This window comes from Lynx rufus, unplaced genomic scaffold, assembly GCF_022079265.1.
Source record: "Lynx rufus isolate CCGP_SWC_20201006 ecotype Redwood Valley unplaced genomic scaffold, mLynRuf1.p SCAF_24, whole genome shotgun sequence".
Lineage (NCBI taxonomy): Eukaryota > Metazoa > Chordata > Mammalia > Carnivora > Felidae > Lynx > Lynx rufus.
This window is the reverse complement of record NW_025814839.1, coordinates 9,646,128-9,718,216: the sequence shown is the minus strand read 5'-3', so window position 1 is coordinate 9,718,216 and position 72,089 is coordinate 9,646,128. Positions and strand designations below refer to the sequence as shown.

The 72,089-nt window shown below is 44.4% G+C and overlaps 1 pseudogene; it reads left to right on the top strand.

Annotated features, from left to right (window-relative positions):
- The first annotated feature begins 22,739 nt into the window (after window positions 1-22,739).
- Window positions 22,740-40,489, top strand: LOC124518490 (histone H3.3C-like; annotated as a pseudogene).
- Window positions 40,490-72,089: the final 31,600 nt, after the last annotated feature.

The window sequence follows — 72,089 nt, the reverse complement described above, 5'->3', positions numbered from 1 at the left end:
CTTTCTACTCATGGATGTTCAGAAACTGGCATGCTTCCAATATCAGAACTGGTAGTTGGTGGGTTATTCAAGAAAGCCAAAGTGAAGAATCATAAAACATAATGCATTCATACCTTACATGTTTTAGTTTAACCTCAAACAAAGCAATGCCATTTGTTTGCCAATCTTTTGAGGTAGGAGAGGTCTTGTCTTGGAGCACAGGAGCTTTAATGAAATTCCCTTCTCTTTTTTTTTTGGTATAAATCACAACCATAATATATTACTTTTGATATCCAATTCCAATCTCTTTGGAGTGGTGGACTTTTAAAGAAGGCATACATGAAGTGAACTGAGTATTGCACGCTTCCAGATTTTCATGATTTTCCTTTTTTTGTTGGGTTTTTTTTTTTTTTTTTTTTTTTGGCTAATCTCTTAGTTTTCATCCCCTGGTTTGACAGCATTTCTTTTCAACTCGACTTTTCAAGTCTTTTCAAAGCATTTAACTTAGTGTTCATGGAAACAACTCCTCTCTTTCAACTCTGGTATTCATCTGTGATTTGTAATATTTAATTAAACTATACACTTAGGACAAAATGTAGGAGCCGCAATCTTCCCCCAGATATCTTCCCAGCTCACTCCCCTCACTTCCTTCAGATCCTTGCTCCAAAGGTATCTTTTCAGCAAAGCAGAATTGCAACACTCCCTACACCCCTTCCCTGCTTGCTTTTCACTCCATCACCGATAATCATCCAAGATACAGAACAGCTTATTTCTTCTGTTTATTGTTGTCTAACCTCATTACAATGTAAGTGTCATGAAGACAAAGATTATAGTCTGTTTTGTTTGCTGATGTATTCCAAGGGACTTGTACATAGTGGGTCCTCCATAAATATATATTGAATGAATGAACAAATGTTCCCAAATGGTGGCTGGGATTACAGCTGATACCAAAGAGGTCTAGAGAGCCTCCATGTTTTAAAATGAGCTACTGAATTTTGAGGTCAGATGCCGACCTCAGAGGCTCACCAAGAGAAGAACAACCTGGCCCCACAACCCACCAACTCTCTCAGTCTATAAAAGAAGGCAGCCACAGTATGGTGAGTGATGACAGGTGACTCCCAATCCTACCTACAACGTGAGGTGCTGCGGGCATTTTTGTCCACTCTGAGGTCAAGGAAGGACAGATTATTCTCTGTTTTTTGGTTTCCTATAAGTTTTCTAGAATATGCCTACAGTATTGATTTCTTTATGTTTATCCTGCTTAGAGTTTGTAGGGCATCTTATGATGGCTTGATACCTTTCATCAGTCTTGAGGAAAGTCTTAGTATTTCTACAAATATCTCCTTCTGCCACATTCTCTTTCTCTCTCCTTGGGACTGCAGTTAGACCTTCTCACCTTCCTTTTCTTCTGTACTCACCACCCTTTTGTCTCCCTATTCTTAATTCGCAGTATTTTCTTCTGACTCATCACATGCATGGTAAGCAGAGCTATTCTTAAGTATTTGATAACTTCAATATTTGGAGGTTCCAGGGGTCTGTTTCATTTGCCATTTCCACTAGTTGTTATTTATTTTGCTCATGTCCTCATGTGCCTGATTATGGTTTTATCGCATGCCAGACATTGTGTTTGTAAACCCGTTTGTGGAAATAATCTGAGGCCTTGGGATGATGTTATTTTTCTCCAGGGACAAATGTATATTTGCTTCTTGTAGGCTCCTGTAGGAACTAGCAGTCTGGGGCCACCTCGATTCAACTGCAGGGACTGACATGAGCGGTTGCTGAACCACAGTCCCTGCAAAAAGCCTGTCCACTTCCGTTCCACCTTTACCCCCAGATGCAGCCTTTTGGGAGTCCAAACCAAAGTAAGGAAGGTTCACCAAGGCCTCCTTCCCTGGACTAGTGCAGAGTTCCAATCCCCATGCCCTGACCCTACGAGGGTGCTAAAATTCCCACCTAGCCCCTTTACTGCAAATCACACTTGGAATTGCCGGATACTGGTCACCTGGCCCACCTCTAGCCTTCCCAGATTCTGTCCCGTTTCCACTTAGCTCTCCAATGCCTCGAAGCAGTGTATTTGTATGTGTGTGTGCATATGTGTGTATGTGCACATATTATACATATATAGAAAATATAGTAAACATATTATGTCTGCCTGGTGGGAGGACTGGTCCAAATTACCTCGTCTGTCATTATTAGAAGCAGAAGTCTCCTCATTACCTGCGTCAGGACCTGGCTAAGGTGAGGCAAGTGAGGCACTATAACTAGGGTGCAACACTGAAGGATATGCTCACTCTCAGGTCCACACAAACCCGGGCTGGTTCCTGAGAGCAAATACATCCTTCTACCGTGTACCCAACCCCTCACCTGCCTCGCCTTTATCCCAGTCCTGATCTCTATATATTTGCAGAGGTTTAAATATCTGGGCAGACACTGCTAGGTAAACTGACATCTGGAAAATGGGTTAGGGGTTACAGACTTTATTTGGTCTTTATTCACTTGTAAATTGTTTGTTCTCAAAAGTCAGGTATTACTGTTTACTACACACTAAGTGCCTGACATGCATGGTCTCCTGTAACCCTCATAGAAACCCTATTAGTAGGAACCATATTTATCCCCAGTTTGCCTATGAGGGAAAAACAGAGATTAAGTAACTTGTCCGTGTTTCCCAAACTGAGAGAAGACAGAGCCTGGTTTTGAACCCAGGCAGGTCTCTAAGCCTCCATATCCAACCACTACATATATAGCCACCCATTATGGATCCTATTAAAAGCACTGAACTACTTCTGCAATTTAAAAATACAATGTATCTAAAATACAATGTAATCTAAAATCTAACATATTTTAATTAATAGTATATGAATATATTTCATCTATCTATCTATCTATCTATCTATCTATCTATCTATCTATTAACAGGCATTCTCATGTCCAAAAACATAGGGCTTCTAGCCCATCCTGCGATAGGGAAAGGCAGGGGTCCACTGGCCCCTCCACACTTCCCCTCGCTCGCCTTTTCACGCTCCCTAGCACAGAGGAAAAATGGCCCAGGGCCTGTTCTCAGACATGTCCAGGGCCCAGGCTACTGCCCGGGGCACATCGGTCTGCCTGTTGTTACCATGTCAACTAGGGCCTTTGTCCACGACACGGTGCCCGACTCCCATTACTCACTCTGTCCTTTCCTGTCCGGCTGTGCCAATAAAATGATTTATCAGCAGAAGGTCAGGACAGGCTGCCAGGTTCTGGGCAGAGGAAGGAGGCATGGGAACTGCTTTATGAAATAAAGAACTGGCCCCCAAAGGTCACACTTCATAATCTCAAATGCCTTTCCCACAGGTTCTGGAAGTTGCATTCATTCATTCATTCATTCATTCACTCAACAAGTATTTATTGAGGACCCAGAGCTGAGTGAGGCCTGTGAGACAGGGTGATAAACAAAGGAGGTGAAATCTCTGCCCTCATAGAGTTCACAGACCTGGGGGAAGGCAGGTAGGGTACAAGTCCCCTACAGGTACATTCAAGGAAGCAGGTGGTGTTACTAGGGCAAGAAGCAGAGCCTCAACTAGCCTAGGGGTGGAGAAGGCCTCTCTGAGGAGGTGATTATTCTTGAGCTGTGATCTGAAGACAAAACAGGAGTCAACTCCACCAAGATGGAGGAAAAAGCATGCCAGGTGGAAAAGATAGCACAAGCAAAGGCCCTGAGGTCAGAAGGAGCTTGGTGTTGATGAGGATCTGTAAGTGTGGCCAGGAAGCAGAGAGGAGTGTGGAAGGAAAGAGGAGGACACCGGGGAAGCAAGCAGGGACCCAATGATGCACAGCCTCACAGGCTTTGTAAAGAAATTGGTCTTTAGGGGCGCCTGGGTGGCTCAGTCGGTTAAGCGTCCAACTTTGGCTCAGGTCATGATCTCCCAGTTCGTGGGTTCGAGCCCCACATCCGGCTCTGTGCTGACAGCTCGGAGCCTGGAGCCTGCTTCTGATTCTGTGTCTCCCTCTCTCTCTGCCCCTCCCCTGCTCACGCTGTCTCTCTCTGTCTCTCAAAAATAAATGTAAAAAAAAAAAAATTAAAAAAAAAAGAAGTTGGTCTTTATCCAAAACAACTTGAGAAAATTACTGGAAGATTATGGACAAAGGTATGTCAGGATCCTACCTGCATTCTAGGAAGAACATTGAGGAAAACAGATTAGGAGAGGACCTACATGGAATGAGAAAAGCCATTTAAGAACCCAGAACAGTGGGGCACCTGGGTGGCTCAGTCAGTTAAGCATCCAACGTCAGCGACTTTGACTTGGGTCATGATCTCACGGGTTCCTGAGCTGTCATGCTGTTAGCACGGAGCCTGCTCTTCAGATCCTCTGTCCCCCCTCTCTCTGCCCCTCCCCTGCTTGTTCACATGCTCTCTCTCTCTCAAAATTAAAAAAAAAAACATTTAAAATTTAAAAAAGGAACCCCAAACAGTGTTTTGCAGACGATCTGCAGGGAACAACCACTTTTCCCCAATCCATCATAAACCTTTGCTTTTGTAAAATACAACAAAAATTCACTTTGGATGTCACAGCAATATCAAATTGCTATAAAAGTTACAAACCACTCCCAATTTGTTGACTTACTCATTGTGAACCAGTAACAGTTTGCTGACTGTCACTAGTACCTACATGACAGTTTTGAGTAGCATTGGTGGAGCATGAATGAGGTCCCCCACACAGGCTCAGGTGCCCAAAGAGAAAACAACTTTGTTTTCTAGAACCTGGTCCGTTCAACCTCATGTAGGTAACAGTCTCAGGCCTTCTGAGCAAACCTGCAGGTTACTGCTCATATATATTTCAGTGTTTATTCTCCCCCCTCCTCGCCCTCCTCCTCTCTGCCACGTGCCATGGAGCTCATGCACACTGCAGCCCCGAAGGTCCTGGCAGGGAAGGGGCTGCTCATTTGATCTGTATCTGCCTCCACCCAGCGCCCCTTCCTGTCTGAGCTGGAACTTGCCACTTCCAGTCCTGGAACTCATCTTCAGTCCTGCAGCCTCTCCTGGTCCTCAGCTGTTCAATGGTGCACAAGTCACATCATCCTGGGCCCAGGCTTCCCTCCCCCTACCGCCTCTTCCCCCCGGGCTGGCTCCTTTCCCATCCCCCTTTCCCACAGCCACACACAACCACCTGCTCTGGGCCTGCGTCCCTCTGCCCAGCACTCCTTCCAGCCACCCCTGACCTTTAGCTCTCTTGCCACTGAAGAGAGCAAAGCTGCTGATTATCAGAGTAGCGGCGGGGACAAATAAGACACAGATGTCCTCTGACACTTGGGTCCCTGTACTTAGAGTGGTGACTCCAAGGAGGGCGAGTGAGCACACTTATGTGAAATTCTCTCCCCTTCCTCTTCAAACTCACCCTGGGGTGGCAGGAGGGGACCTAGATCTGGCTGATGTTGATTTCCTGAATCTTTCTGTCTCACAGACGGATCAATATTTTGGATTGAAGAGGTGATAAATCACCACCCTATTATCAGCTCTGATTCCACCACCCACTCCCTGGGGGAAGGATGGGAGTCCTGCTCAAAGATATTTCCAGTTCCTCTTCTTTCATTGTTCCTCTGCTACCATCAATCAGACATGGTCCTACAACTGGCCGTGGCCTGTAACAGGTAAGCAGGAGTGACACCTGGCAGTCCTGATGAAGGCACGTCAGAGCCCCTGAGCAAGTCCTCGACTCTAGCGATCACGGAAGCACGTTTGCTTGTGTTGCCATGGAAGATCCCTAAGATCAAAGCCGCTGGGAGAACAGCCCCGGAGCATCACCAAGACTGTAGCTGACTCTGCATGAGTGCAATGTGGGTTTCTGTTTTGAACCCACCAGTTTTCTGTTACAGAAGTAACGTGTTGCCTGTCCTAACACACCATGAGGATGGCAAAGGTGCAAAGAAAAGCAGTCCCTAGCTAATATCTCCACAGGTCACCCATCTAAGGGAGACTGGGGACATTCTCCAGGCTACAAAAAATGGCAGCTGGTTTATAAAAGTGGTGGCAGCAAAGATGACAGAAGTGGGTGGACTGGTTAAGTCTTGGTGACAGATCAGACAAGGGGGGATGAGAAGAAGGGTATGTCAGGCCATGTCTTGGGTTCTGGCTTGGGAAATTGCGGAACTGGCAGACCCATTAAGTGACACATGAAAGTCCAAAGAACGGGCTGGCCACATGTCTCTGTCCCAAAGTTCTGAACTTGGCAGGTCACAACAGTTGGGACGAATAGCTGTTATTTGGGGTGCTCTCCTGTTTGCAAGCTTAAGGATGAGCTTTCTCAGTTATGCGGCAGACAGATGTTCACTGGAACAGAAACAGGACTCTGCTGTAATCATTCCCATTTATAATCATCAGGAAAATACCAAACTACAAGGAAGAATGCTGTACTCCAAAAACCACTGGTATTTGGGTACCTGACAGAACTACCAGTGATGAGGATTTGATGGATGGAGAAGACTGAGAAGAATGTCTGATTTAATTTTTTCTTGTATCAACTAATTACATGGTATTCATTCATCAACACAGGATGTTGACAGGGTCTCCCCAACTTGAGACCCAGAGACCTGGGTCTCGGTTCCAACTGGTTCTGAGACCCCAGGCAAGGGTCTCCCCTACCCTACAATGCCGAGGTCATCCACAGTGGTGCTGTGCACTCAAGAGATCCATGAATGGGACACAGGGATCCCCAGAAATTACAGTCAGAACATCGTTTGAGTGTGCAGATGTCTACATGTTGGAGAAGAAGTGGGTCTGCGAATTTCATCAGATCCTCAGAGAATTCCATGGCTTAGAAAAAATTATAAACCACTGCAAGTGGAAATGGACACACCAGAGGATTATGAGGAATGAGGCAGAAGTCGGCAGGAACAGATTCCCATCTAGTTTTATTTTCCATGTGTATCCAGGGAAGCCAAGACACCAAAGACCAAAACAACTCAGGAAGAGGGCAGGGAGAGAATAAGTAAATCATTGGTGCACTTACTCATCCCATAGGCACCTGCTGGGCACCTGCTGTGTGCCAGGACTGGAAACTAGGGGTGATGCAACAAAGAAAGAGTGAATGGAACAGGGGCAGAGGGTGTGTGTGTGTGTGTGTGTGTGTGTGTCTTTGTGTGTGTCTATGTAGGTCTGGGTGCCTGTGTGTGTCTGTGGGTCTGTGTGTGTGTGTGTGTGTGTGTGTGTGTGTGCGCACATGTGCAAGCATGTGTTGACCCTCAGAGCAGCCGTGGGCTGGGAGCCCCATCGTAGACTCTTCTTCATAAGAACCTGACTCTGAAGAGCTTGGGGGCACAGTGTACACACGGTTAGGAACAACTGATCCTGAAGCTGCAGGGCAGTGAAGGAAGATGCCAGGGAGTGAAGGTCCAGGAACTGAAAAGTCCTCGTGGTCCTACCGTGCAAAGTGGCTTACCAGGGACAGGCTGTCCCACGCCCTCCTCAGGAGGGTCTTCTCTCCACCATTGTTGACAGCCAGCACCACATTGCCAGGACCCGAAACCCTGCCGGAAGAGGAATCCCAACATTTCTGCATGCTGTCTAGAAACCCTACTTTATCACCCAAAATCTGACCTGCAGAAATTCAGAGTGATTGGTCCATCTATTCAATGCAAACTGAAAAGGCCTTGAATACAGATCTTCCTGGACTTGTGATGGAGTTACCTTCTGATAAAGTCATTATAAGTTTAAAATATCCTAAGTCGGAAATGCCTTTAATACACCTAACCTACTGAACATCACGGCTTAGCCTCGCCTACCTTAAATTTGCTCAGAACACTTACAGTAGCCTACAGTTGGGTGAAATCATCTAACACAAAGCCTATTTGACAACCAAGTGTTGACTAGCTCCTATAACCTATTGACTACTTTGCTGAAAGTCAGCAACAGAACGGTTGTGCGGGTCGAGCAGGTGCACAGTGGCTGTGAGCACATCGGCCGTTTATCCTCATGCTCGGGTGGCTGACTGGGAGCTGTGGCCGGCCGCCCAGCAGCACAACAGAGAGTGTAGGGCACCACGTATCGCCAGCCTGGGAAAAGATCCAAATCCAAAATTCAAAGTACGGTTTCAACGGAATGTGTATTGATTGCTTTGGCACCATCATAAAGTTGAAAAACCCGAAGCTGAACCATGGAAAGTCAAGGACTGCGTGTACTAGGTGCTGTCCCCAGGAAAAGGCCCTGGGATGCCGCTTCCATGTGGAGACGCACGGCACAGACAGGCAGCAGGAGTGGCCGGGAGCAAGGGCACTGAGGTCAGAACGGACAGGTCTGAACCAGTGAGCGGTGTGCACCTGAGTCCCCTCATCTGCCAAATGGGATTAATATAGTCACCACCTCCTAGGGTTGTGTAAGGATCAAACGAGTTAAAATGTCTAAGGGTTTGCAGTGGTGACTGGTACACAGTGAGCACTAAATAAATATCTATTATTATTATTATTGTTATTCATTGAAAATGGTTTCCTCGCAGTCGTTTGAAACTGTGCCTTGCTGCCATGTGAGAGAGAGAGAGAGAAGCCAAGAAAATAAGATGTTACATATCTGCCCATTAATGATAGCAGGCAACAGAAGGGCAAATCAATTTTTATGACACATTAATATAAATATTTTATCATATTGAAACTAGCTTGGGGTTTTTCTCAACTGTAAGGCATTTCTTTCTCTCTTGTAAATTAACTATGCCATGCCTCACTGGAAGGAAGGAAGGAAGGAAGGAAAGGGGGAAGGAGGGAGGGAAGGAGGGCGGGGGGGAGGGAGGAGGTGGGGGGGGAGTGGGGAGAGAAGGAGGGAAGAAGGGAAGGAAAGAGGGAGGGAGAGAGGAGGGAAGGAAAGGAGAGAGAGGAAGGAAGGGAGAGAGGGGGAGGGAGGGAGAGGGAGAGAAAGAGGGAAGGAAAGAGGGAGGGAAGGAAGGGAGGGGAGGGAAGAGCTTCGCGGAAATCCTCTCCCCACTAGTGACGTAGTGACGTAGTGAGATAGCGAAGCATGCGCCCAGCACCGCCTGTGTAGTCCTTACAGGTTCCTGAGCATCTGCAGTTAGTCGATCAGCTTCCTCTGACTGCTCACAAACAGCCCCCTGAAGCACGTATTCTCAGCTCCATCTTCCAGATGAGGACACCGAGGCTTAGGGTGAGTGAGCAGCCCTCGGTTACCCACCCAAACCCCAGCTCCTCTGATCTCCTGCCCAGGAGCACTGCCTCTAGAAATTCTTTACTTATTCATTCAACAAACAGTACTCAGACTCCGGCTGTGTGCCTGCCTCTGAGGAGCACTACGGATGCGGAAATGAATGAGCCGGAATGAGCCGCTGAAGTTTCACAGAGGCAGCTTCCAGGCCCGGTACAGGAGGTATCTCAGAGGGCCTTCTCCTGCAGTGACCTTCTGGGACATGAGGAATCCCAGAGCCATGGGGTCGTGCACCCCTGTGGTCAAGTCCTGACCCCTCCACATACTGCTGTGTGATCTTGGGGCACCCAAGTAACCTTTCGGAGAGCCACTTTCCTCAGGTGTCAAAGATGACCACACCTACTTCACAGGGCTGCTGTGAGTCTTGCAAAAAGATGGATGCCTGCAGAAACACTTAGCCTGATCTGGAAGAGGCCGCTGGTGAAAGGCAGACTTGAGAGATCTCCTCCCTGCTGGGTCTGGATATCTTGAAAGGAGATTTAGACAACTGGCAAAGAGTTGAGGGCTGGGTTTGGGGAAAGCACACAGATAACAAAGCCAAGGAGAAAACAAGGCAATTATTAACTTCAGAGAGAAGGAAAGGTGTTGCAAAAGGGGAAAGCAATCGCAGAGTCAGCAGCACACCCCATTTACAGTTAGGGTAATACAAAAGCTGAATATCGATCCAACAGAAATTACAAAGGATCTGGGGGAGGAGGAGGGTGTCACGTTTAAAGGCAGACCCAGGTGGAGGCAGAGAGAGGAAGAGAAAGGCAAGTCCTGGCCTTCCATGGAGAGAAGACAAGGGATACAGTCTGGAATGGAGTCAGCACAAAGTTACAATACAAGCAGGCTATTTAGAGACAGTGTAGGTAAACAAAATGATCCACTCAAAGGGCAGAGGTGGTTGCTTCTGGGGAGGGAGAGGGGAGAAAGGGGGCAGAGGGACTGCTGTTTTGTACAGCACGTTTTGCAAAAGTGCGTGAATCTAAACCAGGTTTTCTCAACCTCAGCTCCACTGACATTAGGGACCAGATAATGCTTTGTGCTGGGAGCTGTTCTGTGCACCATAAGATGTTTCAGCAGCATCCCCGGCTCCTACCTACCTGATGCCAGTACCAAACTTACCACCCCCACCATCAATTCCAGTGTGACAACCAATAATGTCTCCAGACACTTCCAGATGTTCACTTGGGGGCAAATCACCTTCCCTCTCCCACTGAGAACCACCGATTTAAATGAAGTACATGTGGGGCGCCTGGGTGGCTCAGTCAGTGAAGCGTCATGATCTTGTGGTTCATGAGTTCAAGCCTTGCACTGGGCTCTGTGCTGACAGCTCAGAGCCTGGAGCCTGCTTCAGATTCTGTGTCTCCCTCTCTTCTGCCCCTCCCAGCTCACACTCTGTCTCTCTCCTTCAAAAATAAATAGGGGCTCCTGGGTGGCTCAGTTGGTTAAGTGTCCGACTTCAGCTGAGGTCATGATCTCACAGTTCGTGGATTCGAGCCCTGCGCTGGGCTCTGTGCTGACAGCTCAGAGCCTGGAGCCCGTTTCGGATTCTGTGTCTCCCTCACTCTCTGCCCCTCCCCTGCTTGCTCTCTCTCTCTCTCTCTCAAAAATAAATAAACATTAAAAAAATTAATAAACATTAAAAAATTAAAAATAAATAAAATAAATGAAGCATGTGTGTGACTTTAATTTTTAAACTTCTTTTATAAGGTGCTTCAAGTGCCCAGTGCATAGTTAGCACTTGATAAAGACTTCCTTGACCTTGCCAGGGCTATTTTGTCAATCCATCCACAGATATTTCCTGCCATGCACCCCATCTTTCTTAAAGATAATAGCACTGCTACTAATCACATTAACACTGATAGCAGTAACAGGATAGCATGTCTGGGCTTGGCACAGTGGGAATCCAGGAAGAGAGTGAGTGCATTCACATTTAGTGAACACTCACCTTGTTGCGAGGTGGTTGTGTGTGATCACTGTTAATTTCATCCTCATAACAACCCAGAGAGGGAGGACAGAGGATCCTTCTTCTCATGTTACAATGAAGACACTGAGAACCAGAGAAGTTAAACAACTTGCCTAAGGTCACACAGCTAGGACATGGAAAGGCCTTAGCTTCAAACTTAATTCTGTCCAATTCCAAAGCAAGCCAGCCGCCACCACCCTCAGGAGTCCCAACTCTTGCTATGCATCGGAGTTACCTGAGAGACTTTTTAAAATAATGATGCCCAAAGGGGATTCAGAGGCGCCAACTTATAAAATAAGTAAGTCATGGAGATGAAAAGTACAGCATAGGGAATACAGTCAGTAAGACTATCATAACATTGTTTGGTGACAGATGGCACCTACGCTTAGCATGGTGAACACGCTAATTTATAGAATTGCTGAATCATTATACTGTACATCTGAAACTAATATAACACTATATGTTAATTATTCTTCAATAAAAGGAAAAAAAAGAAGACCCATATTCTTTCCACAGAGATGATACAACAATTAATATTTTGCCATATGGCAAATACATATAAATTTCTATATCATTTGACCGAAAGTTTCAGAATAAGTATCTTATTTTCAAATGGTGTTTTTCTGATGTAGAAAAATAAAAAGAAAATGGTTCCTCTCCAAAATAAACTCGTCTAGACCTAGAAGGAAAAAAAAAAAAGAAAGAAAAAGAAAATAAAGTTCACCCCTAACCCCCTCTACCCCCTACTCCACACAAAAAAGAAAGTGATACCCAGACTCTAGCCCAGACCAATGGCTCAAAATCTGTGGGAGAGGGGCCCACACATCTGAATTTTTTTCAACACCCCCCAGGGGACCCTGATGCACAAGGAAAGCTGTCTAGATCCAGATGTGCATTAAAGTTGTACAGGGATCCTCTGGATGTCTTGTTAAAATGCAGCTTCTGGTTCAGCAGGTCTGGGGAGGACCCAGGACCACATTTCTAACAAGCTCCCAATAATGCCGCTGCTGGTGCACAGACCACACTCTGAGCACCAAGAAATGAACCTGCTGGGGCGCCTGGGTGACTCAGTCGGTTAAGCATCCGACTTCGGCTCCGGTCATGATCTCACAGTTTGTGAGCTCCAGCTCCACATCGGGTTCTATGCTGACAGCTCAGAGCCTGAAGCCTGCTTCAGATTCTGTGTCTCCCTCTCTCTCTCTCTGCCCCTCCCCTGTTCACACTCTGTCTCTCCGTCTCTCTCAAAAATAAACATTAAAAAAAATTTTTTTTAAGAAAAGAACCTGCTGCATGTCCTGTCTTATTAACCCTGCCTGCCAAAGTTACTTTAGGCATTTCCTAGAGTAAGAGGGAAACTAGAAGAACGGCAGTAATAACCCCATTTACTGAACAGCTACTATGTGCCAAAGTCTATGCTGAATATACTTTCAATATATCAGCTCTTTTACACTTCGTAATAACCGTGTGTCTTAGCAACTTCTGTTATTCTCATTTCATAGGTGATGCAAGAGGTGCAAAAAAATTTAAGTGGCTTTTTCAAGAGCAATACAGCTAGCAAAGCAGTCAAAATTCATATTTGAGTCTCTCTCAGGACTCTTGATTCCTGCTTCTCCTGCCTACCTTAATTCAAGCCCATTCCCTACCGATGTTGTACAACCTGAGGCAAGTCACCTGACCTCTCTGAGCTTCAAATTTCCCAACTGACACCTGAGCGTAAAGCTCATCCCTGGATACCTCACATCACAAGAAAACATTTTGACATGAAGTGGAGGCCACATCCCTGAAGACACAGCATATTACAAATGCTTGTTCTGAGGGTGGGGGGTCCTGTTTTGTTTTTAATCCTGAGCAGGTGGGTGGAATTTTGCTTCCCAGGGAATACAACTGTGTGAGGGGCTGGAAAGCAGGTAAGCACGTCTGCAGAGGGAGATAAGGTCTGCGCCATCCCCAATGACTAGAAGCTTATTAAGGAGAAATGGCCAGAGAGATGCTATCTCCCTGAAATATCGGCCAGTTTATCTCTGGCAGTGACGCAGCCTGGGCAGGGGAGCAAAGGCAACAGGGTGATCAATTCTAACGCTTTCTGCTCTCCAAGGGTGCTAGAGGCACCCCCAGCCCTCGCCTGGTGGGGCTGAGCACCTAGTCAGGTATGGATGCGCAGCCCAGCCCCTCAGGGAAATTAGAGGAGCTGCAGGTTCAAAGTCTTTCTCAGGGTACAATCTGTATCTGGTTTGAAAAATGATGGAGGTAACAGATGGAACCAGAGGGCTTATTCTAGCACATTCTGGCTGTGTGAGTCTGCACACAGCCTCAGTTTCTTCCTCAGTAAAAAGGAGGCAGTCTTGGCTGATCTGTCTTTCTCCTGGTGTTGTTTGAAGGTTTTCCAAATGGCAGTATGTATTTTGCATGGACCTGGTTTCATTAGGCAAATCTAGATGGTACATGAAGGGAGACATTTTTATTCTAACAGTTGTGTGCTGATTTTATGTGCAGCAGGAAAGTATGTGTGTGTGTGTGTGTGTGTGTGTGTGTGTGTGTTACTTTGTTTATCTCTATTTCCTCTGCTTTATTCTACCTCAAATCACATATCACCACCTGACATTGTATAAATTTATTAATTCATTAATTGTGTGTCTCCCACCACTATGAGATCAGGGGTTTTCTCTTTTGGTGTATTGATGTACTCCCAGTGCCCCCAAATAGTGCCTGGTATATAGCAGGTGCTCAGTAAATGTTTGTTGACTGAATATCTAACCAGGAGTTCACTGACAACTGTTGCTTAGGGTTGGGTCTGGGTCAAGTTATTTTTTGTTTTCCGCTTTGGTTTTTAAGCGAGTGGATTTTTGAAAATCTTTTTTAATGTTTATTTATTCTTGAGAGAGAGACAGAGAATGACAGAATACGCACAGGAGAGGGGCAGAGAGAGAGAGGGAGACACAGAATCCAAAGCGGGATCCAGGCTCTGAGCTGTCAGCACAGAGCATGACACGGGACTCGAACCCACGAACTGCAAGAGATCATGACCTGAGCCAAAGTGGGACACTCAACCGGCTGAACCACGCAGGTGCCCCTAAGTGAGCAGAGTTGACGAACGATGAGGTGGCATGCAAAAGCCCGAAGTCTGGGGGACCACCAGATAATAGATGTGAAAATGCTTAAACCACCAGATAGCACCACCAAGAGGATCTGAGGTTATGGGCAGCCATGACAGCAGTGGGCCTGGGGGCCAAAGAGGGACTCAGGGTGAGTTCAGAGTCCCAGGTCACTCACCTGTAATCCTGGGATCACCTAGAATCCCTCCTGGTCCTGCCCCGCAGGTCCTCTGTGAGAACCAAGTGACTTAACCAAGCAGAACTGTTTTATACACCTGCAAGAGCTATTGACATGCAGGCGGAATTCTGTTACCTCGTCAACACTCTAGGTGCCACAACCTGACCAGAGCTGTGTCACTCCCAGAGTAGGTGCTTTCCACAGGAGTCTGCACGGGTGCTGCAGTGGAGCCAGACTCGAGCTCAAGTCTCAGTGCTACCACTTGCTACCTGTGTGGTCCGAGCAGTCTCTGGACCTCATTTTCTGTACTCAATAAAATTTTTTGCTCCGTGTTTATAAAATAGGGATAGCACAACGCCCCTGGAAGTGGCAAAACATATGTTCTGTAAACGACAACAGTGGGTCCCAGGTCCCTGTGACAACCCACTATCCCCACTTTTGGATGGAGAAACTGAGGCACAGGGACGTAGGGATGATTATGATCACGCAGCTAGAAGAGGCGAAGACTTGCCTCAAACTCAGGAAGTCTGATCACACTAAGCTACACCACCTCCCTTTAAAAAAGGATCTGGGGGGGCGCCTGGGTGGCTCAGCCGGTTGAGTGTCCGACTTCGGCTCGGGTCATGATCTCACAGATTGTGAGTTCGAGCCCCGCGTCGGGCTCTGTGCCGACAGCTCAGAGCCTGGAGCCTGCTTCGGATTCTGTGTCTCCCTCTCTCTCTCCCCCTGCCCTGCTCATGCTCTGTCTCTCTCTGTCTCAAAAATAAATAAAAACATTTAAAAAAATTTAAAAAAAAAAAGGATCTGGGAGGGGCACCTGGGCGGCTCAGTCGGTGGAGCATCTGATTTTCGCTCAGGTCATGATCTCATGGTTCGTGGGTTTGAACCCTGCGTTGGGCTCTGCACTGACAGCTCGGAGCCTGGAACCTGCTTTGGATTCTCTGTCTCCCTCTCTCTCTGCCCCTCCCCTGCACTCGTGTGCTCTCTCTCTCTCTCTCAAAAATAAATAAACATTAAAAAATTGTTTTCAAGGGGCGCCTGGGTGGCGCAGTCGGTTAAGCGTCCGACTTCAGCCAGGTCACGATCTTGCGGTCTGTGAGTTCGAGCCCCGCGTCGGGCTCTGGGCTGATGGCTCAGAGCCTGGAGCCTGTTTCCGATTCTGTGTCTCCCTCTCTCTCTGCCCCTCCCCCGTTCATGCTCTGTCTCTCTCTGTCCCAAAAATAAATAAACGTTGAAAAAAAAAATTTAAAAAAAAAAAAATTGTTTTCAAAAAGGATCTGGATGTGTAAGGCTGGTGCCCTGATTCATTCACTGAACAAATGTTCATTGACATCAAACAAGCAGAGATGACATACCAGGTACCGGGCTGGTGAACAACTTGGACAGGTTCCCTGCTCTCATGGAGAGGGAAAGACAAGAAGATTCGAGGATGGAAAACACTACCAAGAACAAATGGATATAAGGGCTCTTTCTGACAGTCAAGGCAGATCTCTCAGAAGAGGAGACATAAGTGGGAAGAATGGATCAATGGTAGGAGAAGGCTTCAGGGGCAGGATTGCAGAAGGAGGGAGCAGCTAGTGCCAAGGACCATGCAGGGAAATGGGCTTAGCATATTCAAGGGACAGAGAGAAGGCCTGGGGGACTGCAGCCCAGGGAGAGGAAGAGTGGTTCCAGAAAAATCAGGAATGGCAGGAGGGAGCCAGGTAGGCCAGAATAAACAGTCTGGGGTTTGCTCCAAGTGCATCCGAAGCCTTTGGAGCCTTCAGCAGTTAAGTCACCCAATCCTACTTAAGATCACTCTGACTGCCATGTAGAGCACAGATTAATCGAGGGGAAGACTGGAAGCTGGGTTATCAGTAATGAGACTCCTGAAGTTGTTAGTGCAAGAAATGATGGTAAAAAAGTAAGGGCTCACGTCCACCAAAAGACATGTACAGGAATGCCCTTAGCAGCATTATCCACAATAGCCACAAACTGGAAACAAGCCCCACATCCATCCACAAAAGAAGGTTTGAACAAATGCAGGATGTTCATGTGGTGGAATACTACGCAGCAATGAAAAAGGAAAACCGAGTCCTACCCACAAGAACATGGGTGAATTTCCTCAACATGATGTTGGGAAGCCAGGCAGAACCATACATTCTGTTTGATTTCATTTACAGGGAGTCAGTACAGGCAGCATTAACCTGTGGTAATGGGGGCTGGGGAGGAGTCACCCCTGGGGTGATACTGACTCGGAGGCAGCATGAGAGCCAGTTGGGGTGGGAGAAATGCTGTCTATCTTGAATTCTGTGGTGGTTCTAGAAGCATGTTGGTATGTAAAATCCACCTAGCTGTGTACTGAAAATCTATGCTCCTTACTGTATGTGTTATACCTCAATTTTAAAAGACATATAAAAAGGAAAAAAAATGTTCCTCAACTATATAAAGCAGAATCTAAGTCTCCTGATTCCTAGTTCCGTTCTATTCTCTCCAAGCCACAAATCCACATGAAATATTTCAGTAATGCACAAATTTTAACCCTAATAAATATATAAACCACACACACACACACACACACACACACACACACACACACACACACACACAAAAGAAAAAACGGACAGAGTGGCTCAGGCTGGCAGTGAATGAACTCAACAGGTGTGGGCCCTCCCTCGGCATTTTGGAAGTGAAACTGGCCTCCTGGGGCCACTGGCAGCTCGATCGATCGCATGACTTGTGAGCAGCGCTGTCTCCCAGAGCAGAGGCTGTGGGCCAAACTAGGGGAGGCTCAGTGGCACCACAGCCCCCAGGGATGGGATTCCCCAAGAGTACTGGAAATCTCCGGCAAGAGGTCCAGAATGGTAAGCTCAGGGTCTTCTATCCCTGCCAGTGAACCGAGAAGTCTAGATCTGCTGGGGACAAAAGAAAACCCTGCCTGGTTTTAAACAGTGTTTGATCTCTGTCGACCACGGAGCCACATCAGAACCAGAAGAGCCAGAGCATCAGACTCGACTCCTTCTGCCTGTTTTTAGACCCAGCAGCCTGCACTGCGTTCGTTCTGTGTCACAGCCAAACGGCTACAGGTTGGAGCCCTGTTGCTTGGGGAAGCCCCCAGAAAGGGTTCCCACGGGCCAGTGGATGATGGGCTGGGAGGTGCTCTGAGCTCTTGCAGTGAGATATGCGTCTTCCACATCTCTTTAAAAATTTTAGGAAACTTGGGCACGAGGGTGGCTCAGTCCATTCAGCTTCCGACTCTTGATTTCAGCTCAGGTCACGTTCTTACGGTTCGTGAGTTCAAGGCCCACGTCAGGCACTGCACTGACTCTGTGAAGCCTGCTTGGGATTCTGTCTCTCTCTCCACCCCTCCCCTGCTCGTGCTCTCTCCCTCTCTCAAAATAAATAAGTAAACTAAAAAAAAAATAAAGTTAAAATTTTAGAAAGTTTTTAAAGCATCAAGAAAAAAAATAAATTATAGATATATAATAAATAAATTATACACACACACACAAATGGAGTCCCTTCTCGACTGCCTTTTTTCACTTAATAACTGATCTTGACTATCTTCCAGTGTCATTTAATAGACTTCAAGTACATCTGTTTTAGTAGCTCCGTAATAACATAATAATTGATAATGCCAGAATTCATTCCCTGCACACCATTCTAAGCGCTTCTCATGTTTTTGAGACTTTAATCCTCATTTCATCCCTAAGAGGTAAATTCTATTATCATCATCCTCATTTTACACACAGGAAACTGAGGCTTTGCCCAAGGTCAGGATACAGCCCTGTCTTCAACGCAGGTGTGTCTGACATCCAGGTCTGCCCTTTACCAGCACATTTGCCAGCCTCGGGATGAAGGGGTTGCAGTGTCTTGAGTCGGGGGGTCCCTCATCATAAATCCAGATTGATAATGTGTTTTGCTATTCAGTATACAGCTGGGTTTAAGAACATCCTTGTGGGGCGCCTGGGTGGCTCAGTCGGTTAAGCATCCAACTTGGGCTCACGTCATGATCTCGCGGTTCGTGTGTTTGGGCCCCGGGTCGGGCTCTGTGCTGACAGCTCGGAGCCTGGAGCCTGCTTCAGATTCTGTGTCTCCCTCTCTCTCTCTGCCCCTCCCCTGCTCACACTCTGTCTCTCAAAAATAATAAACATTAAGAAAATTTTTTTAAAAAAGAACACTCTTGTGAATAGATAACTGAGGGGTCAGAAAGCCCATTTCTTTAAGATAAATGCCTCATTGTGAGACAGCTAGGTGGAAAGGTAAGCCCCCTACCAAATTACCTGCCCTCTGGAAAGGCTGTGTCACGCTGCTGTCCACCAGCAGCATGGAAATGGTCTGTCTTTATCACTCCTCCTTATTTTAAAACCTCAGCCAGGGGCTCCTGGGTGGCTCAGTCAGTTGAGCATCCAACTCTTGGTTTCAGCTAAAGTCATGATGCCAGGGTTATGGGATCGAGCCCCACATTGGGCTCTGAGCTGAGTGTGGAACCTGCTTAAGATTCTCTCTCTCTCTCTCTCTCTCTCTCTCTCTCTCTCTCTCTGCCCCTCTTCCCTGCTCATGTGCTCTCTCTAAAATAAAATAAAAAATGTAAATAAATAAAATCTCAGTGAGAAGGGACTCTCCAGCCACCTTCTCTCTATTCTTCCCTGAACATGCTGATGAGCCATTTACTGAGGGTGACCAGGGAGACTGGGTGTATGTGCTTTATCTTCAGTGCCAGAACATAAATGCCTGGAAAGCACAGACCACAACTTACTCACCTCTATGACCCTCTCAGCCCCAGGGGTCGGGGACAGGCATCTGCACTGGGAAAAAGCCATGTCCCTGAAGAAAAGGATGGAGTCCCACATCCCAGCCATTGTATGTGCCCGGATCACTGCCTCCTCTCCCCTAGTTATCCTCACAGGCTTGGTGCTGGCATCACCATCACCACCACCACTACTGCCCACAGGAGGCCTTCCCTGCTCCCCCAGCTGAGCCCCGTTGCCTTCTCAGCACCTCCACAGCCCCATCTCAACCCCCCGATGTAACACTGACCACATGACGTTATACCACATTTCATCAAATCTAAGCCACCATCATCATTGTGTGCAACCCTACGAAAGACTGTGGCACGATGCTTTTCCCTTTTTCTCATTAACAGCTTTGCTAAGATATAATTCACATGCCATACAAGTAGCCCACTGAAGGTGTACAATTCAATGGGTTTTAGTACAGTCACACACCTGTGCGACCGTCACCACAGTGGATGTTAGATCATTTTCATCACCTCTAAAGGAAACCCATTAGCTAGCACCCCCTTCCCTCTACCCCTTCACCCCTATCTGGTCATAAGCAACCACTAATCTTCTTTCTGTCTCTACAGATTTCTCTGTTTCTCTATTCTATTTCTCTATTCTCTATTTTTGATATGAAAGGAACCATATAATATGTTGGCTTACATGGCTGGTTTCTTTCACTTAGCATAACATTTTCAAGGGTCCTCCACACTATAGCAGGTACCAGAACTTTATTCCTTTTTATGGGCAAAATAATATTCCATTGTAGGGAGAGAGCACATTTTATTTATCCATTCATCAGTTGATGGACATGGGGGTTGATTGTGAATAATGCTGTTTATAAACATTGGTGTACATGCTTCTATGCAGACACGTTTTCATTTCTCTTGGGTCTATACCTAAGAGTCACAGTGCTTTCTTATCACTGAGAATCTTTCTTTCTACTCTTCTTTTAAAAAGTGCTTTTAGACTTATTGAGACATGAATGTTTTATCACATATCACACTGGCACATACTTAAAAAAAAAAACAGAAGCAAAGTATATTGGCTAAAATATTTTTTAAAAAATGTCTTCAATATAAAGTCCAGACCTTCTAAACCATTTTTTCTTCAATCATGGTTGCCAAAGTCCGAGTTCTCCTGTAAGATATCATCCCCTGTGCCATTAAGCACATAAGAGATGCAAGAATTCTTAAAAGATATAGCCCCACTGCTATCTCCAGGCAAGGCTCACCTCACCCTGACTGCTGCTGGTCAACAGTGATTTTACACCATTGAACTTAAGATCCATCTAGATCTCAGAGAGGTTAATATGTGAAAAAAAAAAACAAAACATGCATCTTCAAATTCACCAAATACAGTCATTTCCTGTTTACTTGCCTATATCCTACACAAAAGATCATACGTGTCTTGAGGACAGGAGCCAAGCTGATACATCCTTGTATTCATTCATGCATGTAAGTCAACAGAAATATACGAAGTGCCTAGCCCACACAAAATACATGAACCAATGCATGCTGACCTATTTTGGAAATTAAAACTCACTTACCTCCCGCTTGCGGAGCACCCCCAAACTGTTCACGTCTCTGAGCCATTTCCCCATCTGTGAGACGCAGATAATGGCGAGATCAAAAACTAGCCCATGCGCGCAGGGCATCTAGGAGACATCCTGCAGACAGTGGGCTACTTAAAAACACTTGTGGAATGAAAGAATAAGTGAATGATAAAATCTTTACCATTGCAGCTAAAATTTCCTGCCCATCTGTCTGTGGGCCAGACACTGTTCAATGCGTTTTGTGCGTGAGAACTCGTTTTCCCCATACCTCATTTAATCCTCACGATGACCCCACAAGGTAAGTACTGATATTCCTCCCAACTGACAAATGAGGGAACTGAGGCACAGAGGGATAAATGAATGAATGGTGAATGGATGAATGAATGAATGAATGTTGACCTATGTTAAAATCCCAGACTTTCCATTTCTAGGGGGTAAACTAGTCAGTCCCCTCCCCATTTATAAAATGGGGAAGTGGATCACTTGTATCCCACAGGTGGATGCTGAAGAGGATATGAATCCGCGTGTGGTAAGCACCTGGCTCAGGCACAAGTGGGCAAAATGAAGGCTGACCCATCCGTTAGGAAAAGACCTTCACCTGCTTGGCCAGTGACCTTGGGCAAGTCACATAAGTTCCCTGACCTTGCTTGCTTCCTCATCTGTAAAGTGAGCATATGAGCATATCCCCACGGTAGTGGTGAGGAAGCTTGAAATTACCCCCCGCAAAGCCCCTAGCTCAGCCAGCCACATCCTTAGAGGAAGCTTCATACTGACAAGGGGTCCTCACGCAGCCAGGTCTGCTTTCCAGGAAAGCCAAACAGCCCAAATCAGCTCCTCTCTGAAGACGAATCCGACACGTGCCTGCAGTGCCAACCCTTCGAGCTGTCAGGCGGGCTGGGCAGAACCCAGTGGGTGCGCTCTGCTTCTCCCAAATGAATAAATCATTACAGGAGAGCACTATGCATCCCACTAGCATCCATAAGGACCTGAATTATATGTAACAAAGCAGCAAAAGCAATTTATCCCAGGCACGTGCAAGTCATAAAATGGGAGTTCTCGGGTGCCGGAGACAATTTTCAGATATTGCAGCTTTTATCAAAGCAGTAAGGCCCACCAAAGGAGCACCCTGCCCCATGGGTGCGAGGATGCCTTAATCGGGTTTACTTATTATCAGAGGAGAGAAATCTAACTCTCTCTCGACTCTGCCACCGCCCCCCACCCACCACCCTGGTATGGCTGCTTCTGAGCTCAGGGGCTCTGGGATATGGGGACGAGCTGCCAAGAGCAACCGCCCTTCTAGTGGGAGCCATCTGTTGAGAAGCTGGGGGTGGGACCAGGTGTGCTCCAGATCCCTGGAGGAAGAGAGGAGAGAGAAGAAGGGAATGTAAGAAGAGAAAACGGTATGGTAACAAAAGCTCTAAACCAGAGCTCAAGGGTCCCGCCTTTGCCACTGATTACAGGCAGGGAAACTGAGGCACAAAAAGGTTGAGTAACTACTTGTCCCAGATCACACATGGAGAGAGGAGAGGAGCTGGAATGACAGCCCAGCTAGGCTCGATAGACATTTATTCAGGACCTACTATGTACTGGTACTAGGGACACAGAGTAGAGATGTCCCCACATCTCTGGGACTGTCCCCACATCTCTATGGGACAGCAGTATGGGACTGCTGACTGCCTCTCCTGCTGCATTATCAATGACTGTCCTTATGACTGGGCTTCAGCCCACAAGCCTGCCTTGCTGATGATGCGCAAATGTGCCAAGTATATTCCTATCTCAGGGCTTCTGACTTGCTGTTCCTTCTGCCTGAAACACTGTTCCTCCAGATTTTTACACAGCTGACCCCTCAACCTCCTGCCTCTGCTCAAATGTCACCTTCTCAGACAGGACTTCCCTACTCACCTTATCCAAATTTGCAAGCCCCTCCCCTGCCATGACACTCCATCACCTTGTCACGTGTTGGATTCTCCTAAAGCAAACACAGAGATGGAGTGTGTCGTGTAGAGGGGAAAGCAGGTGTGGATAAAAGACGGAAGAGAAACTATGACATCAGTTCAACATAGCTTCATCCACCCGGGCGACAAGTTCTGCGAGCAATATGGCCCACCAGTGCGTCTGGAGTCAGGAGGCAATGGCCAGGCCTTTGGACCCCACACCTCACTGAGGCACGGGATGCAGGTTGCCCTGGGAAATGTGTGAGCTTGGGCAAGGTGGCTCTCTGCAGCTCAGGCAGACCCTGAGGAGGAACAGGTGGGGGCTATCTGCTGACCACTCTCCCTGCAGCTGCTGAGCAAGTCCTTCCTCGATGGGAGACGTGGGTGGTACATCTCCATGTCTACAACACCCTTTATCCTGCTTTCTATTTTTTCCCAGTGCTTACCACCACCCAACATTGTATATAACCACATATTTACTTGTCTCTTGTCTCTCTGTGCAGCTTTCCATGAGGTGTTCAAGGATACAGGCAATGGCTGTCTTGTTCTCATTTCCTGGAACAGTTCTTGGCACATAGCAGATACCCAGTAAATATTTGCTTAATCAATTAGTAAATGAATGAATGAATGTCCTCCATCGCTCCCAGTTTAACAGGAGAGACTGAACAAGTGAACAATTACATTTCAGTGGTGAGTACTGCTGATATCCTAGGTCAGTGGGTGGTATCCAACCAAGCCTGGGGTGGGGAGTGTCCACGGAAAGCTGTCTGACTCTGAGTCTGCTGCTATTTCCACTTATACCACGACAGGACGAGCAAGACAGATTCAGCCTTTATTGCACTCAGGGCTACCCCCTCATCTTGGTATATTGCACATGGTACTTAACCATTTCATGTTTTTATCAAAAATTTTTTAATGTTTTATTTATTTGTGTGAGAGAGAGACAGAGTATGAGCAGAGGAAGGGCAGTGAGAAGGAGACACAGAATCCAAAGCAGGCTCCGGGCTCTGAGCTGTCAGCACAGAGCCCGACGTGGGGCTCGAACTCACAAACTGTGAGTTCATGACCTGAGCCGAAGTCAGAGGTTTAACTGACTGAGCCACCCAGGTGCCCCACCATTTCATGTTTTTATGTATTGCCTCTCCAACCGCATTAGAACTTCTCTGAGCCTAGGGAGCACATCTTACATATCTTTTCTTTATCCAATTCAATGCAACCATGGTGGTTTGGGTACCACTGTCACCCCCTGAACCATTACTGAGCATATGAAAAGGGCCTTTAAGCAGGAAGACAGCACGGCTGTGGGTAACCAGGTTTTCTAACCTCCAGTTTGGACATAAGATGTGTAAAAATAAAAATAGCTGTTGCTTGGTGAGGACCATGTCCAACCAGATGCTACGCCAAGCACTTTGCATACATCGCACCTGTCAACTATTATGGCAGCCTTGCAAGGTAGAGGCTTGAATATTGTCTCCATTTTACAGATAAAGAAACTGAGGCTCACAGAGGGGAAAACATTTGCCCAAGGTCACACAGTCGATATGAGGTAGAGCTAATAGGCACACTTGAGCTGATGATGTTCTTTTTTTTTTTTTTTTTTTTTAATTTTACTTTTGGGACAGAGAGAGACAGAGCATGAACGGGGGAGGGGCAGAGAGAGAGAGAGACACAGAATCGGAAACAGGGATCAGCCCAGAGCCCGACGCGGGGCTCGAACTCACAGACCGCAAGATCGTGACCCGGCTGAAGTCGGACGCTTAACCGACTGCGCCACCCAGATGCCCCGAGCTGATGATGTTCTTAACCATGACACTGATCTTTTGGGGCTAATGAGACAGATTGCTTTAATTCAGCATAGAATCATAAAATCAGGGTGGTGAGCTCAACATCTCCATCAGCCTGAAGTCACCAGGGTTTCTGTGTTTCTGTAGGGAGCAGAACCAATGACCACTCAGCCATATTCGTTCTCATCTCTGTAACAATTCCAGATGTCTTTGCTCAGGTGTCAGTTGTGTCCTCATCAGAAGCTGTCCCCATCATCAAGCTGTCTCCCAAAGAGATTCATGTGATAGCATGAAGGTTAAGTGATTGTATCCAGATCCTTACAAACAATGGAAACCTGGCTCTTTCAACACACCGAGAGAGGTATCATCCCTCTGGGTTAGACTCACATTAGCCACACTTTGAGACTGATGTATAAACCAGATGACAACGTATTCATTTGCAAAGAGAGATTACTATTGTAGAGATTGGTTCTGAAAAGCTATGCAACCAGTATTTTCTCTCCTGGTAAGAAGACCAGCCTGGGGAAATAAATAAGAATATGGTTTCTTGATGAATAAAACTGGGACAAGGAGAGATGGATGCATTCATTTAGTCTTTAGTGGCAATAGACTGAAATGGCTGGAAACAAGCATCTCATGGAAAGGATAATTCAGATGGAATCATCACTATCACAAGTCGACTGGCAACAATATCTGTATCTATCTTGTGGTAAAGATTTTTGGTTGCTGCCAAAAGGCCACTGTCAACCTCCTTCCCCATGGCTGTTTCACACTATAGAGATTGGATAAACATACATTCACTTTCCTTGGAACTAAGGGTAATCAACTCTGGCTAATGAGACATAATGGTAAGTCATCTGGGGGGCTTCTGGAAAGGTATCTGGCTTCTTAGTGAAAGGTACAGAGGCAAGAGAAGAGCTCACAAGTACTAACTCTTTCCCCCTCTTTCTGCTTTAAATGTGGATGTGATATTTGGGGCTGCAGCAGCCATCTTGTATCCATGAGGAAGACGAAAAGCCAATTTACTAAGGATTATAGAATAAAAAGGAAGAAAGAGAGTTAGATCATTGACAATGCTGTTGACCTACTACACCAAAACTGAAACTTCCTACATCCAGAATTTCTACTAAGGAAGTTCATTAAATGTCTTTATTGCTTAAGCCATTATTGTTTCAGTTCTCTGTTGCACTATTACAAATCACCCCAAAAGTTAGTGGCTTAAAACAACCACCATTTATTACTTGTCGTGATTCTGTGAGTTGACCAGCCTCAGCAGGGTGGCTATTCTACTCCATTTGGGGCTGACTGTGGCGGCAATCATCTGGAGGTTCAACTGGAAGGAATGCTCAAAGCAGCCCATTTGCATGACTGGCAGTCAGCTAACAGCTCAGCCTCTCTCCCTATGGCTTGGGTTTTCCACGGCATGGCAGCTGGGTTCCAAAAGAGAGTCTTCCAAGTGTGCAAAAGTAGAAGCTGCAGATCTTTCACAGCTGAGCATTTGGAAATTACACGATACCACTTCTACTTCATTCCGTCTTCTTGAAACAAGTCACCGGGTGAGCCTGGATTCAAGGGGAAAGAGACCCTGCCTCTTAATGGGAGGATGGAAAGAAAGTTTCAGCCACCTTTAATTGACCATAGTTATCACTCTGATTTTCCACAACTTGCAGCTGAAAGCATTTCTCTAAACCTAGCCTTGCCCCTGGAACAAGAGATATTCAAAGATCAAGACTCCCTCTCCACTGAAACAAGCTGTAGTGATTGCATTCAAGGTTGGCATTTGCAACTCTGTCCTCCAGGCTTCTGTGGCAGATCGTGATGGACACAGCCTTTCTTCAAATATGTTAATAAGTTCAATCACATGACAGACAAGTCTTGCAGGCCTAGCCATCCTATCTCTTTAACATGACTTTGCATTGCTCTGCTTCAATCTATAGTATATTGACTTCATGGTGTAACTCTCAAAAAGCAATCTTCACTCCCTATACTTTCCAAGTGCTCGAGAAAACATTGCTGTAGCCCCCTACACCTGGCATCAATCTTCATCAAGATCCTTGCCCTGTGTGCCTCACAGGGTTGTTGAAAGAATCGGTTGCGATGAGAGCTGGAATAGTACCTTGAAGTGGTTACCAGGGATTACTGTTATCATAATCAAATACGCATGTTGTGTCAGCTATGGTTGTTTTGGTAACAAGTGACATAAAACCCAATTTAAACTAGCTTAGCAAACAGGAGAAATGCTGGCTGGGAGTCTGAGGGAGTCTTGCCAGTTTCAGGCATGGCAGGATCCAGCAGCTCAAACATCGTCAGCAGGACCTGCCTGATCTCCTGCAGGCTGCTTCATTTCTCAACAAGAGAGTTGCAAGCAGCTTCAGGTGCACATCTTGCTGGGTGTGCTTTCCCTAACTCTTTACCCAGAGGTCCTTCTCCTCAATGTTACTGGCCCAAGTTGGGCAATGTGCCCATCCCTTAACCAATCCTTATGGCTGAGGGCACATAATGAGCTGCCTGGCCAGGGCCTGGGTCACATGATGACTCTAGATCTGATGGGATCAGTTCGACCCAAATTGTATGGATTGAGAAAATGTGGGGTACTGTTACCGCAAGAAGGACAAATAGCTGCCCAGTGTGCATGACATGGTGGAAGACCACTAGGTGAGGAGTCTGGAATCTGAGTTATCACCTTTGTCCTGCTGGATGACTCACTCTTGCTCCTGAAGCTTGCATTTGGCCCATCATGACCTCAGGGATTCTATGTTGTGTCGATTCACTATCGGGTCATCATGGTATCTGACTAAATCTGACTATATTCCTTAGAGATTCCTGAGAGTGAGTCTGATTAGTATACCTCATGTCCTTTTTATAAAGTCTACATCCTTGGCCAGGCTACGGAACAGCTACCCCTGCGTCGTGGGCCACCACCAGTCTAATAACGGATGATTGGGAAAAGAAGACGCATGGCATAAAACATGGCTAACTTAGCAGGTACACCATGAGTGAGCAGGGAACACGGATGTGACAACAAGCAGGGAAATGGAGTCATCATGGCAAGGAGCAGAAGGGAAGACTGTGCAGCTCCATGAGAGACAGGGGGGACTCTCCCTGCCCTCCACCCCCAGAAGAAAATCGATCCTGGTCTTAGAAGACCTGTAGAATGACTCACTTAATACTGAGCCCAAATTTTCATAGCAAATCATGGGAGAAAAAAGGGCTTTGATTTGGAACTTTAGCTTGAAAAACGAAACTGAGCTTACCAACATAACAAAATTTAGGCTACCATTTCAACTATGCATGAATTCTTGTGAAGAACGAAAAATGTATTAAGTAGTGAGTTTTTTTTCGTGTAATTTTTGTGACAAAATCCTTCACTTCAGGTTTGGTTTTCACAGTATGATAGCAAAAAGGTCATTTAAAAAATATTCAAGGGCTTCACCAATTTTTTCCTAAGGCCTGCTAGAATCTTTTGATATTTAAATCTTTCTCTTTTGAAGTGCTCACCGAGTCACTTTCCTTGTCGTTTTTTTTTTTTTCTTCAACTGTTAACTCTTTTGGGGTTGATATGATATTCAAAATATTGAATAACCAGCGTGATACAGGCATCAACCGACCAGAACAGTGGCCACAACAGCCGGTGTGGTGGACCCTGGGAGGTCCAGCTGAATATGGCTCTAAGACCACCTGATTCTCTCGGGTCGTCTGTGATTCTTCTGTTCTTTAAGCATGTCTCAGCACCACTTTGATCAGGAATCCCGCATCTTGGGCAAGATTTTCAATTGACCGCTTGCTGCTGGATTACACTGCATATGCACCAGGGTCAGACATTTGGTGAAAGACTGATTCTCTTTGACAGTATTTCTTGGTTGGAAGAACCAGCAATCCATTCAAGGGCATTCAAAATTCAGGGGGTCCTTCACAGAGACTGAACCACCAGGAAGCTGCCATGGCAGAAAAGGATTCATGCTAGGGATGATAACTTAATCATTAAAAAAGTGTTAATAACTGAAATTGTATAATTATTGAAAAAAAAATGAAATGACAAACTTCCGCTTTTCTACACAACTTCATCACCTCATGGACTCAGATGATAGACACTCAGTGACAAAGACCCCTGAATTCTATTTGTGAACTGGCTTGAATGGACTGCCCTTTCTTGCACCCACGGAGTCCTAACAAAGACCAGCAGGATTTACAAGTTTGGGTCACCATTGGTTTCAACAGAACTATCAGAACTACATGGAAAAAATACGATGACCAGGTATTAGTCTGATACTTTCTGAATCTGTTTCCTAATGAAACATTCAAATATCAGCCTGCATTTCAAACTAGAAATCCTATTTGTAAAATTCAGGACAGATCTCTTACTCAGCAGTAGACTTTATGCCCCCAATTCAGATAGCAGGCTTGCCTTGCTAATCGCGGAACAGAACACATCATGAACACAGAGGATTGGAGAAGCAGATGAACTGAGGAATTTCTTGACTGTGTCCTCTTGTAAGACTTTGGCGTTCTGATCCTTAGCCTCAGGAGTCAGGGCTGGGGTGGGCCCAGGCCGCTGGGTGTTTTTCTGCCCCCAGTTTTGAGGAACAACAGCAATTACTTCATGTTCTGCAATGTTAATTAACTGGAATGGGTCAAAGGCTCACCCAGATCAGAAACAGTTCCGAAAGTGGACTCGTGAATTCTGCAGACTGTGAATTTTCCTTAATTAACATATTAACATACTTCCTTCCCATGCCTGAAGCCAGAGTTTTTCAGTCTTGGAAACAGAAAAGCAGGAGGATCTAGTGGTCACTGGCTCTCCAGCATAGTGATACAAAGCTGAGGTTTTGCAGCTAGACAAATATGGATATCAATCTTGGTTCTGTTCCCTGCTAATTGCGTGTTCTTGGATAAATGCACTTCGCCTGTGTGGACCTCAGTTTTCTTATCTGTAAAATGAGGAAAATAATAGCATCTATCTCATGGGGTTGTTGTGTTAGGTATGAGGTGCTCCTAAGGCCTGACACATCACATATGTCCAAAAACTATGAATTTGACCCAGTGGTAGACAATCTTTTTTTTTCCCCTACCAAATGTTCATTATTCTTCCCTGTAGTAATAGTTCTTTGGGTTTCCTTTGAGTAACCACTCCTCCTCTCTAGCGTGGTTCAAGGGGTACTAAATAAATCCACCGTGAGTTCAAGGCTGAATCTGTATGAATTTTCTAGGGCTGCATAGACTAGGTAGCTTAACAACGGAGACTTTCTCATGGTTTTGGAAGTCTGAGGTCACGGCAGTGGCAGGGCTGAGCTCTCCTGAGACTTCTCTCCCTGACTTGCTGATATACTTCCTCTCCCTGTGTCTTCATGGGGTCTACCCTCTGTGGGTCTGTGTCATAATTTCCTCTTCTAATGAGGACTCCGGTCATGCTGGATTAGGGCCCACTCATATGACCTCCTTTAACCTTAATTACCTCTTTAAAGGCCCTGTCTCCAAATACATTCACCTTAAGAGGTCCTAGGGCTCAGGATCTCAACATATGAATTTGGGGGAGTCACAATTCTGCCATAACAACTTGTGACCTAGATCTGGCCAGAAAACTCTCCTCCCCCTAATCAGAATGATTGATTCAATCCTAGACATTTTTTTTAAACTTAAGTACAGAGAATTTCTTCATCTTCAAGGTGAGTGTTGCAAAGACAACGTGGAATGGAGCTGCTGTGGTCACCATGTGGAAAAGGTCAACATAGAAGAAAACGTAAAAGAGAAATGGAAAGAGAAAGACTGAGTCCTGAAATTATCTGAGCCTCTGGATCCTGCCGCACCTAGAGCTCCCTTTGACAGTTCACTCACAGAACCCACTAAAATCCTCTTTTGTGGCTTGAGCCAGTTGGGAGTTGAGTTTCTATCACTTGCAACCAAAGAAGTCTTGACATGCATGCCCCCTACTTATTTTTTTTAATGTTTATTTATTTTTGAAGTGGCGGGGAGGGAGCAGGGAGAGGGAGACAGAAGATCCAAAGTGGCTCCGTGCTGACAGCAGAGAGCCCAATGTGGGGCTCAAACTCACAAACCATGAGATCACGAACTGTGCTGAAGTCGGACACTTAACCAATTGAGCCACCCAGGCGCCTTAGCCCCTACTCAATTATTAAGGAGCTTGTAGAGCCCAAGTAAATAGAATGGGAGAGGATTGAGGAACAGAGCTGGAAAGTAGAGGAATATTTACAGAAATTAGGCAGGTAACCATAACCATTAAATGCAGGAATCAGGGTAGATTTCATAACAGATGTATATTCCTTTAACCTAGCCTAATGTAAGAAAATTTGACTCTGCATGGTAGTTAAGACAAGGAGTTCTTCACCAAGCCATAGACTTCTCGAAGACAGCAATATTGTCTCATTCAGATGCAGTGTAGCTCTGGTGTCCAGCATGAAACAGGCACACAAAAAATATTTGTGGACTTGGATGAGCTTACTAAGAAATCTTTTGCACTTTATGGTTCAATATAGACATCCTTTAAATAATGGATTTGGCATAGTATTATATCTGCATTCACTGTTGAAGAGTTACATTGATAATCATAGAGCAGCCAAGTATTAATTTTAACAATGTCTAATAACTCAGAGAAGAAACTCTCAAGTGGGTCCCCTCACCATTAGCTGACCTGTAACTGGCCCCTTCTTTACCTATCAACTGCATTATAATTCTCTGTTGCAACATGGAACTACTTGGCACCCATTACAGCCCCTTGTGAAAGGGGTTTGGATGGGAAAAGAGGAGAATGTGTATTTATGACACTGGATAACAGCATGGAGTGGGCAGTGTGACCTTGCTGTACTTGGATTACTGCACCACTGGAGAAGAACACTGAACTTCGGGTTTGACTCTGAGTTTTGACTCTGAGTTTCTATCAAGCTGCTGGTAACCTGCCTGTCCTCCTCTCTGGATAGAAATTACTCCTTACCCTGGAAAGGAAGTAAATGTCTCTGGCACATAGAGCTTATCTCTAGGTTTACCACCTCCGAATATAAGCAAATATCTTCCAGGAAGAGGACAGAACTTACTCACCCTGGGATGTCTCCAGGAAGAGAGAGGTCTCTACCTTTGGTTTGCTATTCAATCATTCCTAAACAAAGACCATTTGAGAACCCAAGAAATCCAGGGAGAATTGTCTCCCAACAAATACATGTTGAGATGATGCAGGGAAGGAATCTAGATTCCTGAGTCACCAGATGGAGGATAGCCTTCCCCAACCCATGACCAAGGCTTTCTCTTACCAAGAAATATACTTTCATGATGCTCAACCACTTGGTCTTGTCTATTATGGCAGTTAAGGTTAACTATCTTGACTAATAAAGATGACTTTAATGTACACCAGACAAATTATACTTGCATGAGAAAGAAGAGAGTTAGATAATGTGTAGTAAGTTCCAAATGATAAGGATGGGGATGGGATTTGGGAGTGGGCAGAAGATTATGAAGAAGTCTTCATCTTACTAGTGATAGACTAAAAGAAAACAGAATTTGAAAGACAAGCCACAGTTGTCCAGGGACGCACCCCCCAGTCTCTGCACACCCAAATGTCATCAGCAGCCCCCCTCCCCACTCTCGTGCATGAACATTACACTGAGCCAAAGCTGTGAATGACTTTCACACCAGTTTAGAGCTTTTCAGATCATCTTAAGCTCAATTACAGCTAAACCAATAATATACCCCAAACATCATTATTGGAGAATCACCAACCAGGCCCGCTAATTGTATTTGCAGCTTCTTCATCATATTAGTCAAGTCATAAGTGCAGCATGCTCTTCCCAGAGGATAACCGTTCACAAGGCCAATTTCCTTAGGATGAGACTTTCATATCACATCAGTTTGAACTAATGTGTCTCGGGAAATAAACTGTCAGATCAATAACATCTGCAACCAGAAAATATTGGTGGCAAATAGCAGAGTACAGCCTGCAGTTGAGACCAATATGATCCTTACCTGACACTTGGAAGCTGTCATGACTCAGAAGCTCTGGGGCTTTCCAAGGGGTCAATTTGGAGATGCTGTTCACGTTCCCTGGCAAGACACAAGGAAGCTTCATTATAATACTTTGTGACCTTTTCCTCAGAGGCTCACCATATCATTACTAACCTGAAAAAAGCAAACATTTATTAAGCCCCTTCTGTGTTCCAGGCTTGATGCCTTGAGCAGCGTATGTAATGATAAGCAGTCTTTATGGAAGTCCACAAAGGAGTTCAAATTCTAGATCTAAAACTTCGTAAAGGCAAGTTTCCTTACTTCTCTGAGTCTCAGTTTCCAAATCTGTACAATATGAAATAACAATAACTACTTTCCAGGGCTGTTTTAGTGATTGAAGAGAAGGTATGGGTTGTGCCCATTGTAGTGCATAGCACACAATAGGTGCTCAATAAATAATAGTTATTGCTATGACTCTAGGTACTTCTTTGTAACTGAAGTTAAACAAATTAATGTTTCCTCCTCAAGTGGGCCATTTGAGGGAAGTTTACCACCAATCTAGATTGACCCACATAATCTTTCCAGGGAAATATAAAAGGCATGTCATTCTGTTTTTGAAGTAACAGAAAAAAACTGTCAGCTTCTCTTCTTGATGTTTTCCTATATTTTCAGAAAAAAGCCCTTGACATAACCTAGCATTCTATGAGTATCAGATAAAGATTGAAAAGTCAGTAAAGAAATACAAAAAGCATGGAAGGCTGAGAAGTATTTAACAATCCAGAGTCGGGGTTCCTTTTGAACCAGTAAGTCCTGGGATTGAATTCTAGATCAGGCACTTAGCAAAGGTGTGACTTTAGGAAAATAACAGAATTTCTGAGCCATGGTTTACTCAATGCAAGACAGCAACACTGTCTGCCTCCAGGAGGTAAGGTCAAAACTAAATAAGGTGATAAATAGTCAAACTTTAGTGACTGTTAATTCTCATCCCCTCCTTCTCATCTCCTATCATTACAAGCTTCAAGTTAATTCAGTAAATGTGTATTGGGCACTATGATGGACACTGGTGATACCGTGTAAATGACACTGACAAGGTCACTGTCTTCATGGCTCCAACCACATTCTGGAGGGGAAAAGATAAATTACTCAGCCAATCCCACAAATCAATGGAAAATTACATTTGTGAGGAGAGCTAAAAAGAAATGATGTAGGGCATTAATGAGAGTTCTCTAAAACCACCTGGCCGAGGCATTAAGCAAGGCCTCCCTGAAGAAGATCTCTCTCTCTTGCCCATTCTGGGTTGTAAGCATATTTCCTAATGGTGACAGGACAGAAAGTGGCACTGAGGCGGTAAGCTAGGGCCCAAGTCATGCTGGGCTTTACAGGGTAAACTGCAGGGCCACCATGTTGCACAGCCACGGGAGACACCAATTAACTGAACACACAGCCTGTTTTGCAAGACCAGCAGCCTTGGGAAGCAACATGCAGAAAAGAGAAACCATAAATAAAATGCAGAGTGTGTGAGAGAAAGCATTCAGAAGAAAACAATTATGGAACCTTCAAGTGCACCTGTGATGGAGTAATAGAGCAGACCAACATTCCCACCACATAAAACCAGAAAAGCCAGATCGAACACAAACACACAAAAATTCTATTTGAAAGCCCCAGGGTGCCTCCAAGACTTGCTGTACAAAAATCCTGGAAAGAAAGGAAGTTCAGTGAGATGCACCTGACATTGGGCACATCACCTTTTCCCTTGGGGCACTGATGACTCTTAAGCATCATGGGGAGAGAATCTCAGAAGCAGGGCAGAGGGCAGCTGCTAAAAGGCATAGAAGCCATCAGAGTGGTTAGGATGCTTCAGGAGGGCAGGAGACAAAAACTAGTATTTGGGGTCAGAACAGCTAGGAGTTGAAGGTCCAAAACAATTCCTTCCCAGGAAAGGAAGTAATGGGAAGTGATCCAAAAACACTGTGCCAATTTTCCCCCATTTGTGCTGTATTAGGTAAGCAGTCTAGAATGAAAGCAACGATACGAGACCTGACTTCTCAACGGACTTGATAAAGCAAAAAGGCAATGAAAGGAAATGATGTCCAAGTTAGAATTCTACACATCCTGAAAATAACCTTCGAGGAGGAAAGTGAAATAAAGATATCTTCAAACACATTAAAAAGGATAGAATTTGCCACCAGAAGATACAAGTGAAATAAACAATACTAAAGAGGGTTCTATAGGCAAAAGGAATATGATCCCAGACAGAAATGTAGGAAAGACTAATGAGCAACAGAAAAAATATGTATGAGGTAAATCTAAATGAATATGGAAAATATTAACAAGAATTCCCTGTGGGATTTTTTTCCCATTTTATTTATTTTAGAAAGAGTGAGCATGAGCAGGGAAGGGGCAGAGGGAGAGGGGGAGGGAGCTAGAGAGAGAGAGGTGGGGGGCGAGAATCTCAAACAAGCTCCATGTTCAGCACAGAGCCCGATGCAGGGCTCAATCCCACAACCCTGGGATCATGACTTGAGCCAAAATCAAAAGTGGGGACACTCAACTAACTGAGCCACCCAGGTGCCCATCCTATGGTTTCTTAAGTGCATGCACATTTAAGTGAATACAATTAAAAACACAAAAGGCAGAAAGAAGATAGAGTATAATAAGCCCTAGAATTTCTGGCAAGTGGTAAAAATACTAATTTACATTAGACTCAAATAAACAAAGAAGGAATGTCTTAATTTCCAGAGTAATTACTAAAATAAGGTATAAGTAATAAGTTAATAAAGAAAAACTGGTTTAATTTAAAAGTTTTTTTTTTGATTGGTCCAAATTAAGATTAAAAAGGGGGAAGGGGAGTAGAAATAGAAAGAATAGTAATATTATAGATATAAAACCAAATATATCAGTGATTATATTACATGTAAATAGACCAAATATTCCAATTAATAGACCTACTGTGTCAGACTATATCAGAATGAAATAGTTATATGCTGCTCATATGAGATACACCCTAAACATAAGGACACAAAAAGGTTGAAAGTAAAAGGAAGAAAAAAAATAAAACACTAACTAAAAGAAAGGCAATATAGTTATACCAATATCAAATCAAGTGAACTTGAAGGCAAGATGCATAACTAGATATAAAGAGGAAAACTCCAGTAAAAAGGTTAATCCACCAGGAAGATATAACAATTTTATATTCGTAAGCACGTAATGGCATACTTTCAAAATATACAAATCAAAAATCTAAAAAGAAAAGTAGACAAATCCATAATAGTAGAATATTTTAACAACCTCTCTCAGGAGCTAATAAAACAAGCAGACAAAAAAATTGGTAGGAGTATAAAGATCTAAGCAACATGATTAATGAACTTGACTTGTTTAACATTGGACTGTTTAGCAAGAGACTGGACACAGCTTTAAAAAAAACGTGGGGGGGGGAGCACCCGGGGGGCTCAGTCGGTTGAACATTTGACTTCAACCCAGGTCATGATTCTCGCTTTGTGGGTTTGAGCCCCGCGGCGGGCTCTGTGCTAACAGCTCAGAGCCTGGAGCCTGCTTCGGATTCTGTGTGTGTGTCTCTCTCTCTGCCCCTCCCCTGCTTGCACTCTGTCTCTCTGTCTCCCAAAAATAAATATTTAAAAAAAAAAAAAGGGGGATTAATGAAACGGGATAAGTCAGTGGGAAACATCCACTGCACCCAATGATAATAGAAGACACATTCTTTCAAGTGCACATGGAACATTGGCCCAAAATGACTAGAAAACTGGGTCATAAAACAAATGTAAACAAATAGCAAAGATGAATATCATTCAGAATATATATTCTTACTACAATGTAATTATGGAGGAATCAATAATGACAACTTAAAAATCTTTTAAAGGCTGCTCGGAAATTAAGAAAAAAAGTCACAAGGGGCACCTGGGTGGCTCCCTCAGTTAAGTGTCCAACTTCGGCTCAAGGCATGACCTCGGGGTTTGTGAGTTCAAGCCTCACATCAGGCCCTCTGGTGTCAGCAGAGAGCCCATTTGGATCCTCCCTCCCCCTCTCTCCCTGCCCCCCGCCTCATTCTCTCTCTGTCATTCTCTCTCTCTCTCTCTCAAAAATGAATATTTTTTAAAAAGGAAAAAAATCACAAAGGAAATTAGGAATACTTTATTAGGAATAAGATAGAAAGTATGGAAAGTAGCTAATGCCCTTGTTAAACAAACACTTAAGGCTTGAAATGGATCTCCCAGAAAAGAAACAAGGATGTTAATCAATAATATAAATATCCACCTCAAGAAGTTAAAAAAAGAACAATAAATCAACTCAAGAAATTAGGAGGAAGAAAATAATGGAGATAAAAGCAAAAATCAATGAAATAAAAAGAAAACTTGCAATAGAGATAATCAAGAAAACTCTAAACTGGTTCTTCAAAAAGGCTAATAAAAATTGATAACTGCCAAGTAAGAGCTTATGGGCATTGAAAAGATAATATTATTTTTAATCTTACCATCGTTAATATTAAGGAGAGAGTACTATAAACAACATTATGCCAAAAGAATTTGACGATTTAGATGGGACCATACAAGCTAGAAGAACACACCCTACCAAAACTGACACAAAGAAAAATAAAAAATCTGAATACTTCTGTATCTATTAAAGACATTGAATCTGTAATTAACACTCCCACAAAGAAATCTCCAGGCCCAGGTATCTTCACTGGTGAGTTCTTCCAAGCGTTTAAAAAAGATGTAACACTGACATACACAACCTCTACTAGGAAATATAAAAAGATGAAACATTTCTCGATTCACTTTTTGAGGTCAGCATGACCTTGCTACAAACACCCAGATACCAAAACCTGACAAGTAAATTACAAGAAAAGAAAATTACAGTCCAATCTCTTTCACATACCCGGATACAAAACTCCCAAACAAAATATTGTGAAATCAAATGCAGTACTTACATAAAAAGGATGTTATATCGTGACCAACTTTGGTTTATCCCAAGAGTACAAAGTTTGTTTTATGTCTGAAATCACTAAGACCCTCAATATTAATGGAACGAAGGACCAAAAAAAAAAAAATTAAGAAAAAAAAGGTTCCTCTCAATAGTTGAGGAAAAGGATTTGAAAAGAGTCAAATACTCATTGCTTAATTTTAACAATCTAAGTCAGTTTTGATAAGGAATAGCTACAAAACAACCAAAGCCATCATACATAATGGTGACATATTGAAAATGTCTTCTCTGAGGCTGGGAATGAGTTAAGGATGCCCATTTCCACCACTGCTACCCACCACATCACAAGTCCTACAGAACCAGCTGTTCAGCCCATGCCTCTGGCAACTTCCTCCTCCTTCCCTCTACCCAGTTAAAACCACTCCTGCAGGTCCGCTGCACCCACACCTTCCTGTTCTCCATCATTAATGGACTGTATGTTTCCATGGCAGCCACACCTCCAAAGGGTCCAAATCTCAGCCTTGGCAATGAGGAGGGGGGAGTCCTTCTAAGTTTCCAAGTGTCTTCACTTATTCACTGCTTTCTCCAGTCGCTCTTCTGTGCTCTTTAGAGTTACCCTCTACCGTCTGAACTAGCTACCCACCTTTTTACTAGTTGTACTAGCTAACACATTTTCATATTAACTTTCCCCTGTTCAAATTACTGGCCTGGTTTCTGTCTCTTCACTGAACCCTGACTGATACGAGACGTAAATAAATGCAGAAATAAATAATGTTCACGGATTAGAAGACTCAACATTGTAAAGTCATTCTCCCTAAATTAAGCTACAGATTTAACAAAACCCCAGTCAAAATCCCAACAGGTTTCTTTTTTTGTTGGAATTGATATGTTAATTCTATAATTTACATGGAAATAACAAGGGTCCAAGAATATCCGTGACAATCTTGATGATGTCAAGATTGGAAAATTCAAGCTTCCAGATGTTAAGAATTATGATAGGGGTGCCTGGCAGGCTCAGTTGGAAGAGTCCATGACTCCTGATCTCAGGTTTGTGAGTTCACGCACCATGTTGGGTGTAGAGATTAAATAAATAAATAAAAACTTTAGAAAACAATTATGATAAAGCTACAATAATTAAGACAGTGGGGTAATGGTGCAAGGTGAAACAAAGAGCTCAGTGGAAGAGAATACAGAGTCCAGAAACATACCTATAATATGTTTCTGGAACTCTTCATCACTCCAAGCTTTACCCTGATTTACAAGAGACATTATTGAAGTGCAGTAGGGAAAGACATTATTTTTGAAAACTCAGTTGATGGAAATCCACACTGGGGTGGGGGGAAGAATCTTGCCTCACAAATTACATACAATAATAAATTCCAGGTGGATGGTAGACTTAAATGTAGAGGTACAACGATAAAGCTTCTGAAAGACAAACCTAGAATAGGTGAAGATTGTTTCCACAGGACCTATATAAAACACTTTCCAAATTAAATTATCCTTAAATTTGATGTCATTAAAATTAAGAACTTCTGTTCATTAAATTCACCAATAAGATATTGAGGAACTGCTAAACTGTTTTCCTCAGTGGCTGTGCCTACCAGGAATATACAAAGTTTCCAATTTCTTCACATCCTCACCAGCACTTGTTCTTCCCTTTCACTATTTGTTTTTCTTTCTTTCTATTATGGTCATCTAAGTGGATGTGCAATGGTATCTCCTTATGGTTTTGATTCACATTTCCCTAATGACTCACAAAAGAACTGAGTACTAATCCATGCTACAACTTAGATAAACCTAAAAACCAGTATGCTAAGTGAAAGCAGCCGGACACACTAGGTCACATATTGTGTGATTCTATTTATAGGAAATGTACAAAACAGACAACCTATACAGACAGAAAGTAGATTAGTGATTGGCAGGGAAGGGGGGGGGGGAGATGAAGAATGGGGAGTGGCTGCTTAATAGATTTCCTCTTGGAGTGATGAAAAGTTCTAGAACCAGATGGTGGTGATATGCTTAAGCAACATAATAAATGCACATGAAGACACTCAATTGTATTCTTTAAAACAGTAAAAATAATAAATTATATGTATTTGTATTTTACCACAATTAAAAAAACAAAACAAAACACCTCAACAAGAAGAAAATGAAGGGGCAAACAGAGTAGGGGAAGATATCTGCAATACCCATAACTACAAAAGCCTCATAGCCAGAATATACACAAATATACAAATTGACAAAAGAGACAGCCCAGTTTTTTTAAATGGGCAAAAAACTTGAACAGGCACCTCACAAAGAATATATAATCAGGAAATACAAAGTGCTCAATATCATTATTCATTAGGGAAATGCAAATGAAAATTTCAATAAGACACCACTGTATACATGCCAAAATAGTTTAATCCTTTTAAAATGACAATATCAAGTGTTGTTAAAGAAACAGAGTAACTACAATTCTCCTTCACTGTAAGTGTAATGAACATTGATACATTCACTTTGGAAAAGTGTTTGGTATCATCTAAAATCGCTGAACATACACATACCCTATCATCCAGCAAATCCACTCCTCAAAATAGCCCCAAACCAGAAACAACCCAAATGTCCATCAGCAGCAGCATGAAGAAATACATTGTGATATATTCTAAAACGGAATATTATGGAGCATTAAGAATAAACTACAGCGGTTAACTGACACCACCACACTGCCATGGTTATCTAATGCCAGTGCCTCTAGCTCACTGAGCTCCAGACAAAAAAGAGGGTAAGGTCTCTATACCAGGGCTTGTACAAAGCAGTCTGCCTATAAATCTACTGGTGATAAAGCACCGAGGAAGCAACTAGCTACAAAAGCCACTCGTAAGAGTGCACCCTCTACTGGAGGGGTGAAGAAACCTCATCGTAACTGGCCTGGTACTGTGGCACTCCACAAAATAAGACATTATCAGAAGTCCACTGAACTTCTGCTCTGCAAACATCCTTTCCAGCATCTGGTGCAAGAAATTGCTCAGGACTTCAAAACAGATCTGCGCTTCCAAAGCACAGCTATTGGTGCTTTATAGGAGGCAAGTGAGGCCTTCTGGTGGGCCTTTTTGAAGACACCAACCTGTGTGCTACCCATGCCAAACATGTAACAATTATGCCCAAAGCCACACAGCTAGCATGCCACATACGTGGAGAACATGCTTAAGAATCCACTATGATGGAAAACATTTCATTCTTTAAAAAAAAAAAATTCTCTTCTTCCAGTTATTGGTAGTTCTGAACGTTAGATATTTTTTTCCCATGGAGTCAAAAGGTACCAAAGTATATGATTCCAAGTGGAAAAATAGGGGACAGAAATCAGGTATTGGCAGTTTTTCCATTTTCATTTCCCGTGAATTTTTAATATAAATGCGGGGACATAAAGCATTAATGCAAGTCAAAATGTTTCAGTTAACACATTTCAGCAGTTCAACTTTATAACAATTATAAATAAACCTCTATATTTTTCTAGAAAAAAAGAGAATAAACCAAAGCTACATGAATAAGATTCACAAACATAATATTGGCCAAAAGAACCCAGATAAAAGAGCAAATTTCATAGGAGTCCATTTCTATAAAGTTCAAAAACAGGCCAAAATAGCCTATGGAGATAAAAACATAAGTAAAAACAGAAAGTTACCTGGAAGAGGGCGCAGAGGCATGGCTAGGGCACAGGCAAGATTCTAGCTCTTAATATGGGAGGTGATTACGTGGGTGGGTTCATGAATTCACCAATCTATATCCATATATTTGTGTACTTTCTGTTTGAATGTTACACCTCAATTAAAAATTGTTTTTAAGTGGCTGGATAAACAAACCGTGGCACAGACATACAATGGAATCCTACTCAGCAATGAAAAAGGAATGAACTATTGGTATCTGTAACAACTTGCACGAATCTAAAGGGCATTATGGTGAGTGAAACAAGACAGTCTCAAAAGTTACCTAGTATACGATTCCATTTGCATGACAGTCTCTGAAAACAAACAAACCAACAAACTACAGAATGGAGGACAGATCAGTGGGTGCCATGGGGTTAGTTTTAGTTTTGGTTGGCAAACTGGTCCCTGGACACAGGGGACAAGGAGAGGCTAAAGAGGCAGACACTCTAGATTGTCTGGTGGCAGGTGGCATGTTTAGTAAGTGAGGGAACTCACTTAGGAGGCTTGTTCTCGGTGGCCCCAAGCCAAGTAGATCCCTACACTAGCCACCAAAACCTTAAAAGTTTATACAGAGGCCTTAACTATAAGATTCAGTGACAGATTTGGTCCACATAGTCTATGTTTTTCAAAATGGCTTTTACTGTGGGAACTGTGGGTGGAACTCACATTTCAAGGACAGAGGAAGAGGTAAGGGGTCTCCAGTTGCCCAGATCTAGTTCTCAGGTCAACTAGTGGTCACGTCCTCTATCTGTTAGGATGGGTCAGGATGGGACACAAGAGTATTTTCGGATTATGGAATAGTTCTCTGACTGTGGTGATGGTTACACAAATTTATATGTATTAAAATTCATGAAACTGTGCACCCCTCCCAAAAAAGTCAGCTTTATTGTATAATAATTTTGTCAATGAAAAGTAAAGTACAGGCTTTGCAGTCAGACTTCCTTGGGTTTGAATAACAGACTAGGTGTTTATCTTGAGACAGATAACTTAATCTTCCTACTTCCCAATTTCCCCATAAGAATAATGGAGGTCATGGTGACCACCACCCTCCATAGGGTTTTATGAATATAAATATGCTAAAACATACAAGCATTTAGAACAGGTGGTACATAAATGCTTGACAAATATTAGTGATCATTATTAGTACACATATACATCATGTGAAATTTTTGTTATAAAGTGTGTAATTTTTAAAAAGCATTACTTTTTGACAACCCAAATGTTCATTAGCTGATGACTGGATAAACAAATGTGGTATACCCACACGAGAAAATATTCTTCAGAAATCCAAAGGAAATACTGACCCATGCTACAACATTATGCTTGGTGAAGAAGCCAGACACAGAAGGTCACATATTGTACAGTTCCAACTATATGAAATGTCCAGAATAGATAAGGGATTTCCTTTTTGGGAGTGAAGGGAATGCTCTGGAATTGAAAATGGTAAGTGTTGCAGAACTCCATAACATACTAAAAACCACTGAATTGTATACTTTGAAAGGATGCTCAATAAAGCTGTTATTTAAAAAATACTAATATTTAAATATGAGCTCACTGCTCAGTCAACTCTGTCTAGTTACTAGTCACCTTATATTAATTGTCTGTAGAACCCTTACATATATTTTGCTTATTTCGCTTCTTAGTAAATTATATCTGTGCCTTCTTCTGTAATAAATCAGGTTACAAATGACCAAAGAGATTAAAAAAAAAAGATCATCTTGACTTTAAAAGATTTATTTTAAGTGCCCATGAATGTGAAATGATGTTTTAAATAACTGAAAACAGTTTTAAATAATATTAACCAAAAAGAGGTGTAATAAAACCATTTAATGGTTGTTAATCTGAATAAATAGGTTTTAAATCATAAAGTGGCACTTAATTGACCTGCAATAACTGGCTTGTTAAATCTAAATTAAATCATTATCTGAGGCACTTAAAAAAAAGTAGAGTTCTTGAAGACTTGCAGAAAAAAATAAGTGTGAAAAATAGCAATGATAGTTGTATACTAAACTAATTGTTGAAGAAGACTCTATGACTTTTTTTTTAATGTTTACTTATTTTTGAGGGAGAGAGAGAGAGAACAAGTGAGGGAGGGGCAGAGAGAGAGGGAGACACAGAATCTGACTAAAGCAGGCTCCAGGCTCCAAGCTGTTAGCACAGAGCCCAAAGCGGGGCTCAGGAACTGTGAGATCATGACCTGAGCTGAAGTGGGTCACTTAACTGACTGAGCCACCCAGGCTCCCCTGAAGCCCCTATGTCTTTTAAAAAGGATTCCTGGGACCTGGAAGTTAAGGGTTCACTGCCCCCAGCCACTTCAGACACCAGTCACTAGCCCAGATTGTTACCTGTACTTCCGACCCACTGGCTATAAATCAAAAGTTCAACTAATTTGCTGGAGCAGCTCACAGAACTCAGAGAAACATTTTACTTACTGGATTACCGGCTTATTATGAAAGGATATAACTCAGAAACGGCCACATAGAAGAGATGCATATGGCAAGGTACGGGGAGAGGTCGAGGAGCTTCCATGCCCTCTCAAAGGGCACCACTCTCCACGAATATCCACATGTTCACCAACCCAGAAGTTCTCTGAGCCCTGTCCTTCTGAGTCTTTATGGAGGCTTAATTACATAGTCAAGATTGATGAAATCATTGCCACTGGCAACTGGTTCAACCTCCTGCCCCTTTCTTCTCCCACGCCCAGAGGTGGGGGTGAGACTCTTAAACTTAGGACCCGCCAATCACTAGGTTGGTTCTCCCAGCAACCGGCCCTCATCCTTAGGCAGGGTCCCAAGTCACTTATTAACATAACAAAAGACGCCATAATGGCTTTCCTCTTAGCAAATTGCAAGGGTTTTTAGGAGCTCAGTGCTGGCAACTGGGACCAAGACCAAATAAATATTTGCTGTTATGAATCACAATATCACCCCATTACATTATTCACATGTCCAGTGTGGCTTAATAAAAGCTTACTAAACACTGGCTATGTCCAGGTATTGTGCTAGATTCTGGGAACACAGCGGTAAAACAAGAAAAGAAGGAGTCTACCCTTTTGGGCCTAGCAGTCTAGCTATTAGCACTGTCCAACAGGAAGTGAATGTGAGCCACATCTGTAAGTGTACATTTTCTACTGGCCAGGTTAAAGAAGTAAAAAGAAATAGATGGGATTCATTTTAATAATATATTTCATTTACCCCAATACATCCCAAATATAATTACAACATGTTACAATACATAGAAGTATAAATGAAGTATCTTATATTCTTTGTTCATACTATCTTCGAAACCCAGTGTGCAACTTACATTCAAGGCACATCTTAATTGAGACTACCTGCATCTCGTGTGTTCAGCTGCCACATGTGACCAGTGGCTACCATACTGGACAGGTCTACCTGTATCACCATTTCATTTTTGTTTTATTTTTCTTTTCTCAGTCTATTTTCTCTAATGTTCTCAGTACGTCATTTGGACCTTGGCTTTATGGTTAGGATATGGAAAATAGAGCCTACACATGAAAAAGTACATATTACCATACAAATTTTATAATAAAATATATAAGCATTGTCACATGATATACTCATTAAAATGCCCAGTATTCAGCTGTGACATTTTTGTTACCAGGCACACCTACTCATTGAATGCTCACTGAATGAGTACAAGCCCCATAAGTGTTGTGAGTTACCAGATGGGAAGAATCCCTAAAGCTGGCAGGGGCTGAGAAGGCTTCTTGAAGGACTTATGCATGCATTCATTCATTCATTCATTCAACAAATACTTAATTGAGCAGCTACTATGATGGATTTGAAGTGGGCCTAGACACATCAATAAGAATAGAACAATAAAAATAATATCACTGGATTGGTTGTCCATGTTGAGCCAACCACTGCACAGTCTTTTTACCACCTTAATGCTCACCAAAAACCACGGGCACTATTACAGTATTTCCTTAAATTGACTCACATCTTTTTAGTAAAATTCTAACTTAAAAATTCTAGCATATGACATAAAAAAAACACAAAACACTATTCCTTGCCATTCTTAGAAGGTAACTGCAAAAAGATAAAGCAAATGTAACTGATGCTAGTAAATTCTCTATAGGTAGGGTTGCCCACTGGAGACTCTCAGGCTATGCCCTGCTTTCTTTTCCTGTTCAAAGGTAGACTAGCCAATGTTAGAGTGGTGTTAGAAACATATTAGTACTGTGCTAATATTTTCTTGCCTCTATAATCAGTAGGCAAGTCATTTGAAAGGAGAATAACTATGTGATTTAACTGTATGCAATGTTCAGTGATACCTAAAGTCATCCTGTGCATAACCAGTGGTGCACATACCATAGTTTGTTCAAAGAACGTGAGTGGCTTCCAGAAGGAGATCAAGCAGGGGGCCTATTTTTATGAGTTAACAAAACACCACACTTGCCTCTAAACCAGACTCTCAAAGACATCATGACCTTCAAGGCACATCCTATTTCCAAAGCAAGCACACTCTCTTCTTTTCCTCTGCAGTTGAGGGGACTCCAATGTTCACACTTTAGAATATCCATAAACTATATTCCTACTGTGAAGTCTGACTAGAATTTGTATTTAACAGAAGCAGTATGGTACAATGGTTTAAAGCCCAGGCTTTGGAGTCAGACAAACCCAGATTAGCATCATGTTCTGCCTGTAGCTCTATGATGGCAGTCAAGTGACTCGACTTTGCTAAACCCATGCCCCTTGCATGTAAAATGGGAATTATAGCCCTTGCTTGTAGAATGATTGTGAGGATTAAATAAGACAATATACATAAAGTACTTTGCACAATACTAACATTTAAAAAGCACTGAGCCTGGGTGGCTCAGTCGGTTCAACGTCAGACTTCGGCTCAGGTCATGATCTCACACGTTCATGGGTTCAAGCCCTGCGTTGGGCTCTGTGCTGACAGCTCAGAGCCCGGAGCCTGCTTCGGATTCTGTGTCTCCCTCTCCCTCTGTTCCTCCCCCACTTGTGCTCTCTCTTTGTGTCTCAAAAATAAATAAACATTAAAAAAAAAGCCACTCCACAATTCTGGCGCCTGGGTGGCTCAGTGGGTTAAGCATCCAACTCTTGACTTCAGCTTGATCTCATGGTTTGTGAGTTCAAGCCCCACATCAGGCTTTGTGCTGACAGTGCAGAGCTGTTTGGGATTTTGTATCTCTCTCTCTCTGCTCCTCTCCTGCTTTCTCTCTCTCTCTCTCTCTCAAAATAAAGAAAATAAACTTAAAAAAAACACTCTGTAAGTATTTCTTTTTGTTGTTGTAGTTGCTGTTGTTATTCTAATGGAAATCCTCCTGTATCAAGAGATCAACCAGGGAAGCAAAACCATTAGGAGATGATAGATAAGTTTTCTCATATTTTTAAAGCATGTGTATATATAACATATATTTTAAATGTACATAATAATACATATTTTATATGTGTACATGCTATATGTAAATATATGTAAAACAAAAGGGATCTGTTGCAAGGAATTAGCTTCATGCAATTGTGAGAGCTGATTAAGCAGTTGCTGTAAGGCTATTGTCTTCACATCTGATGCTGGAGCTTGAAGTCCTCAGAAAGGCAGTCAGAAAGAGAAGGATCTAAGAACGTGGGAAACCCATGAAGATTCCTGTTGCCTCTGGTATTAGCAATGTGAGTATCCTGAGGAAGCCGGAAGCCTTTAGTCATAGAGCTGGACACACACACCTGAATACACATCTGGACACAAATACCTGGACACACAGGGTTCCGTGTTGGGCACGAAGCCTGCTTTGGATTCTCGCTCCCTCTCTCCTTCTCTCCCTCTGCCCCTCCCCCGCTTGCTTGTATGAGCACGCGCTCTCTCTCAAATAAATAAAAACACTAAAAAACAAAAAATAACTTAGCTGCCAACATTTAAAAATCGTAAGATTCCACGTAATCTCCAGTTCTGGAATTTTTTCTCCATTGCGAGTTCTAGCCCCACGAGGCCTCCACCCTTGGCGCTGGAGCTGAGTCGTAGTTGAGACTCCGGACAGAGCACAGGTGCTCCTGGTCCCCACAGTGGCCAAAACTGGCTGCCTGACCCTCCCATCTCTTGTGAAAACAACCCTGATTTTGCTCCTGTGTTGAGCAGCCATATGCCCTTCCTCAGTCGTGGGTAAATCTCAGCAGGTGTGAATCTTGCTGGGCCTACGTCAGTTGTGGTGGGCATGTGTCCCTCTCCAGGAACTTGATCAGGCACACGATACAGGCCTGGCCAATGGGACCTAGGATGGGGCTTCTGGGCAATACTTCCCTTGCTGATTAAAAACAGAGATTTAAGTCAACTGAGGAGAACACAGCCTCAAATTCATTCACTGGAATGACAACATGGGAATATGGGGAAAACAATTCCTTGGTGACACTCTGCTGCCAGATGAGTCACTCTGGAACCACCTCCCTCCTCACTTCTCGTGATGCCACGTAATTTTTTTCCTGATATTTGAACCAGTACTGTCAGGACTTTGTGTTACTCAGAGGCCGAAGCACCCTAACTGATACCGACTTCGTCTCACCCCTGCAGGCATTCAACTCACTGGTCCCCAAATGTGCCACCAACACCCTCATCTTCATGTTCTTCTGTGTTAAGCATCCTTCCTCCACTCCCCCATCCTTAGATTCCTGGCTGGCAAATGCTTAGTCACCCCTGAAAGTCCAGGTTAAGTATTACTTTCTCTCCTGTAGTTTCTTCAATCCCCAACTCCCAGCCAATTTAATTGCTCCCTCATCCATATTCCCATAAAATGCTCCTAAAATCCCCATTTCGGTCCTCTATTTCCTGAAATCTATGAGTCTATCTCACACAAGAGCTGTGTTCCTAGCTTTTAGTTTCTAGATTCCTGGGAATCTTTGAATTCCCAGCAAAGTTTTACAGAGTCAAATCAATGTCTTAGGCATTGTTCATGACCTCGAGCCTCACTCATTTATCTATTCATCTCAATAAAGATTTACTGTGCATTTAGTACTCTGTATCAGGCGTTGTGTTAGGCACCAGGGTTATAATGGGAAACAAGACAATTGGTCAAGCCTTCATGAAACTCCACCCTTAGTGGGAAAGAGACAAAAATAGCACGTGACAAATGGTATAAAAAGCTAGTCATACCCAGAAGTAGGATTGCTGGATCATACGGTAGTTCTATTGTTTATTTTTGGAGGAACTTCCATACTGTTTTGCATAGTGGCTGCACCAATTTCCATTCCATACCAACACTGGACAAAGACAGGGTCCCTTTTCTCCATATCCTCCCCAACACTTGTTATCTTTGGTCTTTTTGATAATAGATATCCTGACAGGTGTGAAGTGATATCTCACTGTGGTTCTGATTTGCATTTCCCTGAGGATTGGTGATGATGACTGAATACTTTTTCATACATCTGTCGGCCATTTGTATGTCTTCTTTTGAGAAATATCTACTCAGATATTTCTCTACCCATTTTTTTTATTTATTTTTTTATTTTTTTAATGTTTTTTATTTATTTTTGAGACAGAGAGAGACAGAGCATGAACGGGGGAGGGGCAGAGAGAGAGGGAGACACAGAATCGGAAGCAGGCTCCAGGCTCTGAGCCATCAGCCCAGAGCCCGACGCGGGGCTCGAACTCACGGACCGTGAGATCGTGACCTGAGCCGAAGTCGGACTCTTAACCAACTGAGCCACCCAGGCGCCCCTCTACCCATTTTTTAATCAGGTTACATGGTTTTTTGCTACTGAGTTGTATGAGTTCCTCATACATGTTGGAATATTAACCCCTAATCAGATACATGGTTTGCAAATATTTTCTCCCATTCTGGAGGTTGCCTTCTTCCCTTTGCTGTCCAGGAGCTTTTTTAGCTTTGATGCAACCCCACCTGTCTATTTCAGCCTTTGCTTCGTGCCTTTGTTTTGGTGTTATATCCAAAATATCATTGCCTAGATATCAGCTTGACTGTGGTGATTATTTCACAATGTAGATGTATACCTAAACATCAAGCTGTACATCTAAATACATATTTCTATTTGTCAGTTACGCCTCAATAAAGCTCGGTGGGGGAAACTAGGGGAATCGTGAGTGCAAAGAAGAGAGGCCAAACCCAAGCATGAGAAGTCAGGTGATAGCTCCTAGAGGGGTGCCATCCCAGATGACGCCCAAAAGGTGAGTAAAAGGAGCCTGGAGAGTATTCCAGGTAGAGAGAAGAACATGTGGAAAAGCACAGAGGTGAGAGAGAACAAGGAAGCTTTAAAAAGGCCAGCTTAGCCAGAGTGACGAGGTGTCAGGGAAGATAGGCAGAAGAGCATATCGTAAAGCCTGCAGCACAGCTACAGTAAAGTATTTGGTCTTCATCCTAGAGGCAATGGGGAGCCATTTACAGTTTCAGGCAGAGGTATGGCACTCTCTAATCTGGTGTGGAGACACAGTTCACTTGGATGGGAAGCAGGAACGCCAGTTACATGGAAGAGGATGGGAGGGAAGTAGTTGAAGGTGGAAAGAAAGGAAGCACAGAGCAGATCCATCAGAATCTAGAACACCACACCAGTGCAAGTCATTTCCCCAACCTGAGCAGACACACACACACACACACACACGCACACACACAAGATTCTACACACTAAAACCCTGGTGTTACTCAAGGAAAGTCTGAAGACTCTTACCACATGTTCTGTGGCATACGGACAAAATTACTTGATAAAAATAAGTCTGGGAAATTCTAAGTTAACCAAAGTTAAAGCAGATGTCTTTATTGCAGGCCATCTCAGAACCTTTAATATGCTACAGTGAATTTGCTAAAAAGAACACAGATGATGTTTTTCAAATTTGGTGGACTATGGACTTCTCCTTCAGTCCTTCTCATCTCAGGAAATAGGACCTTAATTCATTCAGGCCAAAAAGACAGAGTCAACCTTGATTGTTCTTTTCTCCTCACCCAACACAAATGAAGTAATCAGCAAGTCCTGTAGGCTCAACTTCTAAAATAAATGCCAAGGTGCAACCACTTGTAACCACCTTCTATTGCTACCCGGCCCCTAAAATTCAAACCACTATCATCTCTCCCCTGGGTTGTTTCCACGCTCCCTAACTGCACTGTAGGCTTCCACTCCTCCCAACAGCATCCAGAGTGATCCCTAGGAAAGGTAAGCTGGGTATAATATAAATGTCACTTCTCTGCTTAAAACCACCCAAAGCCCTCGTATCTCATACAGAGTAACATTCAAATGCCTCATCATGGCTACAGGGCATTGCATGACCTGGCCTCTACTCACCCTGGGCCCTCTTCCCCTCTTGGTCCACTGTGAGCCACATTCTGGCCTACTGTTCTTTAAACCCACCAAGCCCGTTCGGATCCCAGGGTTCCACACTTACGATTCCCTCTGCCTACACTAGTCCTCTACATCTACACATGACTTGCCTATTCTCATCATTCAGGTCACCATGGATAAAGGGACTTTGCCGTATTTTATAATGTGTCTCCATCACCTAGGACAGTGGCAAGCACATGGCAGGACCTCAAAAAGCACTGAGTGAATGAATGAATTTATATTTGAATATCGCAGCACCAAATGACTCACTCACTGTTCAGGAGCACACTGGGCTGAATGAATGTGACAAAATTTCTTTCCTCTTGCCACTTTCCAGGTGAGAGGAAAAAAAAACTCCAAATAAATAAGTAGACAGTCACCATTTTTCCCTTTGGTGTGCCAAAACTATTTTCTCAGATCAGCTACAGTTCATTTTACAGGGAGGAAAAAAAGCACAGCCCTCCTTCTGCTGGTTAATTCAAAGCTCCCATACTGGCTGACAAATGCTGGATGCTATATAACAGCCCTTGTCTGTCTTAGGCATAGACCTCAAAAAATATTGGAAAGGATGAGGAAGGAAGGAAGAACTGATCTATCAGGTCAAAAAGCCTTGCTCTTTAATGCCTGGAAAGTTTATTCCTTGGCCCTAACTGCTCCATGACAACCCTCAGTATTCTCCAGGTGCCTTTAAGAGCCCAGCACTATGCTAAGCCCAGGGGAACATGGGAGAAGACAAAGATAGGATTCTGAAGGAACATACCAGTTGGATCTTGCATAAACCAGAGGTCAGCATCCAAATTCAAATCCTGACAGAATCTGATCCTAATCTAAGCACACTCATGTCTCCCCTGTGAATGATCTCTTGCTAATTCAGGAGACTTGGGAAGATGACATATTTTTTGAGCCTCAGTTTGTTCATCTATAAATGAAGGATATTATTGATCCCTGTTTCAAAGACTCATCACAAGAATTTAAAAGACACACATAGGGGCCTCAGTGGCTCAGTTGGTTAAGTGTCTGACTTCGGCTCAGGTCTGACAGCACAGAGCCTGCTTGGATCCTCTTTCCCTCTCTCTCTGCCTCTCTACCACTCATTCTCTCTCTCTCTCTCTCTCTCAAAAATAAACAAACATTAGAAGACACACACACGGGGCACCTGGGTGGCTCAGTCGGTTAAATGTCCAACTTCAGCTCAGGTCATGATCTCACTGCTCGTGAGTTCAAGCCCACGTCAGGCTCTGTGCTGACAGCTCAGAGCCTGGAGCCTGCTTCAGATTCTGCATCTCCCTCTCTCTCTGTGCCTCCTCTCTTTGTGGTCTCTCTCTCTCTCTCTCTCTCTCTCTCAAAAATAAATAAACATTAAAATTTTTATTTAAAAGACACCCACACATTTAATGTGGTCAGCACAGAGTCTGGTACATAGTAAGTACCAAAATGGTCAGCTATTAACATTAGGAATATTATCATGAATGTCCTTCCAATGCCCCAAGCCTCAGTCCCCACACCTTTAACATGGTGGTGGGAGGGGGGGCAAGTGAGGTGGTGTCCATGGGTTTTTTACGAGGATTACACAAGTAGTTCTCAGTCTTTGCTGCATCTTAGAATCACCTAGGAAGGATTCAAAGATCCTGACACTAAGCTGTCCCCCCAACAGTTACTCTCAATTACATCATAATCTCAGAGCGTGGGGACCAGGCATCAGTACTTTTTTAGTTCCCTGGGCAATCTCAATGATTAAATGAATTTGTAAGCACACAGTAGATACTCAACAAATGTCCCTTCCTTCTACCCCTCAAATGACTTAAGAGGGAATGAGGCCCTGGTAGGGTCTGAAATCTTTGCCACTTTTATGATTATATGAACAGAAGTGATGACGCTTTTGGAAATCAAGTAAGATATAACTGCACAGACTAAGAACTTATTCAAATTGTATGTAAACCATCGATTAGTTATGCAAATACACTTGTGGCCCTTCTAACTATTTTATGGGCCTGGATGAGGCCCCAAGAAGACTCCAGTTGGACATGCCTGCATTAAATAATAGCTACAGGGGGAGAAAGTCACTGTCTCAACAACAGATGTTTTTCTCAAGGCAGCTCACCTGAGTATGAGGAAAATGGAGAGATTCTGCAAAGAGGAAAAAGGGCTTGTTTTTGCTCTAATAAAAGAGAAGCTGATTTTTATCTAGGGTTTAATTAGCACAAAACTACGCTCTACCTCTTCCTGTTTCAAGAAACACATCTGAAAGGCCTGGTGCAGGGGAACAGTAAATTATTAATACCAATAGCACAAGGTGTTTTTTACCTTGCTTTTATCTGTGGCTTTGGAGATACTTTATAAATATTAGCTAATTAAGCCACCCAACAGCTTTGTAAGGAATATATTATTATCCCTATCCTTCAGATGGATGAAACCACCTTTATTAGAAGACAGTGCTAATCCATTATCCCAGGATTAGCCATGGTGGTTGTAGCTGAATCGATGACTCTGTTAGAAGGCAGGACTCACTTGCTCTCTGCATTCATTCATTCATTCGTTTATTCAAGTAGTCATTCATTCATTCGTTTATTCAAGTAGTCATTCATTCAGCAGCCATTTCTTGAGGACCTACTATGGCCTCTGGGTTTGGTGGGGAAATGCTAAACTCTGAGGACAAAGATTGTGTCTTAGTTTTAGCTGCGTACTTAGGGCCCAGAACAGTGCCTGGCACAGAGTAAGTGTTTAACGCACATTGATTTTAAAATGGAAGTGAGGGCACCTGGGTAGCTCAGTCGGTTAAGTGCCTGACTTCAGCTCAGGTCATGATCTCGCAGTCCGTGAGTTTGAGCCCCGCGTCGGGCTCTGTGCTGACAGCTCAGAGCCTGGAGCCTGCTTCGGATTCTGTGTCTCCCTCTCTCTCTGCCCCTCCCCCACTCATGCTCTGTCTCTGTCTCTCAAAAATGAATAAACATTAAAAAAAATGTTTTTAATGAAATGAACATAACATGAGACACAATCCCTGCTGCACACACACAGCCTGTGAGGAGGGCAGGAGAGACCCCTGCCTCAGGGTTCACTCCCCTCCCCTAATAACAAGAACTGCTCGTTACTGTGTGCCATGCACTATGCTAAGTGCTTTAGGCACACTAACCCATTTCACCCTAAGATCAAACCGAAGAGACTGGGTACCTCCATTGGAAAGAGGAGGAAGCTGAGCCTTAAAGAGACATCCATGGAAGACCCCTGGAGTCCAGCTGTCCCTGGTGGGAGTCCCAGCTCTGCCCCTCACTCATGATAGGCGGCAAGTTTCTTCATCTGTCTTAAGCCTCAGGATCCTCATCTGTGAGATGACCTGCCCCAGGAGAGTCATTTGAGGGTTAAATGAGATCCTGGAGGGCCGGCCCTTGAGCAGTGCCCAGCACACACGAAGTGGAGAATAAATGTCACTCTAGCATCTACTCAAGGCCATGCCTAGTGGTGAAACTGACATTTAAACCGAGGTCTGCTAACTACTGCTACTCAGCTGCTTCTCTTCTTGGCAAATGATCCCACGTCCCAGGATCATCCATAACATCCCATCCTCCTATAGCCTCTCTGGCCAACTTGTTCTGCAGTTCTTGTTCTGGCTACCCCAGGACTGTCACCACGAGGGGCTGGACATCGGCACCATTTTCCCCTAAGCACATGAGGCGTTCACAACCTGCCAAGCAGTCACCCTCCTACCCAACTCACAGTGTCTGTGAAAGCATGAATCTGGGTTCAAAGCTGGAACTGCTTACTTGTGGGGGCAATTATAAGATCTATTGCTCAGGGTTGTTTTGAGGAGTAAATGTAATGCATGAACATGGCTTTAGCACGGTGGTGGGCCCAGAGTAAGCACTCAATGAATACGAATTTATAATGCCAGTCCTCAATCAGTTGTTCTAAACCAGGGGTAATTTTTCTCCCTAGGTAGAGTTGCCTGATGTGGTGGTGGGGTGGGAGTTGGGGTATCTTAGGATGCCCAGTATAAACAATAATAATCTTTTAATAGAAGTATGTCCCATGCAATATTTGGGATATACTTATGCTAAAACTTTATTGTTTATCTGAAAGTAATATTTAACTGGGGCCCTGTGGTTTGTTTTGTTTTGTTTTTAATGTTTATTCATTTTCAAGAGAGAGAGAGAGCATGAGCAGGGGAGGGGCAGACAGAGAGGGGGACAGAGGATATGAAGCAGGCTCGGAACTGACAGTAGTAAGCTTGATGCAGGGCTTGAACTCACGAACTGTGAGATTATGACCTGAGCCAAAGTCGGACACTCAACCGACTGAGCCACCCAGGTGTAGGGCCCTGTGTTTTATCTTGCAACCCTACCCCCCAGGAGCCATTTCGCAATGTCTGGAGTTACAGTTTGCACCTACCAGGTAGAAAAAAACGATGCTACTGAACATCTCTCAAGGCACAGAAAAGCCCTCCAGGACAAGACTTACCCAACCCCAAATTCCAACATGTTAACAGTGCTGAGGCTGAAAACCCCGCAATAAGCAACATCATCATAATATTCAAGAGGAAAGGGTTGAATGGACAGGGTTTTATACCCATAGAGTGGGTTGAATTTTAGCCCCCAGAAAGATATGCCCAAGTCCTAGCCCTTGATACTTCTGAGTTTATTTGGAAGTGGGGTCTTTGCAGAAGTCACTGAGTTAAGCATCTCGAGATGAGATCATCCTGCATTTACAGTGAGCCCTAAGTCCAGTGATCGGTATTCTTATAAGAGAAAGGAGAAGGAAATCTGAGGCATGGAGAGAAGACCATGTGGAGGCAGAAACTGAAGTAACAAAGCCCCACCACCAAAGGAATGCTAAGGGTTACCAGTAGTCATCAAAAAGTAGGCGACAGAGGCGTGGAATATATATTCTCCTCCGAGCCTCCAGAGAGGACACACCCAACGGACACCTTGGCTTCAGACTTCTGGTCTTCAGGACTGTGCAAGAATACATTTCTGTGGTTTTAAGTCACCGGATCTTAAATAATTTGTTGTGGAAGCCCTAGGAAATTAATACAACCCCCTACGAATTTACACTCTAGAAACCCCTCTCCTTTCTTTTTCCTTCTTTTTAAAATTTTAATTACTACGAAATGCCTCAAGCCTGTAAAAAAAAAAAAAAAAGAGAGAGAGAGAGAGAGACTAATATAATGAGCACTGTGGACTCACCACCCATCTTGGGAAATGAAGCTTTACATATACTAATGAAGCCCCAAAGGCACGCCCATCCTAACCCACTCTCTCCCCCAAGAGGCAATCACTCTCCTGAATTCAGTGTTAATCATTCCCTTATGAGCTTTTATACCTTTACTACATATGTATGAATTCCTAAATAACAAATAGAATTCTTTTGCCTGTTTCTAAACTGTATATAAATGGTACTGTAGAACGTGTATCTTTCCTCCACTTGTATTTTTACTGGACTTTTGCTTTTGAGATGCATGCCGATGCATGTGGTTCAAATTCACTTATTTTCACAGTTCCACTGTGTGCATATACCACAAATGTCCTAATACATTTTCCCGTGGACAGACCTTACAGGTTGTTTTTTTTCTCTTGCTTTCTTTTTTTCCCTTTTTGTTTTGGTGGTTGTTGTTATTACAAACAATGCGTCAGTGAGCCTTCCTATTTCCTGGTCTGTGTGTGTAAGAATTTCTCTAGGGTTCTGTTTCTCAAAGTGTGGTATGAGACTGGTGAATAATGAAATCATTTCAGTGACTTTGTGGTCAATGCTGTGTTTTTTGTGTTTTCTTTTGTTTCTGACAGAAGAGAAGAGGAAATATGAGGAGTGCATCATATAGGAAAGGTAACTGTTGCTTCATAAAACTATTGTTTCAATTATAGATAAGTGTATCGTGGGTTGCCATCTAGAATTTATTTCTTACTGGCAGTGAGAGCCAAAAGAAAGTTTAGGAAACAATTCCCTTGGGCCTTACTAGTCAGACTGTGGTCCAAGCATCACCTGGGAGCCAGCCAGAAATATAGAATCTCAGGCCCTTACAGGACCTACTGAATCAGAATCCTCATTTTAATAAGATCCTCAGTGCCTCATCTGCCCACAGAAGTTTGAGACTTGGTTCTTTAGGTACATACCAACAAGTGGAATTGCTGGGCCATAGAATGTGCCCATGTTTATTGAGCTTTACTAAATATTGCAAAAATGCTACCCAAAGAGTTTCCACTAAGCGTTTCCTCGACAGATCCACTCTCCATGTTAGAGCTCATAGTAAGATTCCATTTGACCAAAGTATTGGGCAGCTACACATTTTTTTCTTTTTTTAATGTTTATTTATTTTTGAGAGGGATAGAGAGTGGCAGAGGGGCAGAGAAAGAGGAAGACACAGAATCTGAAGCAGGCTCCAGGCTCTGAGCTGTCAGCACAGAGCCCGATGTGGGGCTTGAACTCACAAGCTGTGAGATCATGACCTGAGCCAAAGTCAGATGCCTAATTGTTGACTGAGCCACCCAGATAGCCCCCCCTCTGTTTTTTTTTTAAGTCACAGCCCCTTGGGGCTCCTAGGTGGCTCAGTTGGTTGAGTGTCTGATTTTGGCTCAGGTCATGATCTCACGGTTCGTGAATTCGAGCCTGGCATAGGGCTCTGCTTTCACAGTGCAGAGCCTGCTTCAGACCCTTTCTCCCTCTCTGTCTGCCTCTCCCCAGCTCACGCAGGCGCACTCTCTCTTTCTCAAAAATAAACAAACATTTTTAAAAATCACAGCCCTTCTTTGCTGCTTCCCTGCAACTCCCTCCTTCTCCATGCCCCTGGCTTTCTCTGGGGAGTGAGGGAAGGCTGTTATAAACAAGGCCCCCTTCTGGGTAACGGGGTTTCACCCAGAGATGGAGCAGGGACAACAGCTATCCTGAGGAACCACCTGAGATGCTGAAACACCTCATCCTGGAGAGAGACCGGCCCCTGGACAACGAAGCAGGCCGGCTTTCCTCAGGCTAAAAGAGCCACAGCCCGGGGTGCCTGGGTGGCTCAGTCGGTTAAGCGTCCGACTTCAGCCAGGTCACGATCTCGTGGTCCGTGAGTTCGAGCCCCGCGTCGGGCTCTGGGCTGATGGCTTGGAGCCTGGAGCCTGCTTCCAATTCTGTGTCTCCCTCTCTCTCTGCCCCTCCCCTGTTCATGCTCTCTCTCTCTCTCTCTCTCTCTCTCTCTCTCTCTCTCAAAAATAAACATTAAAAAAAATTAAAAAATAATAAAAAATAAAAAAATAATAAAAAATAAAAGAGCCACAGCCCTTTTTGGTGAGGCTGACATTGTTTCCTGGCTTCAGCAGCCCTACTCCCGGATGCAAAGTTTAATTTGATTTTTTCACTCGAGTAACCAAAGCATTTCTGATGCATTGCTTTTCATGAGGTCCTGGCACTGCATCAGCTGAGCCATTTCCTCAAGCCTCCCCTCTCTGCTCTGGTTTGAATTTTCTTTTCCTGGTGCCTGGCTTACTTCCTTATGCAGTATCTGCTTCCTGATGCAGAGTGGACGCAGTAATGTACCCCTGCGCTGACAGCCGCACTTCCTGAGCGCCTGCCATGGGCCTGGAGCGGTGCTGGGGGCTTCCGCACACACCACAGACAGACACTGTTAGCTTCATTTCATGGCTGAGGTCATCATTCAGAGATGGACACTGTCACACTGATGAAATGGGAATTAGGTCGATCAGAGTATTCCATCCCCAGCCACGATGACTGGTGCAGAAATTAACATAAGACCCAACTTGGTCCAATGAGACACCATAATGGTATGAACCATAGAAGAGAGACCCACTCTTCCCAGTGGGTTTGCTGAGCTGGTTACCGGCACCCCTATCATTGCTAGAGGCCAACTTACCATCACTGAATGGCAGAGCACAGAGAAGCTGCCTGAGAGTGAAGCCAGCATGGAAGAAGGCACAGTAGAATGATGGCAAGAGACTGGTGGCATTATTTAAACTCCTGGATCCAGCTGTGCCTAATTCCCCCTGACTTTGCCATTTCGTGAGCCAAAAAGTCTTTCCTCCCCTCAAGCCAGATTGGACTGCGTTTCTACTACTCATAACCGGAAGAATCCTGTATGCCTGTTCCTATGGCTATTGGATGTGATGACATAAGATCCTACTGTGGGGCACTTAGCACAGAACCTGGCACATAGCAAGCAGTCAATAAACGGTTCTCTTTGTCATCCCCAGCCTGAACCACCTCATCACCCTCAAAATAATTAGCAGAGTAGTGGCCATGACCCTGAGGATGAAGCTGCTGACTTGGCCTGGCACATTCACTTACTTCTCCCTCACTGCCTCTCGGCTCCCTCTGCAGAAAGCTCCAGTGCCAGATGGCTTGGGGAAGAAAGTGACAGCTGAAAGCTGGTGCAGCAAGGGTGGTGGCTGCTCCCAATATACAGAGAGGCCTTTGGAAGGGCGAGAGGTGGGTAGGAAGGAGGCAGTTAAAGGCTAAATGAGCCCAAAGGATTTCTGAACCTCCAGACCTCCAGCTGCTGGAGGTTCAGCCTTGGCATGGGCAGGTACCCCAGGCTCCCTGGGCCCAGTGACCTCATGCCAACTTCATCCATCTAGCAGGGAACTGAGACAACCCCTCTGGCTTCTCTGCTGCCTGTGTCCTTTGCTGAATCACATCCCCGCTTATTGGTGCACAGTGAGTTCTCAGCATGTTGCTGAGGACTATACGGGACACTGTATGGGTGGCAATTGTCAGTGACAGTGCAGCAGAAAGACAGGGAGCCAGGAGGGGCTGCTTCTTGGTTTCTCCTCCTCGACCCACACCAGGATGACAGAGCTTCTCATCTGCCCCATCTTCTCACTGGTGCCCATTCTGTCCCTTGGCTCCCCTCCTTCACTCCTCCTTCATCCCCTTCCATTGCAGACAGGTGTGGATTTTCTCCACTATAGTGGGTGCCAGACCCCCGGCATCCCTTTTACATCCCGAGCATCTGCGTGCATGGCTGCCAAAGCCTATAACCGTGATCTTCTTCGGAGTACTGTCCTTGAACTACTGGAGCTGTGTCCCCCATCTGGAGACCCGGGAGTCCCTGTGAACCAGTGACTGGTTCATGAGTACTAATGGCCAGTTCCCATGCCTTGAGGTAGGACATACCCTGAGGTGTAAATTACACTCCAGAGCTCCAGGTAGTATCTGAATAAGGCTGGGACTTCATCTGAAATCACACCCTTACTAGACTCCCTCCCCTTTCCTTAGCCTACTCCCTCTACTCCCTTACCACTTTCTTCCATATGAATTTACTAATCAATTACTTGCACACAAATCCTCACCTCTAGTCTGCTCCTGGGAGAACTCAGCCTTACACATCTAGCATCCATTCCCTTAGAAGAAATGCCCTCTCTCAGTTTTAGTTCCCGCAGTTTGTTTAAAGCTGATGACCCCATCCCCCAGCATGAGGGAGGGACATGCCCCTGACCTGGACAATCAACTTACTTTGTCCACCATAACCTCAATGTTTGGTTCAAGATGGGACATAACCCACATTGATTCAATGGGACTCAAGGCCATGGACTTTGCTGTAGCTATAGGGAAAAAGATCTTGTTCCATTGGGTTTGTGGGTAGTATATCAATCTTGAGCTACTGGGGACCATCTTGCCACTAGGAGAGGAACTTCCTGGGAGCCAAGCCAACACGAATGAAAGCAGAGCTGATAAGTATATGGAATGGGACCAGGGCATGACATCATAAGAGCACCTGGATTCAGCTGTACCTGAAGACCTAAGCCATGGATTTTTAAGTTTTTTGATTCTGCAGAATCTCAACTGGCACCTACAGCATTAGTAACAACATCTATTTACTGGGCACCAACAAGTGCCAGGTGCTATGCTAAGTGCTTTCTACCAGTCATTTCTAATCCTCACAAGAATGCTGTAGACATTACCATTTCCCATTCACAGAAGCAGGAACTGGAGTCCAGAGAAGTGCATCAACTGTCCCAAAGTCACACAACTGTCATGTGGCAGAGCTGGGACTCGAATCCAAGTCCTCAGAGCCTGTCCAACAAGTGCTTAATCAATGCTTTTTGGCTTAAATAAACTCAGCTTTCCAACCTCCCCCAAACAGCCAATGTGTGGCACATGGATGTAGTAATTTGGGCTGCCTAGCACCGGAGGTCACCATGGTCATGAAACCATGCCCACAACATTGAACTAGACATATCCTTTTGTCCCAAAAACATCTCCCAAACACTCCCCTCAGGGCCCACATGTCCACCCTGGAGGTTCATCCACTCCTTGACTCTCAAATGCTATTGGCTCCTTACACAACCCCTATGAAATAAGAACCATTATATCCCCATTCTTCAGATGAAGACACTGGGGTTCGGGGAGATGAAGTCACTTGTTCCAGATCACATAGGAGCTTTAGCAGAAATCAAGACCCCGGGGGAAAGAAACTCAGTAGGACTGTAACTTCTCCTATTCATGCTCAGAGAAAAGAGAACAGGGTCCTTGGGCAGCATAGTGGGTTGTGTCCAACTCCTGACCTCAGCTCAGGTCATGATCTCATGGTTCGTGGGTTCAAGCCCTGCATCAGGTTTTGTGCTGATGGTGCAGAGCCTGCTTGGAATTCTCTCTCTCTGTCCCTCTCCCACTCATGCACTCACTCTCTCTCTCTCTCTCTCTCTCTCTCTCTCTCAAAATAAATGAATAAATTTTAAAAATACAAAAAAGGGAATAATAAATGCTGCATGCATGAATGAATGAGGGAAGGACTGAATGAATGAGGAGGATGGAAGAAGAAACAAATTCCTTTCAATATTTTTTAAATGCTTATTTATTTATCTCTGAAAGAGAGAGAGAGAGAGAGAGAGAGAGAGAGAGAGAGAGAGAGAGAGAGGGAGAGAATGCAAGTGGGGGAGGGGCAGAGAGAGGGGGAGAGAGAGAATCCCAAGCAGACCCCACACTGTCAGTGCAGAGCCTGATATGGGCTCAAACCCACAAACCATGAGATCATGACCTGAGCTGAAACCAAGAGTTGGATGCTTAACCAACTGGGCCACCCAGGTGCCCCCTGCTTTCCATACTTTTAAGAAGGTGAGAGATAGTCCTAACTGATGAGAAATAATCCTTCCAACCTAATAGCTTATTCCTCACTTGAAGCTCTAAAGAAAGGGACTGGAGCTGACTTGGTGTGGAAGCCAAGAGAATTAAGATCTGACTGTGCCTTTATTTCTACAACATCCCACTTAATGACGCAAGGGAAAAACCAAAGGCCTCGGAGGTAAATCTGGGGTCAAATCCATAATCTGCCAATTACTAACTGTGTGACCTTGAGCAAGTCACTTGGCCTCTCTGAGCCATTTCTCTCATCCATAAGAAAGGGCAATTCACATATGCACCTCCCAGGGTTGATAAGATAAGATGCATACAGTAGGCATTCATCAAACACCAGCCTCCTTTTGCATTTTCCCTACTCTCCTGAGAATTTAAGACAGAGATGACTGGAACCCTTTCCGAATACTGCCAAAGTCCTTTCACATAATATCCTCCAGCTGACTCCCTGGGGAACTGAAGACTTAAATGGGACACTACCTAGAAACGCTTTGAGGGACTCGGAAGAAAAGGGGCGAGAGATCCGGAGGATTATTATTACACATGGAAACGAGAGAGTCAGAGCCCACACACGCCTCTCTTATAATCAAACTGACACTGAGGTTTACAGTGCATTGAACACTGCGTTCCAGTCCAGGGAGCTAAAAATGGAAATCTGTGAAAACAGCAGCTGGGTTAAAAAGAGAGCGGGCCTGGTGTGCGATGAGCGGGCTCCTGCGGGGGCCGAGAGCAGAAAGGACACCAGGCCCCGGACACCGGAGCTAAAGCAGCAGCGGGCTCCTGCAGGCTGGGACACATGCTCCACCTGCCACGGACCCCAGAGGGGCCTGAGACCCTGCAGCCTTGCAGGACTCTTGAACACGGCCAAGCCACGGCTACAGCCTGTCCTTGTGCAAGATGCCTTACTGCTTGGGGCCTCGGTTTCCCCATCTGCAAAGTGGAGATAATCTGAGGATTGTTAGAGGATTTAATTAGTTCATAAGTGAAGGCACTTCACAGAGCGCCTGGTGTACAGGAAGCTTCGCTAGATGTTAGCTTATATTGCCACGGGCCTTGTTCATCCCGTATCTTAGCCTCACAAGATCATCCCCTGCCCCCAGTCTCACCTGTTTCTTCCTAACTAAATCCTATCCATCCCATAAGCCTAAGTTCAAATTCCATGTTCTGATAAAACCATACAGATGCTGGGAGAGTCATTCATTCATTCATTGGGAACCCACTATGTGCTAGGAGCTGTCCCAGTAGCTGAATCTACAGCCATGAACAAAACAGACAAAAGTCTCTGCCCTCTTGAACTTCTATTTTAACGGCCTGTTACATTTTTCTAATTATATTAATATAATTAAACAATGAACATTTTTACATGTGTCCTTGTACCTCTTAGAATCAGCTCGTGTACTACCAGAATGCCCGTATTGATGCTTCCAACCGCAAACGTTCCTGCAAAATTGGCTGCTGAACTGCTGTAGGGCAGGAAGCGCCCCGTCCCTCTCCCGAACCACTCAACTGGTCCCTTTTCAGGGGGGGGTGGGGAATATCTGGCTGACTTGAGAAACAAGACACTCATATTTCACACTTCTCTCTGAACTTACCCCAAGAACACCGGCTTACGCTAAAACGATCCTTTGTACAAGCTTGCCTCTCTGCCTGCGTGTCCCCCATTACTCCGCACCTCAGATGACATCTCAACAGCCTGATAGCCCTGCCCAGATCTCTCCCCAGAGGAAAGAGGGTGTTTTCTGTGTCTGGCAATGCCTGGCACAGGTGTGTGTGCTTTGACGGACCTGGCCTTGGGGACCTGAGGGCAGATGTTCAAAATGAACAGCACCCAACTGCCAGTAATCATCTTGGCCTTTTCTACTCACAGACCCCACGGCCCCAGGGGAAAGGAGTCTGCTCGCTGCTCATGCAGGAGGGGAGGCTGGGAGGCCCAAGATCTGCTGACAGATGCAAAGGGGTGTCAGAGCCGATGAACCTCAAGCCTCCTCAAGGGCGTATGCTTCATCCTCACACACAGCATAACAGAAGCCGTGCAAGGCACTAGGGATCAGAGGATCAGACTTCCCACCTAACACAGTGGCCACCGACTGTGGGGTGTCATTACCCTCCATGAAACTCACTTCCCTGTCTGCAAAGTGGAAACCAAACCTTCCAGCGTATCCTGAGAGAAAATGAAATACTGGTCGTGCTAGTATTTTGTAACCATCATCTGCTGTGTGACCAATACTCTCTGTGCCTCAGTTTCTTCATCTGCAACATGGGTTTAACAGCAGAACTTTCCTTGGAGATTTGTTGTGAAATAAGTGAATGAGGTCAGTAAGAAATACGACTTTAGAGAAGGATTAAATAGGGTGACCGAGCATGGGGCACCTGGCTGGCTCATTCAGTTAAGCGCCTGACTCTTGCTTTCGGCTCAGGTCGTGATCTCAAGGTTCATGAATTCAAGGTCCACGTTGGGCTCTGTGATTGGGCTCTCTCCCTCTCTCTCTGCCCCTCCCCTGTGCTCACTCTCCCCACCCCTCAATCTCAAAATTAATAAATTAAAAAAAAAAGCCCCCTGGTTTGCTCACATCTGATGAGTGGGAGTTCTTGGGATGGAAAATCCCCAGCAAACTAGGGCGAGCTGGTCACTCAAGGCTTCAATTAATTAATGCAGTGGACAGCACCTAACAAGGTCTGATAGGCATTAATTAGCTCAATGAGTGATGCTCAAGCCAATGAGATCAGAATCTAGAAGCTCTTAGACGGTTCCAACATGCAGCCGAGGTTCAGAACCATGCCTGGAGGAAGACAGAACCCCTCACACCATGGTTCTCAATGCCACCCACACACTGGAACCACGCAGGGTATTTAAAAATTCCCCATGCTGGGTCCCCAGCCCAGAGTGAAGACACTAGAAGCTCTGGTGTGGAGTCAGGCATCATCATTTTGTACAAGTTCCCTGCATGAACCCAATGTGCAGGCAGGGATAGGGACCCTGCTCTACAACAAAGCCATCCCTCACCCACGGGAAGAGTCCTTGCGTGCCTACTATGTGACTTTGGGGGGCCGGTTATGTAACCAAGGCTGTTAACAAGGATGAAAGGAAAGAAGGCACCAAACACCAGGCTCAGTAAGCAGTGGGCTTGTCACTACCCGATTTAGCAGCAAAACGAGATCACGAAGAGCCCAGACTCTGGAACCTGCCTGGATTCCGGTCCCAGCCCCGCCACGTTCCACATGTGCGGACTTGAGAAAGCAACTCAGCCTCGCTGTCTTCATCTGTAGAATAAGGATGTTAAATTCTTGCCTCAGGGGGTTGTTATGAAGAGTGAAGGTGGGTGGCGCCCAATAAACTGCATCAGCGAGGTTAGGCATATTATTATTCCCCATCACACATTAATGAACCCATTCTGCAGATGAGAAAATGGAGGCTTAAAGAGCTTGTCCAAGTGCACCCAGCTCCTAAGCACTGGGGCCAGCAGCTGTCAGGTCAGGATCACTTACTTCTTGCCGTTTTCCACCCCGTGGCGATGCACCTCCCCTCTCCTGCTCCCCTGTGTGTATCCCCCCACCCCCGTGTTCTTCCCACCAATCTCAAAATTTCAAGTTCCGGTCCCTGCAGCCAGAGGGAGACACACGACGCTAATCACAGAAATGAATTCCAAATCGAAGATGCGAAAAAGACCAGTCCCTGCAGCCAGGTGAGTTTTCCAGGTGAAGTTTCAGAGCCTGATAAGCTCACCACTTTCCCCTTCTCTGTGGAGAATCCAGACCCTGTGGACACCTGATGATGGTACATGCCAGGCCTGGTCTAAGGGCTTCACACATATAACTCATTTAATCCCCACAGCAACCCAATAAGTGGGTTGTGGTAGTAGCCCCGTTTCACAGGTGAGCACACTGAGCCTCATAGAGAATGAAGAAGCCTGCTGCAGGAGCCCAAGATGTCTGACTCTGCAGTAGTGTTCTTTTTTGTTTTTTTTTAAAGTTTATTTATCTTTGAGAGAAGGAGAGAGTAGGGGAGGGGCAGAGAGAGTGGGAGACACAGAATCTGAAGCAGGTTCCAGGCTCTGAGCTGTTAGCACAGAGCCCGATGCGGGGCTCAAACCCACAGACCATGAGATCATGACCTGAGCCGAAGTCGGAGGCTTAATCAACTGAGCCACCTGGACACCCCACTGCCGCAGTGTTCTTAACCTTATCCTGCCTCCAAAGGCAGCCAGGTATCAATCCTCAGTGGAGACAGGCCAGAAGGCAAGTCAAAAAGAGAGTGGGTGTTGACTGTTTGGGTTTTTGTTTTGCCTTTTTGCTTCTTTCGGTTTGTTTTTACTAGCTCCATAAAGAAAGCCTGGGGCCAAGAGCTAAAGGGACAAGGAAGCAGTTTCCAACATGACACAGAGAAGAGCTTTCCAACCATGAGGACAGCCCGAAAAAGAAAGGTTGCCTTGGCCATTAGGAGCGTGTTGGAATTATTAAGTGCAGCCAGCCTCAGGGAGGTGGGGACTGGGGAGCAGTGGCCCTAAAGTGCCAGCTTAAAACGTCTAAATGCCCTGAGCTCTGGGGAAATTACATAATTCCATTTTTAAGATTCCAGAAAACAGGCATAAAGAATGCCAACAAATCCTTTCTTCGAATATCAAATTATCTGTCTCAACAACAACAGGAAGAATGAAAAGACTCTCTCACCCTCCAACCCCTTTAGACTGCTCTTTGGATAGTCCAGACGTGGAAACACTTCTATTTTTCCATTCCACACACTTCCCAACTGTTTGACTTTTGGACAATGAACATGTACTACTTTTGCAGACAAAATAATATAAAAATTATTTTAAAGGGTTTGAAAGGGTATTTGTGATAGGGGAATATTTGTGATGTCATGTTAGGTGAAAAATGGCAACCTTCACAACGTAACCCTTTTTCTTTACTTTTATATACTTAAACATTAATAGTAGTTGGTGGGTGATAGTATTATGGGAGGTTTTTATTTTCTCCTTTATGCTTTCCAATATTTTTTTTCCCCTACGATCCACATGTATCAGTTGTGTAATAAAAAATAAAGGTGTTTTTGAAAAGGAGATGATCCTAGCCAAGGATAGAGCTTCCATGGTTAGCAAGGTTCGTGCAGAGGCAGGAAGATAGGGTGAGGGGGCTCGGCTTGGAGGACAGGTTGGAGATTTGAACTCACGGAATCCCTGATGTTGGGACTCTGAGGTTTCTAGAACCTGAGCGGCCACGCCAAGGATGGGTGTGCTGATCAAAACGTGGAACAACAGACAGGGATCCGAAAAAGATGCTGAGTGTGACATCACACATCCATGCAGCTGGAGGGGGTCCACCTGAGAATCAGGCAAAAGAGCAGAGCTGGAAAGTTAAATCTGGGGATTTCCTTAAAGTGACCAGTGGAGCTGGATAGAAAACCCCTCAGGGAGAGAGTCCTGCCTGGCATTGCACAATCTCACTGCGTCTCAGCATCAAATGTGACAAGTAAGCCAAATTTTTTGATCATGGGGCCTGGCATCAGCAATTTTTAATTAACAGACTTTATTTTTAAGAACAGTTTCAGGTTCACAAGCAAAACTGAGCAAAAAGTACAGAGCATTTCCACATGCCCTCTGGCCACACACACAGCCACCACTACCATCAACATCCCCCACCAGAACAGCCCATTTGTGACAGTTGATGAATCCACATTGACATCGTTATCACACAAAGCGCATAGTTTACATAAGGGTTCACTCTTGGTATTGCACGTTCTATGGTTTTGACAGATGTATAAAGACATGTACCTCAGATTCAATGCAATCCCTATCAAAACACCAACCGCATTTTTCACCGAACTAAATCCTAAAATCTGTATGGAACCACAAAAGGCCCCATACAGCCAAAGCAGTCCTGAGGTAGAACAAAACTGAAGGTATCATACGCCCAGATTTTAGACTATACTACAAAACCATGGTAATCAAAACAGTAGAGTCTAACACAAGAACACAAACAAAAAACCAGTATGATATTGGCACATTAGCGGACACACAGATCAAAGGAAGAGAGAGCCCAGAAGTAAACCCAGGCTTATGTGGCCAATTAATCTATGAGTAGGAAGGCAAGAATATACAATGGGGAAAAGACAGTCTCTTCAACAAATGGTGTTGGGAAAACTGGTCAGCTACATGCAAAAGAATGCACCCCTATCTTACACCATACACAGAAATAAACTCAAAATGGATTAAAGACCTAAATGTGAGGCCTGAAACCATAAGACTCCTAGAAGAAAACATAGGCAGTAAGCTCTTTGACGTCAATCTTAGCAATACTTTTTTAGACCTATTTCTGCAGGCAGGAACCACAGAAGTAAAAGTTTTAAAATGGGACCACATTGAGGAGCCTGGCTGGCTCAGTGGGTAGGGCATACGACTCTTAATCTCAGGGTTGTAAGTTCAAGCATCATGTTGGGCACGGAGCCTACTTTTAAGAAAGAAAGAAAGCAAAAAAGAAAGAAAGAAAGGGAGAAAGGAAGGAAGGAAGAGAGAGAGAGAGAAAAAAAATATAGGACTATATCAAACTAAAATGCTTTTTTGACAAGGCAACTACAGAATGGGAGGTGATATTTGTAAATGACATATCTGGTAAGGGGTTAACATCCAAAATCTATAAAGAACTCATGCAACTCAATATCAAAAAAAAAAAAAAAAAAAAGCAGTGTAATTAAAAATGGGCAGAGGACCTGAATAGACATTTTTTCAAAGACAATATCCAGATGGCCAACAAACACATGAAAAGATGCTCATCATCACTTACCATCAGGGAAATGCAAATCAAAACCACAATGAGAGATCACCTCACACCTGTGAGGATGGCTAAAATCAAAAGATAAGATGGGGCGCCTAGGTGGTTCAGTTGGTTAAGCATCCGACTTCAGCTCAGGTCATGGTCTGTGAGTTCGAGCCCCATGTCGGGCTCTGTGCTGACAGCTCAGAGCCTGGAGCCTGCTTCAGATTCTGTGTCTCCCTGCCTCTCCCCCACTTGTGCTCTGTATCTCTCTCTCTCTCTCAAAAATAAACATTAAAAAAATAAAATCAAAAGGTAAGAAATAACAAGTATTGGCAAGGAAATGGAGAAAAGGGAACCCTCGTGCACTGTCAGTGGGAATATAAATTGGTACAGCCAACTCTGGGAGTATGGAGGTTCCTTTAAAAATTAAAAATAGAACTACCATAGGATCCAGCAATTTGCATTCTGGGTATTTATCTGAAGCAAAAGAAAATGCCAATTTGAAAGGACATATGCACTCCTACGTTCATCACACAGCATTATTTTTTTTTTTAACATTTATTTATTTTTGAGACAGAGAGAGACAGAGCATGAATGGGGTAGGGGCAGAGAGAGAGGGAGACACAGAATCGGAAGCAGGCTCCAGGCTCTGAGCCATCAGCCCAGAGCCCAACGCGGGGCTCGAAATCACGGACCGCGAGATCGCGACCTGAGCTGAAGTCGGACGCCCAACCGACTGAGCCACCCAGGCACCCCAGCATTATTTACATTAGCCAAGATATGGAAGCAATTTAAGAGTCCATCGATAGATGAATAAAGAAGATGTGTGTGTATCACACACATACATACGCACACACAATGGAATATTACTCAGCCATAAAATGAAACCTTGTCATTGAATGTAGCAGATATTATGCTAAGTGAAATAAGTCAGAGAAAGAAAATTACTGTATGATTTCACTTATATGTGGAATCTGAAAAGAAAAACAAAGGAACAAACAAAACAGATTCACAGACACAGAAAACACACTGATGGCTGCCAGAGGGGAGGAGGGTTGCAGGGATGGGCCAACAGATGCAAGAAATTAGAGGCACAGTCTTCCAGTTATAAAATAAATAAGACACAGGGATGTGACGTGCAGCACAGGGAACACAGCAATATTGTAAAAACTGTATGGTGACAGATGGCAACTATACTTACCATGGCGATCATTTCATAATGCATATAAATATCAAATCACTGTGTTGTACCCCTGAAACTAATATCATACCGTATGTCAATTATACTTCAGTAAAAAAAGGAAAGACACGTATCTGCCGTTGGAGTATCACACAGAATAGTTTCCCTGCCCTAAAACTATGGGCATCAGTATTTCTTGAAACTCCCAGGTGACTCTAAGGTAGAATCAGGCTTGAGAAGAACAGCTGTAGCCAGCAAGAAGAGTGAAAACCATGAAATCCTGAAGAGAACTTGCTCTTGGAAGAGCAGGAGAAGTGAGTTTTGAAAGGGAAAGATGAATAAAGGTTATACAGACGGCAGAACAGCGCCATCAAAACTAGGGAAAGAATTTTGAAAAGGAAAAGCTGGAACGTGCTGAGGGCGTGAAGAAAGTTGAGAAGCAAGGAGAAGGAGAATGGAGAGTCATATCTGCTAGATCTTGGGTGGCCTGTGAAAGTTTGGAAGAGACAGAGTATGCCGGTGGGGTGGTGTGGGGACACAAACTTGCTGGGGGGTGGGGTTGAGTGGGCAGTGAAATGGAGGCCGCAGATATTTTTGGAGAAGAAGGGGAAAAAAAGAAACATGGGAATAAGGTAGCCAAAAAGGAAAACACATCTCACGGAAAGGATCTTTTTTAAAGGAAATATATACAGGGCCGCCTGGGTGGCTCAGTCGGTGAAGCGTCTGACTTTGGCTCAGGTCATGATCTCACGGTTAGTGAATTTGAGCCATGCATCAGGCTCTGTGCTGACAGCTCAGAGCCTGGAGCCTGCTTCAGGTTTGTGTCTCCCTCTCTCTCTGCCGCTCCCCTGCTTGCACTCTGTCTCTGCCTCTCTCTCTCAAAAATAAACATTAAAAAAAAGGATATAAATAGATAGAGAGATCTACCTACAATAGATAGATAAATCTGTCTACAATCTTAGAGATAGAGAGATAGGTCTCTCCCTCTCTATGGAGAGAGATTGTGGACAAAGAATCTGTGAAGAGGCAGAGCCCCAAGATGCCCAGAGAATGGGGCAAATTCTTGGATGAGACCTTGGAAGGCAGTGCCTAGAGGTATGTTGAAGAACACAGGTGGGTTCACTTGTAGGGAAAAAACCTACTCATCTGTGAATAAGAGAAGACCTTCCTTCATCCAGGTGGTTAGGAAAGGCTGGGACCTGATATTGCCACAAACCCCATCCCCAGCACAGCTACCCGTACTCAGGAGGGAACTCAAAACCCAGAGCTGCTCCCTGAGAAGCAAAGAGTTTGAAGCACATGTCGGCACCCCAACTCTGCAGACCCTGCAGCAGAGGGACAAGCCCCCACAACATCTAGCTTTGGAAACTGATGTCCCTTAGGTCCACAAGACTCCAGGGATCTGAGAACTGGCTGGTGGACCCGCCTCCCCAGGCCCAGCACACAGGAAGCCAATGGAGAGGTGCCCAGACTTTTCTGAATGAGGCTCATTTGCTCATCTCACAGAGGCGGCCTGAGGGCCACACATCTAATTTGGCACATACCTAGGGGCCTGCTGGCTGGGGGACACCGTCTTCAGCTCTGCCTCTGCCACACTCCAGAGCCCCAGTATCTCCCAGATGGAGCTTTTATGTGGTATTTCTGGCTGCCCAAGGGGACACCCCTTTATCACCTGACTCTGGAGGCCAGGAGAGCTTGCCAGCCTGGGTCCCACAGGACTACACCAATCAGAGAGAGACTCCTTGGCAGGCTCTCACCCCCAGAGCACTGCACAGACAGCAGCCAAACATACCCCAGGTCTTTCTGAGTCTTGCTTGTGCAGGAGCTCTGGCCCGGGGGCTACTGGTCTGGGACACAGCTAAGAGCCTAGGGAGGGGCTCTCAGGGAACAGAGGCTGATGGACATCACTTTTGTGCTCTCTCCCTCTGCCTCCACTAGCTGGTATCTTCTGGAAATGCTTTTTATACCCTAGTCTGGGGCCCCAATGTTCACATCTACTATGGAGACACCTTTACATCACCTGATTCTGATGGCCCATGGAGCTTACTGGGACTGTATATGCTGCATACCTTAACAGCTGCTACCTGAGGGTCTGGCTTCTAATCAGCCTGACTGACTCTAGGTGCAGACCAAGATTCCTGCCCTTGGGACACAGACAGGTCTCAGCACACCCTCAACTACTGGGAGCCATAAAAATAAAACAGGCTACTTGGACAATCACAGAGGTTTGAGAGATAACCAAGAGCTAGGGCAGGGTTGAATGAGGTTCACCTCCTACACGAGGCCACTCCTTCAAGACTGGGAGAGGTGGCTGCTTTATCTAACGCACAGACACCAACACAGAAAGTCAAGTAAAATTAAGAAAGAAGAACATCTTCCAAATGAAGAAATAAAATAAACCCTCAGGGAAAAAAACTTAATTAAACAAAGATAAGCAATTTACCTGTTCAAAGTGACAGTCATAAAGATGCACACCTGCGTGCCCTTAACCTCTCCAGAGCCCCAGTTTCCTCATCTTTACTGAAAGGACATGACAGTCTCTACGCACAGGGCTGTTTGGAGAATTAAATAAGAGAAGAGCACTAAGCATAGTGGCTGGCACATGGCAGTTACAATTAATAGTCTGGCCATTAAGCACAGATACAAGCAACTTGCAGTATAGGTTACGTTGTTGTTTCGAGGGATATCGGAGTTTCCTGTTGCCGCTGTAACAAAGTATCATGCACCTAGTGGCTTAAAACAACTCAAATTTATTATCTGACAGTTATGGAGGGAAGAAGTCCGAAACGAAACTTGGCAGGGCTAAATTCAAGGTGTCAGCAG